This window comes from Sipha flava, unplaced genomic scaffold (assembly GCF_003268045.1).
Source record: "Sipha flava isolate LNK unplaced genomic scaffold, YSA_version1 208_pilon_pilon, whole genome shotgun sequence".
In the NCBI taxonomy this organism is placed as follows: Eukaryota; Metazoa; Arthropoda; class Insecta; order Hemiptera; family Aphididae; genus Sipha; species Sipha flava.
Window position 1 is genome coordinate 696198 of NW_020272815.1, and position 72089 is coordinate 768286.

Below are 72089 nucleotides of genomic sequence, written 5' to 3' on the forward strand. Positions count from 1 at the left end.
GTTGCACACAAATAAATACATACTTAAAATATAGGAAAACGTTTTTTTTTCTTCAAATAGAATAAAACAGAAAACATTTCTTAATATTTTCACATATCTTGTGAAAATATTAAGATTGTCTCATGTAAATAACACTAAGATTCCGTGGAACATTTTGTAAACCACTGGTTAGTCACTATAAGGTGATAAAAATTACTTAAACAATTTGTATTTTCAATTTTGTTTTTATCTTTTATCGTTTTTTTATATTTACTACTATCTTCAAAGTTACCTTAGTTTTATTGAATATACTTAATAGAAACATATACTTAGAATATCTGTATATATATAATTAATTTTCCTGAGTGATTCATCATAACCAGAACCGCTGAAGCTATGATTATAAAATTTGGACAGCAGTTTTGTTTTATGATGTAGACAACCACTAAGAAAGGATTTTTTAAAATTTGACCCTTAAAGAAGTTAAAAGAAGTAAAAATAAAAAAAAAATCACCTAGTCGGAACAACTGAAGCTACGAGTTTGAAATTTAGTAAATTAATTTTATGATACAAAAAACCCTTAAGAAAGGATAATTCAAAATTCAACCTCTACAGGGGTTAAAAAGCTTAAAAGAGGTAAAAATGGAAAATATTGATAAAAATTATATTTTAATATGCACCTTGATCAGTGCTAGGTAACACAAAAAATTAAACATGGGAGAAGCTGGGTTATTCAGCTAATGTAATATATAATATAAAATAAAATTGTAGATTTAACCTCGAGTGTATAAGATAATACCACAATATTAAATTATTAACATTTTTGTAAATGCTTTTTCTTATTTCCTACCTGTATATTTAAGAATCAAATTTGCTTGGTCAATAGCTTTAAAGAGGTAATAGTAGTCTAATATAATATAGGAAAATAAAGGGTTAAGTTTTGGTAAATTATGTAATTTTTAATGATAATTTATATGAGTTGAAATATTTAAAATAAAATGATGATGAAAACTAATAATTGATTATTAAAAACTTAACATTGGATGAAAACCAAATAATATTTAAATTTAAAGAAAGTTTTGATAAAAATTAAATTTAAAATATGTATCATTTTCGACAGTGAACTACAAGGAAATTATTATCCCATGACCCATTTAATTCCATTGTTAATATAAAAACTATTAATTCTAAGACCCTATATATTTGTATACATTATATACATATATTTGTTACTAAATTTTATATTAATATGGAGCAAGCATTTTAATAGGTCTAATAAAAGTAAACATAATTGTTAAATAATCTTGTCTATATAATTAGTATCATAGTAAATTAAAAAATGTATTATACGAACATATTTATATTATATACATTAATTAGACTAATCTAAAATGAATAATTAAAAACTAAAAAATTAAATAAATTATGATAAGCTTAAAGAAGAACACTTGAATTCTTGATAAATACTAAATTTTAAAGAAAATGCTAAAGTAGAATTCCACCTTACAGTTCTAAAATTGTTCTTTCATTATCATTTCAAATAATTTAAAGAAAAATGTATATTTTCTATAACAGCAAAAAAAAAAAAGATAATTTTTAAATTTGTTCCAATTCAAATAAACAAATAGTTTAATTAATCCAAGTTATAGCTTTATTATCTTACCCAAATTAAAATTCCATCTGTATTAATTTATTAAGTTTTGCTAGTATTTAAAATTTCAATCCTCGATGTTTACGCTTTATTCGTGCATATGGACCTATGCTAGGATCCATTATGAAATCGTATAAGACATTTGTCCATGAATTATGTTGAGGTATATTGTCATAATACTCAGGTGCGATTTTTTTAACCTACATTTATAAAAAAAATGATTAATACTGCTATATTAATAATGATAATATCCTTATATTATAACATTTTACTAAATCATTTGAATATAATAATTATATTATATTATAATTAATGTAATAATTGAAATCACTTAATTACTCTTCAAGTAAAAAAAAAAAATCATTAATTTTTAATAAAATAATACTTAATAAGATAAGATTAATTATAATGTAAGTATTTTTTTAAATCATAATAAATGTTACTTAGCTTTCCTTTCAAAAATTTAATTATAAAAAGCAAAATGGAAATTAATTAAAGACATTTAAGATCAAAATTAATAATGCCTCTATATTCTTGTAAAATTTCAGTTTTCTTTCATTCCTTTTCAAATTATTATATAATACTTTTATTTTCTTAAATCAATTTGAAATAGTATAAATTATATACAAATGAAGAACACAGTCAGACAAACAGTGCTTATTGATCTTTATATAGTAGCCCATCCATCTCACCACAATGAATCAATAACCGATTTACAAGCCATTTCAATTTCTTAACTCAGAGAGTAATGTATTAAATACACTTTATTATAATACATTGTATTATAATTTCTATAAAGCTATATTGAATACTTACTTGCGGGAGTTTAGAACCAGGTACAAATGGAAAATCATGGTGTTCATTATGATATCCAACATTGAATGTTATGAAATTTAATGGGCCATAATATGAGTATGTTTCATATCCTTTATGGAACATATAATGTTCAGAAATGAAATGTCCTGCTACTGGATGTAACCCCATTGCCATCAATGAACCAGCCAACATATAAGTTAGTACCTTTGATCCTAAGATAATGTTTAATTCACAAAGTATTATTACACTATATTCATTAAATAATGTTAGTAATTTAATCTGCCAACGTTTAATTTTTACATATAATAATTAATAATTAATAATGAAATAATTAGTTAAAAAATATAAACAATATGTTTTATAAAAATGTAATACTTTTTGAACTTGAAAATTTGATAAGTAAATATTTTTAAAATGTATATTATTTTTAAAACCAATAGATTTAAATTACTTTTTTTATACATAATAATATCAACTCAATTTATTGATACATTCCATTTAATCAATTTTAAGGAAATATACAAAAATTATTTCATTTTTCAAAAACTATTTATATTTTTTTAATTTAACTTCTAATAAGTATTACTCATATGCTTTGTTCATATTTCATTATTTAATAGGTATACGGTTAAATTGATATTCAATACACATACCAAGATATAAATAAACCAAATAATTAAACATCAATTGAATAGAAACACTAATGATTTCAAGTGCAGTAGGACTTTTCGGATAAATAAACATAGGTCGGAGGGCATAGAAAAATGGCTGCAACAGTACCCAAATAAACTTTCCAAATGTTGAATTAAATAATTTTGCTTCGATATATGTAGGTATATCTGTATCAAGCTTCTCATCACCTTGGTACTGTGAATTAGAAAGGCATTTTCTGATAGTTAAATAGCTATATTATATTTTTATTTAATATTAAATATTTGTATCAATTTATAATTAATGAAAAACAGAAACTTGCAGATATTTAAGAATTTATACTCGTATATAGAAAGAATAAATTTAAAACAAAATATAACTTTTGAAAAAATTATTTTACTTACTCGATGATGTTCTAAATGATAGTGCTTAAATGTAACAGAAAACGGAAGACCAATGGGCAAATTAGCAAACATACCTAATAATTTATTGTACATAGGATACTTAGGTCCAAATCCCATGTTATGAGCAATTTCATGTATTGCTAAAAATTGGTACTAAATTATTAATTAATTTCATTGATTGTAATCAACTTTAAACAAAAGAAAAAATTGTAACCTTACCAAGCATTAATGAGTGATTTACTACACCTCCAAAGCAATAAGCTAAAATTATTACAATTGGCCATTTTAAATCTTTTATGAAATAAAATGATCCTAATTGCAATATTGTTGTGATTATAACAATCCATTTAAAATTTTTATCTGGGCCATAAAGTTTCTTGATTTCTGGGTGTTTTTCTGAAATAAAATAATTGTTAAAAAATATTAAATAATAAAATAAAATAATTATTTAATAAATAAATCTTTGTACTTTATACAATATGTATCTATAGTATGATATTTCAAATTTATTCCCCTTGAATTAAATTAATAGTAATATAATAGTCAGTATTGCTTATAAAAATGTTAAAGTATCATGTCAATTATTTGCAGGAAATTTTTCATATGAATAATAATATAGATATAATACATTTGTGCATGGAAATTGTCTGTAATCAAAGGAAGGAAAGGGGGTTTTAAGACTATAAAACAAAAAATTTGAGGATCTTGTAATGGATAAACTAGAAATATGTAAGAGTATAAATATTCAAATGTTAATATATTTAGCTGACACAATACAATTTTGTATTCATAATTAAAATAAATGTGAGTTATTATAAAAACATAATTAAATCAAAGTTTATTTTCATCAGGTACCTAATGGTTTATTCAACAGAAATAATAATAAGTATGCACACATACTAACCCAAAACATGAAAAAAAATCAAAACATCAGTACTTGATCTATTGATCTATTCTATTTTAATTTACCATAATAATTAATAAATAATAACGGCTTTGAAATACACAAAAGTGACCAACTACTGAAGCATTTATGGTTGTATTAATATCTAAACATTTCAAATTTAAGACATAGAATTTAATTTTAATGAAAAGTTAAATCAATAAAAATTAAATTACATATTTACATTATAATTATACTTTCTACATGGCTGTATATTGTTTTAAATATATTTACTATTTAAATGTATTGAAACTTTGGAAATATTATGGAAAAACAAACAAATTATAAAAAATTTAGAAGAATAAGATAAGTGTATTTTCAATAAAGAATTATATCAACTATTTATTGAATATGTGTATACTGTCACTAAAGTAGTTAGTTTACTTGATAGTAATTTATAAATTTATTTATTTTTATTTTATGTATCTAACAGTAAATAGCAAGTAAATACAATTAATTTTCAAAAAATTAAATTAAAATTAAATTACAATACGTTTTGATTTTATAAAGTAAAATGTGTAATAGTTTTTATATTTAATAATATTGAAGAAGAAAATTTTTTTTTATTAAATATATTGTAATTATTAAATGACAGTAATAAATTATATTTTATTAGAGAAGTATGGTATAAATCAGGGGTGGGCAACTAGAGGCCCGTGGGCCGTATTCGGCCATCAAGCCTTTTTATCTGGCCCGTTCTATATTTTCAAATTACATCATACAATTTTAAAATGTGTCGTCTATACTCTATCTTATTGATATAATAATTTTTATCTGGTATTAAACATTGTGTCTAAATGTCATATATATGTATACGTAAAGATGTTAAAATACGGTATTTTATTTATTTTTTTATATAATACCGTATTATACCGTATAGAACCTTGCATTATCTTAAATTATAAGAAATTTAACAAAGGTTATCACCCCATTGTTAGTTATGAAATATAAATTATTTTAATATGGAATAATTAAAAAAATTGTTTAAAAAGTTAGAAAAAATTAAAAAAAAACATATAATACAAGAAATATTCACCAAATTCATGAAATGAATATTTCAAAAATATTTAGTCATGCTATCGATTTAAAATTATGATATAGGTAACATACATATGTATTTTATACATAGAAATGCAAATTTTTTAAATATAAATAAAGAGAAAACTATACTTAATACTTTTATAGTTATATAATATCTCATTGTACCTATATATTTAAAATATTTGAATATTATAATAGTACAATAAATTGATTTTAGTCATTTTTAACACCTGAATTCTAAATTAACACGATTACAATAATATTGTATATTTTTAATTTTTATAATAATACTGTACTTTTTTGGAGATCCATTCTATAATTACAACTAAAAAATTAATAGTTGAGTTACTAAAAATAACTAAAAATAACGCTTTTTTTTTTTATACTATCTGTATAAAATAATTTTACACTATATATACATATAACTTTCAAACTAACCAAGCTGTTTGTACCAAACTATCTAACTATATCAGTTTCTTCGTATCACATCTGTCGTGGGTGTTGAATTTATTATTTCGATGTACCTACATAAATGCTGATTAAAATTCATATTTTGAATGATCTTTTTTTTCTATGCTTTGGCCCGCTGGATTTTAATTTTCTAAAAATTGGCCCTCTAGTAACTTTCAGTTGCCCATCCCTGATATAAATGATAACATAATATAATGTAATCTACAAATTATTTAAAATAATCAACTTGTCATTCCCACTGTAATTTAATTTATTAAATATGTAATTCAAACTAAATTTTTCTAGTAACTATACTACTTATATATTGTCATAAATGAATCACAATTATATTTCTGAGTAAAATGGTACTATTTTAGTATAAGATACATTTTCAATAATTTAAGTTTTATTTAAGTAATAATGTAGAGTAATAACAATAAATATTTTATAATTCTGTAATTCTTTATTTGTGTAAACCTCATTACCAAAACTCTTAATAAATTATAATAAAAAAAAAAAAAGATGGTTAATGGAAAAATTAATGATTTTATTATGAATAAATAATTTTTCAGTTGACTGAAACTTAAATTGTTTATGTTTGTTATAAAAATATTTTACAAATTACATGTTCTAGTTTAAAAGCATAATTTGTACATGATAGGATTACACTTGTAAGTCAATATTTAAAATGTATTATAAAATAGTATATCAAGTTCTACTGTTTATAACTTAAAATAAAATACAAATAATTATTTTAAAATTAAGCATTTAGTTAGAATGCATTTACATAATCAAGTGATAAATAAATTTTAAATAAATAAATCACCTTATATTTTATATAATTCTAGAAATAGTAATTGTTTTATCAGAAAAAACAATTGTATAAAATGTTATCTACATGTTTCCTGATAATATAATTTAAAAAATTGCTGTTACATAACATGCAGAATAATACATACATAATTGTATAATAGGTAATTAATTAGATCTCGAATCAAATAAACATGCATAAAAAGTAAAAATATATAATTAATATATAAATTAATATTTAGGGAAAACAATATTTCTAAAATAAACTATTAATGAAAAATATATTATTAAAAGAAATCATTAATAGTATGCATAGTTGATACATTTTAATAATATTTTTAGTGTTATGTTCAAACAATTGTACTAAATTTTTAGTGAATAATTTTTAGTAAAATAAAATAAGTTGAAAAAGAACTGAAAAAACTATCTTACTAACCTAAACTATCACTAGGTATCTATTTTATTTGAAATATTTTTTTTATTCAGTATCAATAAGTTTAAAACTAAAAACTATATTTTGAAAATATGTAAAGGCTTATTAAAGCAAATGTATTGTTTAAATAATTTAAATGATTTGAAAAGTGGGCGTTTCATTTTTAATACAGTAACTTTTAGGTGATGGTAGACAGTTTCCAAATCAAATAAAAATCAAACCCACCACCAACATACAATGACTATACATGTTCGTGTCATAGCTGTAGTTATAATTGACTTCGAGAAAACTAAAAGGATCAATAATTTGATTTGTGTAAATTAAGCATGAGCGGTATATAAAAACGATGTCCGACCACAGAATTTCGTTTATTATGGAGTGAAAAAAAAGATGATTTATTTAATCAAAATATAACGAACCTAGTATTTCTTTCCTGCGCGTCGCATGTGGTTCTTCTGTGAACGACCATTCGAAATCGGTTCTGGACACTTTCGCTCCCATTGTTGTACAAATGATAATTTTATCGCCGTGTAATATCAATCATGATTTAAAAAAAACTTGGTTTCGATGCGATGATTGTACGTTGACTAGAGTATTAAGACTAGAAAAATTCAGACTATCAGTTTACAGAAGCAGAGAGGCAGAGAGACGGAGAGTACGCATTGGACGGTAGAGAAGCACGACACCCGGCATAACATTGGGCGGCGGAGCGGAAGGATGGAGGGTGTGGACAGTACGTCAACTCCAAGACCAAAGATAAGAGATAGCGATTATATGTACAACTGTGAAAATTATGTGATTTATTAACCTTAGTTGCAGCTCACGTGCTACGGCCCAGATATTTGATTGTGATCAATACGGTAGAGCATGGATAATTACCGATTCGGAAAAAGATATGGTCAATTGGCGAGAAAAACGAAAAAACAACCGATAATATTACTAGTGCCATTTCGATTGTTTTTTTTTTCCAATCGAGACGTGTAATTACTTTAAAAAAATTGATAAGATATCGCAGTCGGTCAGATTATTTTTCGAATGCTCAAATACCTATTAAAATCTAATCACAACAATGACAGTTTGAAGCATGTAACTTTTTTACTAATGGACCAAACCCTTCATCGAACAATAATGTCGATGAAAAAAAAAAAAACGATGTTTTGATATCGATTGTTATTCTTTGGCTACTAACTAAGTGTGCAATATTACGTTTTCGTTTTACGAGGAATAATTAATTAGTGTGTTACAATATTTTATTACTATTGTTGAACTATAAATCATTTGTTTCATAATTAATTGTTTGAGTAATAATGCAAGCACAACAAAATAATAGTTTGGTAATTATTCAAAGCTATATTTATCAATTCAATAATTATCTAATAGTAATATAATAATTATCTAATCATATTATGACCTATTGACTATATTATTGTAACTTAACGGCGCGGCGTTGATAAACGATATAAGTTAAGTACATGTTTTTTTTTTACTATCCCTAGTCTTCACTCTTTATGTTTCTACGAATAATTATAAATATTTTTTATTGTTGTTCGAGATCCGTTGTAGTAGTACACCAACACGGTCAATGTAATGATATGTTACATACATGTTAATTACACAGTCCATTTGCACTTATTATTAATAAAAAGGTACCGATCTATCGCTTGTGGTTTATTTTATAACACAGTTTTGTAATTTGCTATTATTAGTTGATGAATATTAATTTTTTTTTAAGAAACGATATGAGGTCTAGCCATTAAGATTCGGACATTTCTCCGTAAACCGTTTCGCCCATAGACGTGCGCACTGGGTATGCAGTCGGTGGCGTATTTACGGGTCAGGGAAGGATATGGGAAATAGATCCATTCTCTTGAACTTTTTTTCCTATTTATAACAGGTACTATAATTTTTACTAAGACAATGTAATAGAGGAAATTTAAATCAAGAATTTGACGTTTGAACGCTCGTTATTTTGTAACGCATTTCGGTGGTGAACACGTATGCAACGTAATTTTAAACAAATCCTTATGGCTAATCCAAAAATTCAAGATTATTTTATTGAATTTTATTTTATTATTTTATTACTATTGCGTCACAGTATTTTTTCCACTCATTGATTTTTATATTGACCAAATGATTGAAGTGTTTATTAACCACAAAACAATATTTGAAGATAATAAATCATGCAAGTTTTTGAGAATAAAAAATTAAATTACATAGGTATCTCACTTTTATTTGTTTAGGATTTAACTGTATTTTTAAACAAGAATTACTATTGTTAAAAAATCAAAAAAATAGGAGTTTAAAAAACTAGTTGAGTTTTGTTCATTTATAATTAATCTATTTGATTCATGAATTTAACATGCGTGACATAAAATAATTACGAACAACTCTCAGGATTCACGCTTTGAGTACTTGCGCTGTGGCATATACATAACTTTTGTATGGGGGATGGTTTGCAAACAAATCATTATTTTTTTTTTTACGTTTCTAACGACTTGACACTAAGAACATTATTTTTATAACATTTAAAAAAATGCCTAGGGGGATCTGACCCCCACATCCCCCCTTGTATACTCCACTATACTTGTGATAAATAATTATATCCCTTTATTTACATACTTATTAAAATATTCTGCATATTGCCAGTGTCAACTGCAACTCTGAAACAATAATTTTCTTCTTTAGAAAGGATAAATGAAAAAAAAGTTAAAATATTTTTAATTTATACATTATTATTTTAATAATTATATTATACAGTACAAAATATATAATAATGTATATGAATTATAATTACTAATAAAAAAAATATTTAATTTAATTAAAAATTATGATTAACAAATTAATAATTAAAAAATGTAATTAAATTTAATTGATCAATTGATTAAAAACTATAGATTATTGTCTATATAGATTGTCTAATTAATCGTGGTATTTTAACTGTTTCATCTACTACGTTTGCTACTTCTAAAAATAGTGTGTGTGTAATTCTTCCTCACTATTTTCACGAATTAAATGACTAACCTGTACACAGTTATAGTATACATTAATGTTTTAATGTATACAATAATTCGTTTTCATACATTTTATGACATGTTCATAACACTCGGATTTACATATATCTATATCTCATAACCTGCATAAATGTTTTGTAGGGATTTACATAAAGACAGTGTAATAGGAAATAGTTTTTTTTTTGTCACGCCTGCACCGAAAGTTTGGTTTTCGACCACGGTTGAAGCGTTGGAAAGCGACCTTTTTCCGTCCAGCGGACGGTAAAGTGGAAATCCCCAAAAGTGCGTATTCCCCAGAGTTTATAGATAATATTATCTATAAACCTTGCGTATTCCCTACATAGGCGCTTATTCCCAGCATAACCAGAAACTGAAATATATACCACGATCCTCACAAGACGTATACTTTTGGTTAAATCTTATATTCATATAACATCCTTGTATGATGCATAAACATTTACACATATTTAATTTTCACTGTTCCTACCACGATTATAGATAGGTTAGGTACCTATATAGTTATTTTATACGAATACGAATTAATGCATATATATATACAGCGGCGGATTGGCCCATCGGGATACCGGGAAAATTCCCGGTAACACTGTGCCGATGTACTTAGATTAAAAATGATTTTATAAAAATAATGTATTTAAGTGTTTGTTTGTATTTAATTGTAAGATTGTGATCAAAACCTAGTGCGGACGTGATGTAAACAGTTCTACGAGCATTTAATCCATGAACAAAGGAAACTTTTACGGAAAATCATTAATATTGGATGGTGGGCCGGTCATACAGTATTTTGTCGGACCGAAATTTTTAGCCAATCCGCTGCTGTATATATATATATGTACTTAAACTCAGCAGACAGAATGCTAAAGCTGCAATTATTTGAGTACGTTCCATTACCTTCCATTAAGTGAAGTTGAATACGAACTTAAATGTTACTAGTCAAATAAAATAAGTGTACATGCACGAAAAAGAAAAAAACTGCACAAATTAAACACGCAGAACGTTCTACACCTTCACGCACTTGTGCGGTAACTGCATTTGAATACAATTTAAGCATCTTGGACTCACGCTCGCGTTGCTTGTCATATTACAGCTCGCGTTGCAGGGGCGTATTTAGACTTACTTCTAGAGGGGGGGGGGGGGACTCAAATTTTTTCTTTAATTCAGACTCAAAATTTACTAGTAAAATTTTTGGTAATATTTATATCAGGTGAATCCTTAAAATTTGTGGTTTTTTTTTTTCCTAATCTCTTGCCGGATCCACTTAGAATGGTATTTTGTGTATATCTGTGTTATGAAAGTTTCGCTTGTGTTTTATCTAATTTCTCATTAAGTATGGATTGGGTCTTCAATCAAAATAATATATATTATTTATCGTTATGGGACATATAAACGTTATAAGCAATTGAGCAATTGAGCGTTTAACGCTATAAATAATTTAAACGTTATTCAATTTAAGCGTTTAAACATTATACAAATTTAAACGTTTAAAAAATTTTCCGTTTACCGTTATTGACAATTGAAACATTATGAAAAATTTAGCGTTTTGCGTTATTTAAATTAGTTTAAAATTTGAAACGTTTTCAAATGTAGTAATACTATAAAATAAATCATAATTTTTGTTTCTTAATAAAATACCCATTACTTGTATAAAAATTGTCTTGGTCTAAAAATTCTCGGGGGGGGGGGGGTTGTCCCCATCGCCACCCTCAAATACGTCACTGTCGCGTTGTTTAATTTACCGCTGTTTGTTGGGTAGCGAAAATGCGAGGAGCACGATTAGCGTGAGTGACGCGTTTACATACTCGGGCTACCGACTTTCAAGCTCACTTCCTTCCCTGTCCACTGCCACAGAAGTGAGCTGAATGTAATCGAAGTATGAGATACTGATTGAAACAATGAGTGTAATTTATAAATTGTACACATATGTTGTCAAAAAAGCTATAATAGACCACCTCCGGTGTGTTATGATTATATTTTATTCATAAATACTGGCTTGGTAGGTACTCATATACTTAATAGCCATTCATTAGCCAACACACACACACACACACACACACACACACATATATATATATATATATATATATATATATTCATATTCATAATACATAATTAATATACAGATTGATTAGAATGCTCACCAACAGATGCCGTATTCGACATAATATTTTTACTATCATTATATTAAGTGTTGGCTAATACGAATACATTTAATTATCACGTCACAATTTGTAGTCCAAGTAATGCAATGTGTTTTAAATTTGATTTCAGTTTTGATTATTTGAACTGAAACTTTTGCTGGATATTTTCATGAGGATGTTTAGGATAGGTATTTGCTTAATCGATTTCAAGAGGAAATGTCACTCAAATTTAAAAAACTTAAAATAATCAATACAGCGACAAAGGCAGGGACATAGCCCTACCGTTAGGCAATGGTTCAATTTTAAAGATAATAATGTGGGCATATTTAATAAATAGAAAAACAATTGAAGGGCTACGGAGAAAAGCGATAATAGTCAATATTCTTTAACTATTTAATTGTTTTTAAACTTTTTTATTTTGCCTTCGTTAAAACATTACAGCAAAGTAATTAAATAACTTAAAAATATTAAGTATTGAATTTTTAAATTTTCAGAACTAAAAAAACTAAGAAATAAAGTTCGAAATAATTAAAAAAAAAATATTGTAGTAATAAAACTAATATTTAATAAAATGAGTAAAAAAGAAATTAAATTATAAGATAATACCCTCGTAATTATCATATTTTTTAAATTTTTTTACTATTATAATTTTGCCCTGTAGCCTTTCAATTGTACTAATTCACTGTAGAAACACGAAAATGTGCAATTAAAAAATAGGAAACCATTATAGTTGTACATTTTTAACTTCGTTTGTTTGATCAATAATCGTAAAAACAACAAGATTTCTTTTAAACGTGAAGTTATACTTACTCATTTGCTCGCATATTTATTTACAAATTAATGCATTGTAATTTTGTATAATTATTACAACATTAATAAAGAAAAATGGACAAACATAAAACAGAAACACATACATTTCAACAAATATTTCATTTCACCGAAGATAACATAGGGACAATATGCGCAAGTTTAGAAAATGGTATGTGACGTTGTGTAATATTATTAAAAATAAATCAATATAAACATAAATAATGATAAATATTTTATTGTCTAGTGATTTCGTATTAAAGCTATATGAGTACTACGAAATTTAAAAATTTGAGCTTCTTGTATAGACAAATTAAGGAATACAATAATAAAAGAAATTCACCTTTTTTTTTTTTTATTTCATAGTATCTATAGATTTAACCATAGGCGTAACTTGGAAATTTATTAGGGGGGCAAAAATATAATTAAATATCTAACAAATAGGGTGTCCGGGGCTAAACGCCGCTTACTACCTACATATTATTATATAAAATTATTCATTTTCTAACATTATGTTAGATAAGCGAAAATTTAAAATTAAGATTTAAAAAAAAATTGTATAGTAATAACTATAACCAGCTGTTTTGTATTTATTTTAAAACAAGGTATGTTAAATATCACAGGAGGCACTGCCCTTCCTAATTTATTATGGGAGGCAATTGCCCCTTCCTCCAGTTTACGCTTATAGCTTTAACCTAATATTATATGTATGTTATAATATATATAAATAATAGTAGTAACAATATCATATAAAGGAAATAATTGAGCAATATTTTAATACACAATTTCATACAGACATAAATATATAATAAAATAATATAGTAGTAGTAGTTGGCTATGTAGGTATTAAATAGTTCTATATATTCTTCATTATTTTTTAAAACACTGTATTGTACATTCGATTTTAATTACTAGACATTATATAAAGCATGTCATAATGATCAAAATAATATATTTTCTATAATGTAAATTCTATGCTGTAAATGGTAATATGATAAACTGTGTAAAATTTTTTCTTTTTTTTTAAAAAAAAATTAATATAACTTTATTTTTAGAACATTACAATCTATACAAGTGTAAAATAAGTAATAGTTATGGTAATAATGTGAAAAACAAGGAGTGAATATTTTCGTGGTAGGAACTTTCACATTACAGACACTTAAAGGCTTTATATTTACAATTATAATTTACACTTTATACAATTTTTGAGTCGCTACACCAGTTCCGCTTAATTCGCTTAGTTGGATTTCCGAGTAGTGTTGTAAGACTAGATTCCTGATGAGCTGATTTGGGTTGGAGTGAAGTTTTGCGTGGAAGCGTTTGTAGTAAAGAGTGGTAGTTTCGTTAACAGAATAGATTTTGAGGCCGGAGCTTATTATATTGTTGCAGACATACCAGGGCGCTCCAATAATTATACGATAGTAAATATTTTGAAAGGTTTGAATAGTTCTCTTGTTCGACATTTTAACAGAACCCCATATTACAGCTCCATATATCCAGAGTGATTTTAGGAGAGTTTAATATAGTATGATTTTAAGGGGTAAAACTAGGTTTGAGCGAAGAAGACATATCTTGGTAAATGAAATATTGAGTTGAGCTTTTTACATTTGCCCTTAAGATGAGATTACCATTTTAGGCGTCTGTCAAATATCAAACCAAAGATATTCCACTTCATTTGAGTGAGAAATAACTATATTGTTTATTGTTACAAAAGGGCAGTTATAGGGCCTGAGTATAAAGGAGTCTATATATTATACACAAATTACAAACATCAAAAAGTTGAAGTATAATGTCTATATATTAGTTTTATAATGAACCCTTTTAAATTTTAAAACTAAAATTTACATATAAAATACAACCTCCATTTTTAAATAATAAATGCCTATGTAATAATGTAGCAATAGTTTATACATTTAATAAATATTTAGTTGAACACAAAGCAGTTAGTACTAATCAATGAGTAAAGAATGTCAAATTCTAGTACCTAGTATATATTACCTAATATGTTATTTAATTAATAATATAGAGATAGAAAACTTGAAAGTGGTCAAAAGTGAAAGTCAATCTTTAAAGACACCTGAAGTTCAACATTTTAAATTTATTTTATATGAAACTGATACCATAACTCTTTTAGAGTTACCTTCCTTGGCACCGTTTATACAAAATATTTCAGATACGCAAGTTAAGGTTTGTATAAAATATTAAAATTAAAATTTATAAGAATTAAGTACACTAATACAATAAATTATATGGAAATAAATATATTTCTGTATGCAATAGCCATCTGAATTCTTAAGTATTGTTTAAATTCTAAATGTTCATCAATAATTCATAAAATAACTCCTGTTTAGTTGTAGGTTAGTTCTAGATACCTGTTCATTTTGATAAACATGGACTGACACGCTATAATCAAATTATTCATCATTGTTTTATTTGTAAATTATTAAGAAAAATATAATTAAGAGAAACTTTAGGAGTATCTTTATATTTTTGAAAAAATGTCATTTAAATAAATAAATAAATGATAAATTAATATTTTAATGTTTGATTATCCTAATTGTATGTATTTAATTTTAATGTTTTCTACAAATCGATGAATTTAAATTTAAAAAAAAATCTACATAGTTTATTTTCAACTGCGGGTATAATGATAATTTTCAATATGCTTATATTAAACACTATTATAAATGCAAATACTCGATAGATAAATATGTATTCTTATTAATCTTATACTACAAAAGTTATAAAATAACTATATACTCATAAATATAATAATTTCAGATTACAGAAAACAATAAATATGTATTGTCTGGTGCTGTACAAACTTCGAGATGGTTTCAAAGAACACAACACACACAAACTGATTCAATAATTTTAAAAGTAATTATTTTAAGTATTAACACGGACATATACAGTGTACGCCAATTTAAAAAATGTATGATTCTCGTTTCTGCCAATCTACTTACTATGGTAAAATAATAATAATATTATATTATTATAACAACCAAATGTAATGAATATAATTTAATATTAAATTCAAAAAGTATAGTTATTAACTTTGAATAGCGTTTCATAATGCTGCCAAATTAGTATGGTATAATTGTGCTATCACAGACTATAGATATTATTTAACTTAACTATAATATAAAAAAAATTCATGAACTTCGTTTAATTGTATCTTACAAACAAAATAACTGGTTAAAGCACACATTTGGATTGGTTTATTTAAAATTATTTAAAATTTATTTAAGATGTGTCTGATTGTTTTTTATTTAACTTAATGTCAAATATTCATATATATTTACAATAAACTGATTATTAATTAAAAACTTATATAAACGAAAATTTAAAATTTCCTCCAAAAATATGGACATGTATAACAAAAAATTTATTTCAAACTACTAACACTTGTGAACTGTTTATTCACACTTTAATTAACAGTTTAATAAATCACACCCAACTATAATTGCGTAATTAAGTACTACTTTATATTTACGTATATTACTAAAAATGTTCGTTGAAAATGTCCAGACGGACACGTACATTAAAATAAATAGCATTTATTTGAATATTTAAAATACACTAAAATAAAGTCCACTTTGATAAAATTTTCTAAGGCTAGTATAGCTGTAACTGATTTAAAAAATAAATATCGCGTTACTTGTATGTAGACTATTGCAGTTAATCATGTTGAATAAATTAAAAAAAATCATTTTTTAATTATTTTTATTATTATTACTATGAGATAATGTTATGTATATCTGAATTATTAATTTAATTTATCATTATATTTTATAAAAACTATGACAAAATAATTATTATTTTTATAGAAAATATTTTGAATAAACAGAAAACTTATTATTATTATAAATGACAAAATATAATTTTTTATATTCTTTACTTTAAAAATAATATGGATAATATTCTAATAATATGGAATATATTATAACAATCTTACCATATCGGGTAAATTAGTAGAAATGGGAATTATACCATTTTTATATTGACGGAAACGAGTTATTCCCGTTAACATGTAATTACATTTATTTTTTTAATATGATTTTAACGTTTAATCTGTAAAATTTTATTATTTAATAATAAAATTCCGAAAATAAGTTAAATATAAAAAATTTTCTTTAGGATCAGTCAAATGTTGCATCCATATGGATACTACAAAAAGAAATGGGTTGTAATACATTGGATTTAAGAAAAAAAGGTAAGGTAGGTATTTAATTAAAATAGATTAGGTTTACTTAAAAATCTATATAAGTATGGACACTCGTCCATTTCAGTAATATCATTATGTGTTTAATTATAATTATTTTATGTTTAGTCAGAAAGTAATTATTTATAAAATAGAGTTTTTCTTGTTTCACATTTTTATTGTACATAACAAAATAAGTTTTTACACATTTCTGTTATTGTAACACTTAAATATTATTTAATTATAATCAATAAAGTATGATTAAATACGTATTTAAGTTCTGAGTATTATCAAATTATCTAAAATATAATCATGTTAATAATAGTTTACATAGGTATCGATTAACATAAACATTATATTTACATAAACCTATGCTAGCATAAACAAGGCCTTAAGTGTAGCTATTATATTCTTTTATAATTATCCAATTTATGTAATTATTATCATAACTATTAGATATTTAATATTTTAGAAACGGAACTTAACAATTTCAAAAAAATTTTGTTTATAACTGATCGAATTGTGACTTCAAACAATTTTTCCAGAAAACAAATTGAATTTGTTACACAACATAAAAGTGACAGTATGTATACAGTACACTCTACATGTCTATTTCCAACGTATTCGTATTTAAATGTTAATCTCTATTCTTTGTACACACAAATATGAACTTTCAGAATTTAATGCGATGTCTTATCGTTATACATTAGAAGAAATATTGCAATTTTCAAATGATAAATTTATGAATTTTTCAATTACGTCACTTGTATGGAATAATACGAATGAAGTAAGTTTCATGATTAAAAATGTATTATGCCCCTTTAGCCACCAAAATCTCAACACACTTATGTATGTAAGTAACACAGTTTTTCCAATTTAAATAAAAATGTATACCAGAGTAATATCTATATTTTAATTATTACGTATATTCAGTAGGTATAACAAAACTACTATGGAATTAAAATTTGTTAATTGTTTTATTATTTTCTCCACATAAAAATCATTATAATGAGTGTATTGATATATCTAGTCTTATGTACTTTAACCTTAAATAACTACAGTATTTTTGTTTAAATATTAAATTGTCAGGATATTTTCGCCGTGGGATATAGTAAAAGAAATAGAGAATCACAAGATGCAGGCGCTGTATGTTGTTGGTCATTAAAGAATCCAGTGTATCCAGAAAAGATTTATGAATTCGACAAACCCATTTTATGCCTTGATTTTTCAAAAAGCAATGCTAACATTCTTATTGCTGGTAGTCATGAAGGATGTATTTATACAATAGACATCAGTCAAGAAATTTATGTTCCAGTTGTAATCAATAAGTAAAATTTATTTTTATTTTTATTCTATTAACTATATCAGTAAAGTATTTGGAGTTCAATTAGGGGGGGAGTGATTTAAAAATATTACGGGTATAAATACTATATTATTTTATTAGCTATAGGTATTATTCGCGATTAATTCAAAGGGCGATCCATCTATCCCCCTTCTTAACTATACCACTGAGTTATTCGACAATCAGTTGAAAATACTGTATTATTTAGATTTAAAATTAAATTTTTTGTATAAAAACGTAAGATATTTTGTGTACCGATTTATATTTACATGAAGTCAATGGTTAATTATAGGGAACATTTGCATAACTTTCCTGTGTGGAGTATTGTATCGTTTTTACAAAAAAGTTTTACTTCAGATGATGAATTTGTACTGTCCGTAGATGGTAATGGCTCAGTACGAAAGTGGTCCTTAATCTCTAAGAATTGTAACACTGGTAAAAATAAATAATATTATTCTTTCATTAAAAATGTAATAAATTGAAATTATCATATTATTGTATAGTTTTAATTTAAAATTTAACTATATCTATACAAAAAACAAATGTTTATTTTTATTTATTTCAGAACAAATGTCATTGATATATTGCGGAATTCGAAACGAAGTCAATACCGGAAAAACAAACAAGTTCAACTCAACGATAGTACAAAACATGCCCGGAACAGTCATATCGTTTCATCCGACCAATAAGAATACATATTTCATTGGTACAAAAATTGGTTTTGTTGTGCAGGTATTTTACTAGTATAAAGTGTCCGATGTAATAATCGGTAATTTTCACATTTTATTGAAATTCATGTTTTACATTTTTTTGATAGAAAAGATTTTGTTGTTCATTTTTGGATATTTCTAAGAATGGGATTTTTTTATGAAGGACACTTTAGATATTAATAATTCAGTTAATGGAATTTAAGCTAGTGAACAGAAAATTAAATTTTTTCAGTTAAAATAAAAATTCATGAAATAAATAAAATATTCAGGTTCGTTTAGATTATTCAATGGTAAACAAAGTTGACTTTAATTATACAGGTACCTATGGAAGTTTCAAAAATATCGAATCCGATAAAATCCCGTATCTAGTCGTATTATTTTGACAGACATATGACCCGCACCTCTTTCACATTGGCGGGCGGCGGAGGTGTTATGCGTCTGTTTAATTATTTGCTGTTTGACATTTATATAATTCTGACGAAATTAAAAATTATTTAAAAACCAGTCAACTACACCATTGAAATCTATCTAGATGGTCAAGTTTTTTTTATCGAAAATAATATTCATTAAATAAAAAAAACACAATGTATTGTTCGTGCCAATAGAAAAATGTATGCTAATTGCTAATTTTTATCTTTTATATTCGTGTTTCAAGTGCTTTAAGTTTCAATCCTTGCTTATTAATATTATTATCTTAATTATTTTAATTTCACATAAAAGAGTTATTTATTTTTACCTCAATAGGGATAAATTAGAGTAAAATTCAGAAATTAATACTTAGGTGTTTCATATGCAACCTTTAAAAATAAAAAAATTATCAGAAGAAATCAATAAAACATTTACTCTTTTTCACTTTCTTATGAGAGGATTGTGGTTAAATCCTATCTCATCTCACTTCTACGCTATTAGAGAAGAATACCATTAAAATGTCAAGTCTAGTTCTAGCAATTATATCTAGGTTTTGATGAATGGAAGAATGAATATATTGGGTATCTTCCTTTGTGTACATATATACTTATAGGCATGCGCTCAGGGCGTGCCGGGTGTGTCTGGACACTACTCAACAATTATATTCTATAGTTAATATGGTCAACATAAATATATGATAAATTTATATTGATAATAAATAATATATTTTTGTAATATCTTTATTAACAAGAATGAAGTAAGAATAATATCAACAAAATGGTTACATATACTTTTTTGAAGTGTTTGATACCTAATTAATTGATATAGGTAATAAAAAAAAACTAGTTGAAAGCAGTGCCGCAAAAACCGGGTGTGCAGAGTATGCTGTACACAAAGGGGCCGCCCCAAGGCTTACATACATTTGGGGGTCCCCTAGTCCCAGCCTAGAATAAACTACACTTTACAAACACACAATTATTCAATAATATTATATTATTATTTTATAATAAAAAGACACTTTTTAAAATTCAGGAAAGGATGTTATAATATTTTAGAGTAATATAATATTTATTTAACAATGAGTCCATTGAGTATTTGAGTAGGCATACAACATAACAACCTAAAATACTACAATAAATAAATGTACTACCTAAATATGTAGTGAAGTATAATATACAGCAATTGTAGGTATTTAATTTGATGTATATATGTTACATACAAAGTCCGGAATTGTAGATTTCGCAATTTGTACAAATCACAACATTTAAAAAAATATAAATTACAATTTTTCGTATAAAAAAATATTATTATAAATCTACATATACTTTATCATTATTTATTCTTACAATCAAGTGAATTATGACAGCATGAGTTGCATATTACATTTTTTTTACATATACATTTATTATTATAGTATTTACATGTACAAAAACATTTAAAAAAACCTTGCCCTTCAAACATTGATTCTTTTGAATTTGCAGCTCCTAGAGAAATGTTATCAGTAGATATATCATTTATATTTACCCCATCACAAGATGAAAATTGGTTACGAATAAATAGTTGTGCAATAATGCCATTTTTAGTACCAATTTTATACAAGTCGTCCGTCGTTACTTCCATTATAACACCTAATAAAATGAAAGTACATCACTTACTAATATGATTATTGTTTATAAATATAAAATAATGTATTACCTATGATATTTTTCGAATCTCCTTTACTTCTATCTTTATCTGATACAGGTAACGTTCCATTTGTACCGATTGAAACGACTGGATACTTCAAAAGTACTAGCAGTTTCCGTTCGTTTTGTTTGGCGATGTAATTAACTTACAGCTTACAGCTAGCTTTTTATTTTTATTTATTTTACCTTGCACAATGGTAATTTTTTCTAATACCGATTCATTTGCAATTGAGGCCTGCTCTAAAATATTATTTTCATTTAACTTCTGTTTCAGTTGGTTCATAATTAATTAGCTCTAATGAAGAAATTGTTTCTAAATCATTCTCAGAATTTAATGGTTTGAGTATATTCTCAGGTGGGGTAATCGAAGACCTTCACTCCATTTATTGAATTTATTGTCCGACATCCACGCCCTTAAAATATCTTGCACATCTCTGTTTGCTCTTTCAACACTTCCTTGATTCTAAGAGTGGCGAGGTTTCCCATGTACAATCTTAAGTTGTGGCCACATATTTTTTAATTCATCAATTATAAAATTAACGAACTCACGGCCGTTGTCTGACTGAAGAATTGAAGATGCTCCAAAAGTACAAAATATATCATTTAAATCAATTAATGCTATAATAATAAATGTAAATGGAAAAAAAATGTAATATGCAATTCACGCTGCCATAACTTACTTGATTGTAAGAATAAATAATGATAAAGTATATGTAATTAATTACCTATATTTGATTTTAGTAATATGTAGTTTTATAATAATATTTTTTTTATACGAAAAATTGTAATTTATATAATATGTTTTTAAATGTTGTGATTTGTACAATGGTTGTATACATTTCGCAATTTGTACAATGATTATTGTACACATCACGAATTGTATAATGAAATTGTACAATCTAGTTACTTTGTACAGCAACATTGTACAATTCGCAATGTGTGCAAAAATCACTGTACAAATTGCCAAATGTACAATTCCAAACTTTGTATGTAACATATATATCATACACTAACTGATGTGAAACGTGTTTTAAAACCTAAAAAAAATGTGTACTTATAAATAAGACGTATAACAATAATAAATCCTAGGAAGGAGCCTAATATAATTACCGTTCACGGGCCTCCTATTTTGTAGTAGTGGCACTGTTTGAAAGACACTGTATAGATTAATTATTATTTTGTATTTTCTAGTATTGAAAGGTAATATAAATTGATTTTTTTTTTTTTTTGGGGGAGGTTGTCCTCTTTCCATTCACCTAATAAGTTAATTTTTTTTGGGCACACCCCGAACTTAAAGTCCGTATACGCCATTGTATATACCTATAGATAAATATTGTATTTATTAATCCAGTACATGTACAAATGTTTTTAATATTTGTATTGTTTGAAAATATATTTTAATTTACATGGTTTGGTTTTATAAGAACACAATCGATAATTGCAACCATTATGACACAATTTTCATGGCTCACACTGGTCCAGTTTATGGAATTAAATTTTCTCCCTTCTGCTCAAGTATTTTCATTACCTATGGAGCTGATTGGAAAATCAAAATTTGGATAGAAAACATTGAATCACCACTGTTATCCTTGTCTTATTCTGTAAGTTTATCACGCATATCAATACTAAATATAATTGATTTCAAAATGTATTATTTATAAAAAATTTAAATGGTTACTAGAACGCTATAGACGACGCCGATTGGTCACCAATTAATTCCACGGTAATAGTCAGTGTCAGTGGAGCAATCATATGCATTTGGGATTTTGCAAGAAAGACCGTTGAGCCCGTAATGATGTTTACGTGTAAGACTGGTGTTCATTTCTCGTTGGTTAAATTTTCAAAGCATGGAAATGTTAGAACCATTAATTATATTTAATACCATCGTCTACATTCAATATGTATATTTTACAGAATATTATCACTGGCGATGTAAATGGACTAGTTAGATGTTTTCATATTAGCAGTATGCCATCTCCGTCATTTCTCTTGGTAATATTTATTATTAAATAAGATAATAAATAGTTAACGATTCAGGTCACATATTAAAACTTTTAAAATAGATAAAAATATGGTTAAATGTAAAATGGTTTTATTTTATTAAATATAAGATTTACTTATTATAAATTTCCTTTTTCAGAAAAATTCAATTTTAACAGCTCTAGAAAACATGATGTCTTCAAATCAAGAACTGGTCCGAATAATTAGAAAAAAATTGTTGAATAAATAATCAGTGTCGGGCAGAAGTGTTAAAATCAATCTGGTAATATAGTATAATTTTTGGATGATTTATATTAAATTAATATTAATTTCACCGTCCTGCGACTACTTTGCTGTTTTAACTTTTTGCACTTATATTTATAGATTTTGAAGCGCTGAATTCAAATCTGTAATCAATTTTTCTCTAACACGTCTAGTTTTTCTACAATTCGAATAATAAATATTGTCTCTTCTGTATAGTCATTAGTCATACAATAATGTGCGATATATTCGTCGAATTATTATTATTATAAACTGAATGTCGTCTACTTTACTGAAATTTTAATCTTATCTTTATTAAATTTTTTATCTTATAGTAGTTCAATTAAATATATTTTTAAACTCACACAATTTATGTTTATTCTCTATAGTTACGTTCATTTTAGTCTTCATAAAATATCCGAGTTGTACCTATATCACCTTTCTTAGAGTTTATTTGTGCGATTTTTGATTTTCAATTTTTTTTTTAGTATGACGTCTAAACCAATTAAAAGAAGATGTTGTAAAAACAACTCAAATTTATTTTGTTATATATGTGGTGAATATGTTATAATGAAACAACGAAATAACATTACAAATTTTGTTAAAAATGTATACCAAGAATATTTTGGTATTCATTTAGGCGATCAAAATAAATCTTGGGCACCCCATATTGCTTGCCGATCCTGTGTTGAAAGTTTGCGAAATTGGAAACAAGGTAAGCGTTTATCAATGCCTTTTGCAGTACCAATGGTTTGGCGAGAACCAAAAAATCATATTGATGATTGCTATTTTTGTATGGTTAATATTTCCGGTTATAATAAAAAAAAATAAATCGAATATAATTTACCCAAATTTACTTTCTGCTATACGACCAATACCACATGACCCTGAATTACCAGTGCCTGTACCATCCAAAGCTTTCGAAACTATTTTAAACCACGATACTTCTATAGATTCCGCTGGCAATTCTAGTAATAATGACGAAGACTTTCAACTTGACACCACAGATGCTCCACAACTTTTCAATCAATTTGAATTAAATGATTTAGTACGTGACTTAGCTCTTACTAAAGAGGCAGCTGAAATTTTGGGTTCGAGACTCAAAGAAAAAAATTTACTTGCAAAAGCTACTACTTTTTCTTGGTACAGGAATCGTGAAATGGAATTCAAACAATTTTTTTCAAAGGAAGGACCACTTGTATTTTGTAATAATATTTCTGGATTAATTAAACATTTTGGCAAATATTATGATGTGAATGAATGGAGGTTGTTTATAGATTCATCTAAAAGAAGTCTAAAAGGTGTTTTACTTCATAACGGAAACCAGTTAGCGTCTATTCCCATTGCACATTCTGTACATTTAAAAGAAACGTACGAAAACTTACATTTAATGTTAGAAAAAGTTCAATATCCACTACATAAGTGGATTGTTTGTGGTGACTTAAAAGTTTTGGGAATGTTATTAGGTCAACAAGGTGGCTTATATAACCTATAAGGTTATAGTATAGGTTAGTATAGGTTATAGTATAGGTAAATGTTATACTATCTTGTAAAAAAACTAGACGTGATAGAGACAAACTAATTTCAGATTTGAATTTTGCGCATTAAGATCTATAAGGATCAGGTATTATTATACAAACAACAAAAATAACAAAATATTTTGCAGGACGGTGTTTTTAGTCCATCAAAATTTGTTAAAATACTACAAATATTCGATAATATGTAAAATTAAGTTATAATAATATCCTTTTATTGTTATAAGTTAGTAATTAATTTCTAGGAAATAATGTTAACGGATAATAAGGGATAGAAAATATAAAATTACAGTGTTAATATGTCTAGTATAAATGTTAATAGCAAAACATATCCTATATCTTCTAATAAAAATTATATTTTAAATTCTTTAGCTAACCGTTATTTATAATTATTTATAATTGTTTTTTTCCTATTTACTCTTTTCACTTAAATATTTTCATTACGATGAGATATTTTTTCACATTGAAGATATATTATAGTTCATAACAGTGCATTTTTTTAACTAGTTAACTAGGCGACACATATGTCGTCCAGTGATTATACTCTGTCGACAGTATTTTAAAAGATTGGGCGAAATAATCCGAAATAAACGTGTAATACTATAATCGTACTATGGTATTATACATTGACTATTTTGAGAAAAATATTTTTTTGTCACCCAGTGAAAATTCCTTGGTTTACAACCCATTTATAATTTTGTAAAAGGTTTCATGGCCATATATTTAATTAAATTAAATAAAAATATACAAAATAATCTAGATAATTGATCTAAATAAATTCGAATACTGCATACAATGAGCATTTGAATAATACATTTTGACAAAACGAAAAAAAAATTATCCGTTATATTTTTGTAATTAAATTTCCATTGAATGTTTAACTTTTATACCTAAAGCTTGAAAATTAAATTTAGATTATTTAAAAAAAAAATTTATATTTTTACTAGAAAGTCGCAATATATGTGTAATAAAATAAAATGTTTCTTAAATCAGATATTTCAATAAATATCAATCATGTGATAATAGTTATTTGATTGTTATTCTATTCCAGTGGTTTTCAACCTTTGTCGGATTGCGACCCTTATTTTTATTTTTTTGTAATGCCTTTAAAAAAAAAAAAATTGTTTTATTAATCAAAATTTGATTTAATTACTGATGAAATATTTACTTGATTTTTAAAATGATTTAAAATGAAAATTAAACAATTTTGATTAATTTACACTTAACAATTTTACAAAATAAATAATTTTTAAATATTTTTTAATATGAAAAAATCATTTCATCCAGAATTTTTGGCGATCCCCAGGTTGAAAACCACTGTTCTATTCAATATAATAATCGCAAAAACTCGAAACTTTGACTGAGTACTTAAATATAATTATTATATTATATAATAATATATTAATATTATATAAATATATTATTAATAATAATATAATATATTATAAGTTATTATTTTATTATATTTTAATGTGATTTACTAACCTACCTAGATGTCTTACTTTTGCCAGTTAGAATATTAAAAGTTAATACTACCTTACTGAGAAAGTTGGTTAGGTTAGAATATAAAAGGATCCACCAGAATTACTAATCGTTTTTTTTGGAAGGAGTGGTACATTGGTTTCAAGTATAAAATACCAATACAATAATATTATTCACTTGTTTCTATATCTTAGCTGACCTTGGAGTTAAAAGACTTAAAAGTTTCACCCTTTTGATTATTTAGTCTTTGTAGGAATAAATATAAAAATAAATAAAAAGTGTAAAAATAAATCATGTTTGACTCAATTTCAAGCTATTCGTCATTGGTGGGTGTTGTTAAAATGACACTAATTATATTCTAATAATTTAAAGTCAATGGTTTGGAATACTTAACACAATGTAATATAAGATTAGCCACAGTTTCAAAACAAATTTGTTCTTGGTAGATATTTTTACTTGTTTTACTTTGCAATGTAAGAACTCGTATAACTCATATAAAACATTTTTATCATGCTCTTGGACACTATCCTACTGAATTTTGGCAACATAATACTTAAATCTTAATCTAGACCTGCAAATTTTAACCATGATGTCTGGACTGTAACTGCTTTTTTTGCTATACTCATCATACTTTATAATACAATGCCTATATTGGTTGATAGGGATAAGATTTAACTTTCAGCTGCAGTTGACTATCCAGACTAAAATACACTTAATTTTGGGGACTATACACTTTTTAGTTATGTTGTTAGTGTTGACAGCTCAAAATAACAGCTTTCTTTTTAATACCATTTACTTCTATAATCAAAAAATAAACAAACAATAATATAAAACTTAAAAAATTATTACCATATAATTTATTTTCTGCAGAAAAGATGTTACACCAATTTTGTATGTCTGTATGTAAATAAAAACAATATTATCAAATAATTTTAAACATTTGTATTATTTATTGTAAACAAAATATTCGTGTTTAAATAATTAAAATATTGTTATTATAAATGAGTATACTATGATTTAAAAAAGAAATTATATAACAATAACATAAAAATATCATTAAAATGAACTGTATGATTTTTAATTTTATTCTATCAGTAACATACTATAGTAGATATTGCATTATTTATTTTATAATAATAATAATAAAAAAAAATTGGGAATGACCTTAAGGTAAATTATTTACAAAATAAATAAATCAAAAAAATTAAGCTCTATTGTACTTTCCCCAAATATGTAACATGAACACGGATGCGATGAACAACAAAGACATTACTAATACTGGCACAGGACCTCTAAAAAATAAATTAAAACTGGTTAGTATAATTTTAAATTGAAGCATTATTCAAATATTATTAACAATAAATTAATTAATAAATTTGACTGTTCAAAGTTCATAAATTGGATCTAACTTCAGAGTTTAGTTCAGATTTTATAGATGAACTTTAATCATAAATAACTAAATCAAATCACAGTTAAAAGTTTGAACTTCAATTGAAAATTCAATCTTATGTTTATATAACATTGCATAACATACAAAAATATAAAATCTCAATTTATTACAATAACCTACAAACAGTGAATTTTTTAATTGGTTTAATAATAATTAAGAACTTGACTTTCATCATTATTAGATGTTAAGTAACTATATTTTATATACAATAAAATTTTATTTTTATTTGTAAAAAAAAAATTGAATTAATTATAAGTAAAGATCGGATATTATTGCATTAAAAATATCTTAAAATTGCACTAAAAAAATGTCAAAATTATAATGGAGATGTATCAAAATTGCAGTATAAAAATGTTAAAATTGCAATGAAATACATTAAAATTGCATAGTAAAATCATATCAAATATATAATCATTAATTACTTACTTAAATAATATTATGGATATTAATATAATATTCACAAAATATATAATTTTTCTGAATTAAAATTTATAATTATATACATCTCTAAATTGTGTTCTTGAAAATTGTATCGTCTTTTACTTAAAATATGTTTATATAATTGAAAAGTACGTTCAACATCGACACTTGTTATCAATGCATATTTAAAATAGTTTAAAAAATGGGTGTTTTATCTAAATAAACATTTTGATTTCCTGTTATAATCGCAGAGTAAGTTTTAATAGTTTTATATCCTTAATTTTTTTCTAAGATTTATTTTAATTTATCTTTAACAATTTTTCCATTAGGATAGGGAATATTTATACTTAATATTTTTATTTAGTTATTATTTGTTTAGTATTTATTTATTTAGTTATTATACTAAATATGTTTTAACTATTAATTGACTATTTGATTCTTCTAAACTTGTGAGTTTTGTGAATAACCCAGATAAATGTAATTTTAAAAATCCTAAATTATATTTAACTACATGTAAAAATTTACTTCATAGTTATATATTTTTTGTAAAATCATTTTGGAAATAATAATTTGTATATTTTATCACGTGAAGTATACAAAAATTGCAATAATTGCAAAAAAATTGCATAATTAAATTAAATAGAAAGACTGTAATTAATCTGATTCATATACATATTTGATCAGATTTGATTTACTGGATATCAATAAAAAGTTGCAATTCAATTAAATCCGCTCTTTAATTATAAATAACATTTAGTATGTTTTAATAAGTTAAAAATAAAAAATAAACAAATACCTACAATAATTTAAATTAATATCGTTAAATATAGTAACAAAAATAAGATTTCTAATTAATTTTAGCTTTTTAAATCTCAAATATACTATTATTTGATTAATTTAATTTACTTAAAAGACTTTAGTTCACTTTGTGTTCAGTTGAACATCTAACAATTTAATTCAAATTCAGTTGTCTAGTTCAATATTCAAAGAATAGTTTTGTTATAATTTTAAAATTAGATGTCTTATTTGGCTTCAGAACACCAATAAAATTGTTTGATTTTGTTTAATTACTGAGTTCAAGATTTGAGTTTAGCCTGCCTCTTAAAATTATATTTGTTAAGTATGGTAAAATATTAATTCCAATGATTTATTATTAATGAAAACACTTACACTTTGATTCCAGGTGAGTCATCAGTGTAAAAACGCCACATACCACCACTGCTAGTTCCAGTATTACGATTTCTTACCGAAGTAGTAGGTGCAACAGTTTTCCTAAAATATGAATTAAGTCACTGAAATATAACTCATATTTTATTGTAATAAAAAAAACAGAATATGTAACCAAATATTTGTCGGGTGAAAATGTTTACTATTTCATTTTAAAAACAATTTGTAACAATATTTTAACTAAAATTTGAGTGTCGCAACTATTAATAGTAATTAACTGTATATTTTTAGTATGTCTAAAATTTCCACATTAAATGACATAATAAGTTATAGAAGCAAAATTTCAATAATCATGTTAACTACATCATATGGAGTGATTGGATTCTAAGTAAATTCTTAAACTCATTGACAAAAATTGAATAAATAAAAATTCAAGACTTCCAAATTATTAACAAATAAAGTATTTATTTATAAAGTTTGTAAATATATTATAATTTTTAGATTATGTAATAGAGTAAGTTTGAATGGTTTAAGGTGCAATAAAATCCTATTCCAAATTATAAAATTATTTTATAAATATAATAATCAATTACCTTTGTCTGAGGACATTTCCAGCTGTCCTGGACGCTCCTGGTTTAGATGGTGACCTGGGGCCACTGTTGGCTGATTGCATAGCACTTGGATTTACAGGCTACAAGAGTAAATTTAATTTAATTATGTAGGTATACTATTTTCATAAAAATATTAAGTATTTTGTATTATTAGGAACACAATAATATAATAAATTATAATAAAAAAAGTAATTTTTAGAAGTAAATATTTACTATGAGAGATAAATTTGTCTGACTCAAATGATTTTTAAAATTAATATAAAAACTGTTAAAAAATTTTTTTATTTGTTTTTGAGTATCTCTATAATTATCTTTTATTAGTTACTCTGGTTACTCATTGTTAGGACTCTAAATTCATCCAATAAATATGCATAAATAAGTATATAATCTGACGAAAAATGAAATTGAAATATTATGTATTTATATTTATTATAGTTCTAAAAATATGTGCAACAAAAAAAAAAAAAAAAAATCATAGACAAATTTTGAAATAAGAAACATCCTTTCTTATTTTTAGTAGTGTTATTTAATTTCTTTGGATTTCTATAATTTATAACATGAAGTAAGAAATTAATTCACCTTGTAAAATTCAAAGCTTTGTCATTTTATATGTTTAATTTTTTTTCCAATAATTTTATACTTATATTGAATTAATAGGAAATAATATGTGACAATATCTTGAAAAAACCAACCATAATAAGGCTTTATTAATCCAAACGATGTAGTAATCCTAAAAGACTTATTATCATTATTATTATTGTTATTATCATAACATTATATTTAGAGACATCATTTTTCATAGACCCATACAATAATAGTCATTAAAATAATTACGAAAGCACATCACACATGTACGTTAGTGCAACAAAACAATTGATCAGCTTAAGAGAACAAGTATTAAAAATAATCTTTATATTTAAATTTTAGAAAATTGGTTGAAATAGACATAAGTAATCTAAAACAATATTGTACAGTTTAATGAGACTCAACTATATAAGCTAAATATGACTATATCATACAATTTTATAATCATTGATATAAAATTGATTTGTACCTTAATACAAAATTTTCTATATAGCAAACATGTACCTAAATGCATAAACTTAAAAGCTTAGTTCTTTATAATTAAGTTTATAAAGAGTTACTATATATTCCACAAAAACTTGAATATAAGTAGCATAAAAAACATTTGAATTTGAGTTTATTTAAATATGATTTTTTCATTATTAAAAATATATATACATTTTAATACAAAGATCTGTAATTAGTTATTGACCAAGTTTGAGAAAAATAAGAATACAACAGTAGGATGTAAACAGAATTATAATGGAGTAAAGAAACAATTGATGAATTTCTGTACTATTTAGTATTAATATCTCTACAGCAAATTAAGACAGGACTGAAACAAATTATCATGGTTTTAGTAACGCTAAAGGTTGACTGTCTTGAAACCGTTAGATTTAGATTGTTTAGATACAGATGATTTAGCCGATGATTCTGATTTTGTTCAGCCTAATATACAAGAACAATGTGAAAGTGAGTCTGATTTTTCTGATACAGAATTTATCGCAAATAAAACATTGAATACGCGTAATAGACCAAGTACATCTCATAGATCTCGTTCTAGAAGCCCTTTGTCAGATAGAACTTCTCAACCCAACTATTATTTAGGTAAGGATAATATTACGAAGTGGAATATTGACGGTTCACCTTTGAATGTACGTACCCGCTCACATAATATAATTTTACATTTGCCTGGGGTAAAGCGGTATGCAAAAGACGCTAAGTCTATAGTTGATTGTTGGAATTTGTTTTTTACCGATACGGTTATAGAAGAAATTGTAAATTGTACAAATATTTATTTAGTTAAAATCAGAATCAATTATCGGAGAGAAAAATATATTATTATTTTTAATCATTATAAGAAATAAAAGTAATATTTAAATGCATTATTTTTGTTTCACCTACAACCACAAACTTGAATCTAAGATCTTAAACTTATTCTAATGAAAATCGAATGCGAAATCGACAAAATAGGTATAAAGAGCGCTCACACGCGACTAACGGGTGTTATAAAAATCATCGCGACTACTGACGGGTTAATAGGATTTTGAAATGCGATAATTTATCATCATAGATCCAACAAAATTAGCTACGTACTTATGTTTGTCAATAATACTACATAACCTACTTACAAAAACAGAAAAAAGTGAAGTTTGATATTTTTTTTTATTACGTTTTCTTCGATATCGCATATTATATTATGTACACGACATTTTCATAGAAAAATAAAACAAAATAAATTGGAAAACTTACCATTTTTGTCAATTGGATTATGAGACGGAAACTTAAGCTACAGACAGCAAACAGTGATGAAAGTAGTGTACGTGTAGACGAGTCTCGAACGAAACGATAAAATGATTCGGTGTCGAACAGACAGGTGAACGGGTACGTGTATAGAGAACAGACGAGAAGTATACACGTTGTCAGTTGGTTGTCACGAGTGCAGTAGATAACATTGTTCGTTGGCGTTTGTTGGAGTCATGGAACCGAAAGTAATCAAGAACTCGTGGAAACTGATAAACTGCTGATAAACGCGGAGCGACCCGCGACCCTCACTAACGGAACCAGGCGAGCCAAATCGGCGTATTTTTGTTACTATGTATTACTTTTATTTATTCATTTTTAAAAGACGTATTCGTTGGATAGGCCAGTGATGGTGGTATAAAAATGATGAAGGGTATATTGCCAAGTAGTTACGTGTGAATTATTAGTTTATTGTAACATGTAATTATAGCCTACAGGCAATAGGGAAGACTTGTATTAGACAGGAAATCGTTAGGGTTGATATTTTTTTTTTGACTTGTGGGAAACACGATTTTTTGAAATGTGATTTTGTGAAAAAAAAAATCGGGATATTAACGTCCCGCTTTATTGTTAACACGGCGTACGCGTCTCACTAAGAATTGAAGCAGGACGCGAGACAAGTATATTAAAAATCGGGACATACCCAACCCTAGAAATCGAGTTTTGTAATTTGTCCAAATATATTAAATTTTGTGTAATTTTAAACTAGATAAAACATAAATAAAAATGTTTTTTGTTTGTATATTTATTCGTGTTTTATTTTTTTACTAAATCAACTGTTCAGTTCAAAACTAATAACTCGAAAACTCATTAGGTTATACATGAGTTGCTTGTAATTTTTTTTTTTTTTAATTTGCCTTTGTTCGGATATTACAGCACGCTTGTAAATTTAAAATACTATTATTTAATGAAAAATTACGATGAAGTCGTGGAGTTAAGTTTTTATAAACATAGCCCAAAAACATTGTAATAATTACTCAAGTTGACAGTTTTAAATTAATGCGTCTATGTATATCGTGTAAATATTATATTTGTTAATGTATATTTTATGATGTATAATTAAAAAAAAATTACCATTTTCAGTAAACATAAATTAAATGTACAAATTTCAAAGTGAATCTTGTTAAGCGAAAAATTATTTGTAGTATTAAAACAATATATAGATGATAACTTGTGTGTTTTCCTCTTCAAGCTATAACACTGATTGTATCTATCCTAAATTCTCTCATCAAAATTCTTAATACTTTTAATCTTTTTTATATTATATATGTTTTAACTCTAAGGACAGATCATAGCCAAGGTAAACAGCCAAATATAAATATAATGATAGTGTAAGTTATAAGACGTATGATTACATAACATTTATTACGGAAAAAAATTTTCTTAAGTAATTGAAGACATGTGCGATTGGCACTAAACAATTAAAGTAAGACATATATATATATACTATGGTTATAATAAAATAGGATGGAATTAAGGAATTAAAGACAAAAAATCCTAGAACAAAAAATTTAAAATTTATTTAAGAGTTCATCATATAATACAATAATTGTAGAGCAGTCTATCTGTACCTAATGTTTTATGACAATTTTTTGCTCGGGCCTAATTATTTTTATTTATTAAGCAAGTTAATATACATTATAATATACAGGTTGTATACATTATTTGAACAAAATGTTCAATCTTAAGTGATTATTACCTACCTAGTGTTATCATGGCATCACAAGAGTAGCATTTCAATGATTTTTTTATTATTAATTAATATATATACATATTATTAACAGTCATTACACCTACTTACATTTACATATTAAAACTTATAAGGATTATATGAATAAAAATGTTTTATTTTATATACTATATATGTTATTTAAATATAAAATGATGTAACAAATGTCTGAATATTTACACTGTGTCATATAGGCAACCCGAATGTTGGGCAGTTCGTTTAAATAAAAGTTGTTTCTCTCTCTATGAAATTTAAGTTAAGTTTAAGTATTAAGTATAATGTTTTCTTTTTTTAATTAAACAAAATCAATCATCGATATGGATATTTTGTCATTTAATTTATTATACTTGGATGTTTTGATAGAATATTAGTGAAGGATATTAAGTATATAAATTACAGTAATCCACTTTTTTAGTGCAATAATAATAAATAAAGAATTTATTAATTTAGTTTGATTTGGAAGAAAGAAAATTATAAGTTATATTTGTATTTATTTTTTCTGAAAATTAGTTAAATAATGCAAGATAATCTAAACAGAAATAAATCTTAAACAAACATACTCGATAGTTACTCTGAATAATAATTTATGACTGCTTGATACATAAAAATGTTTAATATATTATAATTATTTTAGGAAATATAGTTTAATTAATATTTTGATATTTTTGAAATTTATTTTTATTTAATTATTACTCTACAAAAATGTAAATGTAAATTTTTTGTAAATATAATTATTTAAATAGTTCTAATAATTTAATTTATATTTATATTTTGAGAACTTAAAAACATTACTTTTTATATTAATCCAATCCTGATATTAATGAGTAAATTGATATAAATAAATTATTATTAAAAAAAAAAAAACATAAAAACTTACTGATATAGGGATATAGGTACCTATATTTCTTAAAATACAAATTGTATATAACATAAAAATATCAAGTCATACAAGTAAAGGTAATGAATAGATTTATAATTTTTTTGCTCCTAGTTTTAAAGTCTGTTTACTATTACGTTTTAGCTCTAATTGCTTTATTCGTTCTAGTTTTCTTTCTTCTCGTTTTTTACGCATTTCTTCTTTTAACGCATCAGCTTCTACTTCTGTAAAATAATAAAATGTACAAAGAAATATTATATAATATAAAATATATACTTTTAGCAATATCACAAGAATCATCCAATAATATAGGTTCTTGATCTTCCCAACCAAAATCAGTTTTTTCTTTTTCTGAATTCTAAACAATAAATATTACATAAAATATAAAGAGTTGTACATCATTTTTGAAATAAAACTAATTTGCACTTCTTACATCAATGCTTTCCCAGTCATCTCCAACATTCCATCCTGAATTATCATCCCAGTCTTTAGATATTATAGACTCATCTATGACATGTTTGTAATTTTGAGTGTTCTAAAAGTATATTTAATAAATAATATAATATTTTAACATAAATTGATCATATAGTTAAATATATATAATTATATTAATTAAAAGATTCTTTAAATTATTCAGTTTTTTAATAAGTAATTTTAAGTTTACAAAAATGCAAACATTTTTTATTTCATAAAATAATTGTTAATATAATATAAATTGCTAAATAATAAGTAATATTTTAAGAAAAAAATAAAATAAATGAAACTGCGATGGAATAAGTATTTTGTGTACAAAAACAATATATTTAAATTTACTCTTATTATTTTAATATTAAATTATTATTGTAGAACATTAAAATATGGAATTATAATAAACAAAATGATTAGTTCTAATATTTGAAATTAAATATAACTATTATTAAAATTTATAATATTACCTGAGAATAATTTACATTTGTTTAAACTATATTAAAATACAAATAACTATTTTAATACTATGATAACTGTATAGATTATATTAATTAAATGTTCATATAATATGTATTTAATTTTTATCAAAATATCTAGTGGGTACAGTAAATTATTTGAATCAATTTTGATACATAATAAATATAAAAAAATAAGTCTATGTTAATATGTTATAATTTTATTTAAAAATAAATAAATCAAAAAATGAGTTTTAAATTCTTAAAATTAAGTTTTAAACCAAGAAAAGCAAGAACCTGAAGAATATCCTCATCATCCAATTGTTTTTGCTTGTAAATATTTTGTGGAGTATTATCATTGGTTTTCAGTGAACTATTTTTCATTTTATCAAAGTTAACAATCTTATTGTTTGTGTTGTCTAAAAATAAATATACACATTTTATAACACAATAATAAAATTTAATGCCACATTTTTATTCTTAGATATGTATATATGTATATATATATATATATAAAACAATGAATGTTTTTTACCTTTTGATAGCTCAGTTGGATTTATATCTTTTTGTAAGTTTTTGGACGAATAGAACTTGGAAGTTACATTAGTTAGAGCCCATCCAGCCCATGTGGGTATGGATGGACTAGAAGTATTAGCAACTTCTTCTTCTAATGTACACAATAAATTAATGTTTTTAAACTTTAAATTATAAATTATTTAATAGTAATATTTTTCAATAATATATACCTATTTTTTCTTTTAATCTTGCATCTTCAGATACATTTTCAAGCTTTCCTAAAAAACCTTTAATTGTTTGAAAAGTTATATCTCGTACTCCTTTTTCAGGATCAAGAGTTACTTGACATAATGCTGGCAAAACTCGGGATGATACTTCAAGCAAAGGATAATATTGTTGAGTTGCTGAAAATGCAGATACACCTAACAAAATATTTTAAAAATTTTTTTATATAAAACTATAGTTAAATAATTAAATTTAGACTAGCAGAACCTGCCATTCTTGATGGTGGAAATGGATCTTTGAGTGCGCGGCCAAAAGCTGATGATAATATTTTACTTCTATTTTTTGGGTCTAAATATTGAGCAATTTTACCCAAACATACAGTGGTATTGGTCCTTATACTACCCTGTATTTCAAATAATAGATACGTATATAAATATGTAAATTTAAAAAATTGCTTAGTTTTACCTGATCATCTTTCATTTGTAAGCGAGCAAAATGTCTCATTAATTCCACATTTAAATTATTATAATTCAATTTTGAACTTATATATACCATGCTCTAAAAAAAAAAAAAAAAGTTATTTGTTAACTTAAATATTTTATTAATAACTTACTCGAACAGTTAATTCTCTTATAGTAGGACTTGCATCTGCTAGACCGCTTACTAACAGTGGAAATATACTTGTATTTAATAAATCTGGTTTTAACCGATCTATAAAATAATAAAAATATGATAACAGTTAATTGAATATAGAATTATAAAATCAGTGCTTCTTATTAATGTACAATATTAAGATATTTATTCTGGAAAAAAAAAAATATAATACATTTTTTTAAATAAAATCATATTATTGCTACCATTATCATGTAAATAGTATACCACAAGTGTTTTGACTTGCAATAACACTGCATTATAGATTATCTTATTGACTTAACTTGTTATCAGTCAGTTATTCTACAGTCTCTATGTAGTATTATAGTTCAATAATCATTAGCTCGAATAATTCTAAAATATACAGTAAAAATTATTTATTATTATGATGTTATTATGTTAGGGCAATGCAGTATTTGATTTTATTGGTTAAAGGTAACATGAACCAAAAAAAACGTTGAGAACTTCTACCTTAGAGTCAATTCAAATTTTTATCAAAATGACTAGTATATAGTAGCAATTTTATTTACTATACAACTGTAGTAGTTTGTCTGGTAATTTATGGTTTTTAATTTCAGTGATCTATTATTAGTATTAATGTACGAAAATATGTATAATTGGCATTCATTATTTTAGTTACATTCAGTTAGCACTAATCTTTTTTTTTCATAAATAATTTAATAACATAACATATACTTATTTACAATAAATTACTCAATTCTTAATTTAATACTAAAGCTAAATTTATTAGTACTATACATACTTGAATATAATTCAATTTGATTAAGTAATAACAATCTTGTTGCCCGATCATTAGATTCAAACAGTTTTACAATACAAGGTACTATCTTTTCTTCAAATTCTTGGTCATCTAACATAGTACTTAACTAATATGAAATAGAAACATCAATTCAATGAATGAATAAAAATATTTCATTTTTATTACAAAGAAAAAAAATAATAATAATACCTTTATCATTGATGGAAATATGACTTTTTGTTCTTTAACATAACTAAACATTTCAAGAAGGCTAGGTAATACATTGTATTGAGCTATATTTTTGGGAAATGTTTCAAGTAAATTTGGCAATTTTTCTAAAAACGTTGTTCTTTGGAGATCATCTAATAAATGATATTGACTCAATGCTGTCATAGTTTTTTCCAAATCATTACCAAAATATCCTTGTTCTCTTAAACTCAAAGTAATGGTATCATATGATGGACGAGTCATAGGATCTGCAGCAATTAACTTTGGATATACTTTCAAAAGCTCCTTAGGAATCTATTTAAAATATGTAGCCGGTTTTTAATTTTTGTATACTTGAAACATATAATTAAGTATTCTTACTTTTTTAACATCTTTTAATGCTGATTGATGACTTAATGGGCCATTAAATACTTCCCAAATAAGTACTCCTAGTCCCCAAATATCAATGGAACTACACAAATGTTAATTTTTTTACTTTATAAGTATATAACATTAGCAAAGAAATAATTGTACAAATAAAATCACTAATTTTTCTTACAATGGTGATTGTTGATGTACTGTAGTACGATATAAATCATTATCATAAGAAGGAGGAGGATTGTTAACATTGTTCATGTATTCTAATTCACCTAGTTTCCATTTTCCAGCTTTATTTACGAACACTGACCAAATGCAAACTTTATTATGACATAGTTTTGCTTCAACATTTAAAAACCTTAATCCTTCCTGAAAATCAGATATTTAAGATTATGAACTACTATTTACTAGTACTTACTATATTTTAGATAATATTAACAATTCACTCACTATTATATTTGATATTCCCCAAGCAATATATTGTTTCATGATTGTGGTATTAAGATCATTTTGAGATGACAAAAAGGATTGAAGTGGTTCAACATACTCAGTAGATAAATAAATTGTAGTTTTAATCTAAAAATAAATTCAATGTTTTAATAAGTACATTTTAATCAAAACCCATAAAATATAACAATATTTTTTAGTAAGGTAACACATTTTGTTTTACTTCTGAGCTTTCTAAATAAGTGAGAAAATTTGGATGTTTTAAAGTTTTCAAATGTTTTATTGCACATTTAGCAGATGCTGAACGGACTTTACCACCAGGAATTTCATCATTTATTATGAATTCAAAAATTGAAACATCTTGATTAGTATTCTATAAAAAAATATGTAATAATTACTTGTTATATATAATTTATACATTTATCAATTAAAGTATTTATATTATTAAACAAAAACTAAAATTGACTATAATGGAATATTGAAAAATACATAAAAATTACAGAATAAAATAAAAAGGATACTAAAAAATTATGTAACCTTATTATGAGTTTTTATTTTTTATTTACATCTCATATTATTATTGAGCATAAAGACTAGGAGTTTGGATAAATATTACTAATCATACACTTTCTCATTAACGTCAAGATATTCGAGATCGAACAATCAAAAGAGAAAAAGAATACTTTATAATTAGAGCTGGGAATTGAGTGCCCTAAATAACCTCAAAAAATGCCCTTAAAAAAACGTAATTCTTGAAAAATATAAAAATGCGAAACTAATAGTAAATCTCAAAAAATACATTAGAAAATTAATTAAAATTAATTAAAAACTAAACTAAAAAAAAAATTAATTCACATGGCGGTTACGACGAAAAAAACTTGTACTAAATGATATCAATAGATGTTAATTTTACTGATTCTAAATAGTCGATAAATGATTTTTAATATATCATGTATACTATCATAGATAAAGCCAGTTGTATCTAGGTTTTGACGTTAACTATTGTCCAATAATATAATATAAATTATGTGTACCTAATGTATAATTTGTTACATTTGTATAAAAATCATATTGGTATGTATAAATCTTAAAACAAATTTTCAAATTCTGATTTAGAATTTAAAATTTCAAAAAATGCATTAAAATGCTTTAAAAAATAAATAAAAATAAATTAAATTACCTAAAAATCCAAAATTATTAAAAAAATGCAAAATAAAATTCCTAATACTCATTCAAAATTACAAGAAAGAAATTTGTGATAGTACGAGCATCGCACAGTAAGCTATGGAAAAAAAATGCAAAGTATATTGAAACTTCAGCCCTACTAATAATATTTTCAACATCTAACTTACATATATTATTGATTTAAATATCAAATAAACTATGAATTGTTTTAACTTTTATTAATATTAAACTTCAGCACTTTAGAGCATAATAATAATATAAGCGTTATATTATAGAGTAACATTATTATATCGGATATTATATTGAAAGACATAATTTTCAAGCAGTTGAATGAATGTAATAAAAAATTAAACTGATACGAATTTAAATAAAGGCTCTCTTTAAAAGAGCATAATTTAGTAAATCAGAACTAAATAAGAATATATAGGTATACCAATTATTCCAGTAATTAACTAGCTAAATATTTACTTAATCAACAAATAAATGTAAATTATGATTTTTCTAGTAACTCTAAATTCCTTTTATTGATAATGGTGAAAAATTACTTATTAATAAATGATTAGCAAGAAAATTTAATTAACACTATAACTTAAATTACCTTTTTCTTCCCTTTGTTTAATTTCCATAAACTCTTGTCATTAAACTCATAATTTGGACATTCAGTAATCTCAAATGGAAAGTCTTTCGACGAGTCTCTTGAAAATATAGTCCACATAATTATTAGAGATCTTACTATGGTATTTTAAATTTAATTACATCAAATTTAACATAGTTTTTCCAGATTTAACACTTTGAAAATTTGTAAATCAAAAAGCATTCCTTTTATTATGGTACTGGAGAACATCAAATCAATAGTAATAATTCGTCGTATTTTAATTTAGTATATACAACAAGTTACTACGTGATTTAGTGTTATCATAGAATAATATTGAAATATGATAGTATTGTTGATAACAATTCGAAAACTTTAATATCAGTTCTATTCTTGATAATATTTATAATAATAGATTATAATTATAAAATCAATAGTATGTGTATAATACGCAATGTACCGTGTACACATATAATTCGTTATTCTGTAATATAACCTTATAGATTGTGCTCGATTTTTTTTGGGGGGGGGGGGGGGGGGGGGGGGGGGGGGTGCGCAGGGGGACGGAGCTCCTCTATTTTTTTTTTGCGTACCCCAACTATATTTTTTCTCCGGAACTGGGGGACGTCACGTTCATCCTAATTGATGTCCAAAATAATTTTTATGTGAATTTCAATTTACGTCAATTTGAAAACGAATTTGACGATTTATAATATCAAAACTATTTTCATAATTAAAGATTATATGGTGGTTATGATAAGGGACAACGTCGTCACTTCTGGAAAAATATAAATAGCAATGTCTGTGAATTTTGTGTGTTATACTTTATACATTGTACGGTTTGTTATTAATATCGACGATATCGGCATTTCGGAAAAAAATAAATGCCCGCACCACGACTAATCTTCGGCCGTGGCCCGCACTAAATAATAAAAACAAATAAAAACAAAAAACAAATATATGATTATATCATTTGTCGCGTCCCACGTAGTCACATAATAGAAAACACACATTATAAGAAGTTCTCATGAATATCGAAACCAGACGCGTGAATAAGTTCACATGGTTATCTGTTTAAGTAAGAATATGAACATCGGAGTCACACACACGTGGGTGGTTAACCACATCCTGGATCTTGCATTAAGTATGGGCTGGTCAAGAGATAATACACGCATACAGAATCAATAAAGAATTATCATATTTTAGAGCGCACACACAGAATCAATAACGACTCATCACATTTATCATATTATATTATCATTTTTCATTTACACACACTCATTTAAGATTTACACACACACATGCAGATATCAGATATAAAAAGGGGTCTCGAACAGGCTCTATTCAGACGAGTTTTGGCTATGCTGCACGTCAGTGTATGTCATGGTTCGAACTTGGAATTATTTCACATTATTTTTATAAGTAAACTTTAACTGATTGTTAGGATTTAGATAATTTCTACAAATTGTTGTTTGGACTTAGAATATTTACGAAATTGTAGTTAGAATAATTTTATGAGTTTAAATAAATTAAATTATTATAAAAAGTCTTGATTATTCTTTACTACACCTACAACCAAGCGTTGACTGAGACGTTGACACTGAAATAACGGATCGATCAGTTGGCACGTAACACATTCGATTCATGAAACTGCCTGATCGCCTATAATTATGTTAATTATTATTTTATTTTTATTTTTCTATTGTAACATGTAGGATGTTGGTATTGCTATCAAAATATATTTGGAATTAAAATATTTGCTTAGCTGAAATGTGGTATTCAAAATATATGTAAGGTTTGCGGAGGATAGGGGTGAGGGACGGAGCCCCCTACGGGTCTGTGTTAAATAATTGCGCATGTGGAACACAGTTTTCGAATCGTTGGACTAAGCTCCTCTACTTAATTTTTCCCAATTCGAGCACTGCTTATAGACCTGTTATAATAGGCAGTGGCGTGTTTTTGGAGGGGGTGGAGGTTCCCGGATTTTGACTCCCCAGAAGAAAAAAAAGGTTCATTTTATTAGAAAAATGCAAAAAAAATCCCCATAAAAATGTGAAAATATCTACACCACTGATAATAGGTCTATGAATATAACTATTTTAAATTTACGACTTAATTATTGTTTTTAATTTCAATTATTTAAATATGTAGGTAACTTATAATCAAGTATTGAATTTACTGTTCTATAATATTTTTTTATATTTATATTCTCATAGGTAACAAATATTAACGTGAAATGGTGGTCTACCATTATAAAAAAATCTACATTACAATTAATAATCGACATGGTAAACACTATGTCATGGTAGTATCAATAATTTAATTACTATATTATTTTAGTTTTGTGTTTGTATTTATTTTCATAGGTATTAAAGTAATATTGTCCCTCTAGTCTGTATAAACCAGCTAGGTCTAGCTGGGTCCACACGATGATGGTAAAACGCGATAGTTGTTATCGTGAAAGCTGCTATCATGTGAGTGTCATCATGTGAACTGATCGATAGTAACTATCGGACTATGGAGAAAGCTACTCTCACACTATCATGCATGATAGTTGAACGGGATAGTTAGTATGACGATGGAAGGCATCGCGATATCGTGTAAACAGATTGATAGTAGCTCTCGGGCTACCAAAAGAGGGACTTTCTACCTTAGATTATATACGAGTAGGTATAAGTATAGTACAGTAGCGTGGTAAAAGGGTTTCTATGACACCCAGGAGTCATGGTGAAAATGATATGGGTGGGTGGGATTTTGGATGTGTAAAGATTTTGGACGAATACACACTTAGCGAATTTCCAAGTTTAAACTCCAACACATAAAACGAATGCAGCGGAATACACGGTAATTGATAAAAATATAACACACAACAATTATATCAAAATTCTGTATTATTTAAATTAATTTTAGTTGATTTCAACATAAAAGAGGTAAAAAACTTCTTAGAATTTACTAATCTGAAATTTGAGTTGGCAAAATGTAAGTAGGTAGGTAATTCAATCTTTAATCATTTTTAGTCTTCTTCAATTTATATTTTTAAAAAAATGTAAACGATGTTGTGTTAAAGGAAGAAGTGGGTGGGTAGATATTGAAATATATATTGTGCATCATCAGTGCCGGATCAAACATATGTGGGCCCCTAGGAAATTACAATTTTGGGCCCAACAATATTAATTTTTACATACATCTATAATAACATTACTATTATTATATTATAAATAACATTACTATCCAATAATTAAAATAAATAGCTTTAATAATAACCAACTATTATTAATAAATAAAATCATGTTTATTAATTTTTTTATTTTCAAGAAAAATTAATTAATTATTATATTATTTCTGTTTTTTTTCAAAATAATTTTATTATTATTACTGCATATAACATCTAAAATTTAATATATATTATATTTCATAATGACTTTTGTTCTGTAAATTCGTAAATAAAATACAGATATTATTAAATAAAAAAAAATATACTTTTCGTTTTCACAGGACCCCTTAAACGAGTGAAGCCCTGAGGCGGGCACCTACTTCGCCAATGGATAATCCAGGCACTGTGCATCATGGTTTATAAATATTCACCACACCACTGGTTTAGTAACGATCTAAGCTCAGTAGCGTAGGAAGACGCGCTATCGCACCTGGAAAACTTAGAAAAAAACGCCTTTTAACCAATTAAAAATTTGATGTGATGATACATTTTTTAACCGATAATTTTACTGATTTTTTTTAAGAATAAAATTTATATTTATAACTTATTATTATAGTGTAAATTTTGAACTTTAAAAAATTGCAATTTTTGCTTTAAAAATGGCGAATTATTTTTTTCCTATATGAATTCCCTTGTGATATTTTCATCTTTAAATGTACAATTAGACATGATCTACATAGTTAAAAAATTTTCATTTTGAAGGTAAAATGAAAATACGAATTATGCACGATTTTGCACCTCTGACGTAGGCACAGTTCGCCATGCCCTTGCTACGCCACTGTCTAAGGCTTAGACTCTAAGCTCTAAGTTATCATACATGCATGACAATATGTGAGTCACTATTATGAGAGTGATAGTATCTATCACCGTGTAAACGTTTATTATCTCATTTTCCTCCAACGAGAGAGTAGAACTTTATTTTAGTAATTATGGCTAACTTTATTATAATAGAATTTTTTGAAGAATATCAAAGGCATTGTTGTTTATGGGACAAGGGAATTGCAGACTACAGTATTATAGTAACTGTTAGGATCTTAAAATGCTAATTCTCTCGTTATTGTGTTTGATGCACCTATTGCAATTCGTCGTTGAATCCAAGCGCGTTTTTCTTTTGTTCTTTTTAGATCGTCTGAGCTTAATAATACAATCAAAGACATTCATAATGGCATTTGTCACTTCAATTGACGACATTTTAATAGACGATTTAAAAATAAACCTATGACATTTCCCAGCGGACATTTTCCCCCGAAGATATATCCACGCGGGTATTTCTTCGCACGTCATTTCCCCGCGATGACTAAATTATCCCCGCCAATAATATCCCGTAAATGATTAATTCTAATAAATAAAGAATTATAATAAATACCTATTGTCTAGTATCGTATCGATTGGAGATAACCAGATGTTCTTATAAATGTCTTGTAGTCATAAAATAAGATAGTATTGAATCCGCAAGTGTTTTTTTTAAATTTATCAAAAGCGGTCAAACTTCAAAGTATAATAATATTATTTCAATTGGTTTATAAATTATAATATGTACTTATCGTTAAAATAATAAAATATAATAAACGAATATGATAATATCAATATTTTGACTAGGTATCTAATTCAAAAAAATAATCTGTGTTATATTATGAGATTATGAGCTCGTCATCGTACAGTGCGTTATAGTTCAATTAACGTTCAATTAACCAGTTAACCACCCAACAAGTGTTTTTATACGATTTATATATATATTTTTTTTTAACCAGATAATGTATTTTTTTTGACATGGGATTTGTGACAAGTAGTAAAGGTAAACGTTTGATGTATATTTTATTGAAATATTTTTGGTGATAATACAATATGTATGTTCTGTGACTGGAGATCATGCAAAACCCGGTTTGTTGTAGACAAAAGTCATTAAAGTGCTAAATTGGTAGTCGGTACAATGATAACTAACAAGAAAAATATAAATATAATAATTTAATAGGCTATTATATACATTTAATAGTTAATTTTTTTTTACGACAATAGTTGTAAGTTAAAAAAATTATTAGATACCTATTAGCTTTTATTTCGTATATTATTTCTATGTACTATGTACTCTTTGCCCTCGCGGGCGTTATCTATAAATAAAATTAAGGAAGAACATTGCTTTGAAAATATTATAGTGGGAACTTGTAATTAATGAGTCTATAAAGTATTATTATACTATTAAGAAAACTAAATTATTTTATAAAATATTTAGTGGTTAATTTGTATTTAATTCTAAAAATAAATGTAATTTATGTTTCTGTATTAATCTATAAAAACTAGATTTTATCGTAAAAAAATTAAGTACACAAATATGTACAATATGTTTTAGAACTATAAATCTATTATATTGTTAAAATAAATAATATTTTTTATATAATAATAAATGCCTAAAGGCTAAAAGATTTTCTAGGCAAATAAAAAATAAATCTTTTCTCGAAACTGGATAAAATTATGGTAATGTTAGTCACCAAATAATTTTCTCTTATTGATAATTTCTGTCTTGTAGGTTAAACTTTTGACTTCATCAATGTCTAGTTTAACTTATGATACAAAATATTAAAATAATCGATTCACCATTATGATGTTGTTATGTTACGTTTGTTAGGGGTAATTTATAAGTAATAAAAATAATAATAATAATAAAAATTATAATTTATAGTATAAGAAACTGAATAATTATTTTCGATCGAGTTAATTTTAATAATAATTATTTACAATTTTTAAATTTAATAGTCAGCTGTATTAAATGCCATCATTTCTTCTCCCCATTCAGTACCGGCTTGAACATCTGTTTCCTTTGGTCGACAACACGGCAATAAGCATTGTTCATAACAACAAGCTTTGCGCAGTAGAAATTTTACCCGTTTTGGTCGTATAACGGTTACATAAAGAACAAGAGCAGCTTGCACAGGATTGAAGATGACATGCAAATAAAAAAGTGTGTCTTGTTGGATCCACGAAAATATGAACAACGTCAAATCGACAACCATGATTGCAAATAGTTTTGAAAACATTCCGAAACTGTGGGCAAAATAATTTACAAACATTAGGTATATTATATTAAAAATGTGCATATTATAAATTTTTGTTGGTTATCTAAATTGAAAAATAACTTATTGGTAAATCTGACTTTTTACATTGTATAAGCACTTATGTTAAAAGTTTACAAAATTTAATTTCGTTAAATATTTTCTGTGGACTTTTATTAATATGCATGTATTTATTTTAACACTTAACTATTATTTTTTACCTATATTTCATTTTATGGTGAATTTGTCCATACGTCGACATTCGTTCTATCACTGTCTTAGTAGAAAAATAAAAGAACAAATTGACTAGAATCGTACATATGACCGGAACGAATATAACAGCGATCCCGAGCCATCCTAAAAAAAAATAAAAAAATAAGTACCTATTTACATTAATTACTGTTAGATGTACTATTAATAAAACTCTTTTAGATTCTGAGCAAAAAAAATACTTGTTGTTCAGTGTTATTGATTTTGAATTTATTTATTTTCTTTTAAAACATTTTGAGCCAAAAAATTTCCACTAGTTAATTTAAAGTATTTTGTAAATATAAAATTTGGACACATATCTCATATCTACGTAATAAGTATTTATTTTTACTTTTTTAGTAGATAGTTTTTTCTAATAATCGATTAATAAAAAAGTCTAAACAAATCTTGAAAACAACTTTAATTATTTTGAGTTATTATATTTAAATGAAATAAGTAGTTTTATGTTTTATCACCATCAAATTTAATGTAAAGTTAATCATATAAATTGTATAAATTAGGTATAAAAAATCGAATTGTTACAACAGTACATTTTTTTTCATTAACTAGTAAAATATATGTATGAGAAAATATGTGTTATATTTTCAAGACTTTTTGTCAAATCAAAATAATTTTATAGCAATTTTACATAGAAAGGCTAAAAAAATATCATATAAAATTTTCTAATATCTATAAATAGCTCAAAAAATAAAATCATACATTTTACATAACTAATACGAGTACATTCCTTGTTTCACTCAGAATCTAAAAAATCATCATGGTATAACCAATAGCTTCCTCATTTCATTCAGAATCTAAAATACGATGGTCGATGTACAAATATTTAAATCGGTAGATTTACTCATATGAATATTCATCGACTCTCGCTATAATATTTTTTTCATATAACGAGTTAATAATAATTGTATAAGTACACGATAAAAAAGTATGTAACTGATTAAATTTAATTTACCTATGGCTCCTTCTATTGATATGGTTGAAGATGGATGAGGAGAATAGTTTCTATTTATGTTGTCGGTACTTGAATCTAATATGAGATGAGCAAAAAGTGCCATGCCTCCCATAGTTAATGTACAACCCCAAACATATAGCGAATAATAACAATATTTTCGACCGTCGGTGATACGTAGGAAAACGTTCCGTGATTTGAATGTACGCCAGATGTAATATCCCATGGCGTTGAGCCAAAAAAATGAACCGAGGGTAAAGATGTAGAGAAATGCATCTAAAATCAAAGTAATAAATTATAAGAATTAATATGCAATTTGATTTCAGTCATTAAGATTGTTGTAATAGGTAATCATTTTACTGTATTATATTGTTTATTAAGGTTGTAATATTTTATTTTTTGTACAATTAAAAAAAATAAATAAAAATACGAAAATGCAAGTATAAATAATACGTATGAGCATAACTAACATACTATATGTATATAACGTGTAATATAGTATAATATATACTATATTATAATATATACTATACTATAGTATACTATAGTGTTCATTAAAAGTTATTTATATCTTTGTAGTTTTACGAACATTAAACATTTTTATATCAAACAATCAAAAAGACTTCTCGTAAAAATACCACAACTAATTACAACTTTGTATAAATAACTGAAATTATGATTCAAAGTTAAAATATAAATGGGAATAACAAAGAGGACTAAGGGAGTAAAGTTATAGCACGTCACTGTTTTCAGTATCTAATGTAAACAGTACCTTTATTGACATGGTCTAAGATAAAATTAGTCGAGAATCATTCCGAAATGGAATTATCTATAAAAAAATGGTCGAGTTTTTAAACCCAAAGGTAACATTATTACATATCATTATTATGATAAAAATATTAAAAACCTAATGAGTTATGAGTAGGTACTTAGATTCGAAATAAAAATAAAATAAAAAGAACGCCGAAGCGTAATTTTTATAATTGTATTACTATAAAAGGTTATCATTATTTATCTGTTTGAGGTGATAAAAATGCATTAAATATTAATTAATTTGTTTGTTTTAACTTAATGGTCAATCTTTTTTGTTATTTGTATTTGTTATTTTCTCCGCACTATGGAATGAAAGAACGAGATAGTTTATCCTTCGGCCTATAGGTATTATACCTATATTGATCATTTTCAATTTATCTCCGAAGCGGATATAGATTGTATCAATTATATCGTATTATAAATAACATATTTTAATAAATTGTAAACATACCGGCTGTTAAATAGCTTATTGGTCCGTTGTACTCGACAAATATGCGCACAATGTCAGCGATTCTAGCTACGATCATACAACCAGCTAATGTAGTAACCATATTTCCTATTAAGTCCCTGAGTTGCGGTAACACAAAATGAACAATAGCCACGAGCAATAGCCAAGTAATTGCGATGGCATGACCAGCTGGATTCACGACTCTTCGCATCACATAATCGGTGTCTGTCCATTGCGATGGTATTGGTGGCGTGCATATGTAAGCTACTTGGGCATTGATGTCTGGACTATCAATGCCAATGACCTATTACAAAGTAAAATCAAATCATGATTGTTTTTATCATACAGGTACAACATAAAAATATAATTTAATATTTTAATTTTTTTTATTAACATAATTTAAAAATAATAATAATTTACTTTGTCTAAACAGTAAAACTCTTGTTCGTAGTCGAAATAACGTTCGTGGTCAATTATGTAATCTCGCTGCTGTTGTTCTTCATTGGTATGCTGCTGGTGTTTTAAGACGTAATGTCTAAGTTTTCCATTCGGATACAACACTAGGCGATCGCTGGAACCGGTATAATTATAGACAACCCATTTTTGACGATTCTTGCAATTTGGGAACCCAGTCACTAATCTAAATCCAAATATAAATAAATATAAAGTATATAAGTATGTACGAGTATAAACATCTGGTATAAAAATAGAAAACATTGTGGGAATGTTGGAAGGTAAACACTTAACATATTGAATAACAATCGTGTTTATGATTTATTTAATATTCAATAAAAACAATAAAACATGGTACATAGAACGAACTAATTTATTTTAGATTTTAAAGAATTTGAAAACATTTGTTTATGATTTCAATGCCCCAAATACTAGTTATTTATGGTTTCGTGTACAATCGCTATTATTATCATTATTTAGATCGATTACTTAGTGATTATTAATATTTATACTTAATTTGAGAATCGTGTGTTGTCATTTAAAAATTATAAAAAAATTCAGACAGCAAAAATATTTTAGCAACTATTTTTGTTAAATTTAAATATAATAATAATCTATTAAATTAATAAAATGTAATATTAAACAAAATCAGTAAAGAAGTAAATGGCTTATATTTATTTGTTACCTATTAATGGTAAAATAATTATTGTTGTTTGAGCAAAATAATGTTCTAAACAATGGACAGTAAAGTAAAATTATTGTGAACGTAGTATAAAATAATCTTATCTAAAATACAAAATATGTAAAATAAAAATGTTTAATAAAAACTATACCTAAGCTAGGTACATAAAATACATTTAAACTATACGTGTTATTAATTATAATATTATTATGAGTATTAAATTATACATTAAATTATATACTTTAATCAATTAATTGAACTAATTCATTCATTTTAGTATAAGATCCTTATTGTCAATAAAACAATGGATAACTATATGGGAAGGGGAGATTTCTTTCTTGAAGCGACTGGCACAGTTAGTGATTTTTAGTAAATTTAAACTGAATTTGACAGCAATAACAGCGATTTTTTCAAATTAAAAGAAAATTTAACAAAAATATGTAATATCCCACTATAATTCAAAACCGTTTCAATTGCATTCAGCGCCACTAGTCGGACCGATCACAATTGCAATAACTAAATAGTTAACTTAATAGTTAACTAAAAATAAGACAGAACTATCGATAATTACATTATTATATCATTACCCGTATCGCTACCAATAGACAGAAAACTCAACTCTCGTGTAACATACTCGTATTTTCTATAACAGTAAGTAATCTATATTAATATATAATTAATTAAGCCACCTACCATCAGTGGTGTAGTTCAATAAAAATTAATGGATACACGCTTGAATCATCATGGATATCAAAATTTAATAAATATAACCCACATTAATATTATTTATTAGTACGTCTTGTTCACGTTCCGTGTACCTGCGTACCACGATTTTCGTTGAGGGTACACGCATAATTATAAAATTAGAATATGGATAGAGATGAATTTAAATAATCAGATGGTTACTTTATCTATATCCTATAATAGAAAACATAATAATAAAATTACGAGTATAAAATTGACAATATGCATCGAATGAATGGCACTTTTACAATTAATAATCGTATTTTATTACAATAGTATTTTCAGTGATAATAAAATGATGATTTTTCGAATTTATTTTTATTTCAAATTGTACTATACCTACATTATTTTATACATGTCGAATATGACATCGGCTTAAAATATATTGGTTAGTATTATATTACTATGATCACTTTAAATTCCCACAAGAATTTTAATCAAATACGATATGATTAAATAAATACTTGGAAAGTATGACACATAACTAAAATTAATTTAGTGAAAATATTTATTTATTTTTTTTTTTTTTGATGGAATGAATACAAATTTATAATTTATATTACATTTAATACAGATATTATATTATATTATCACGCATTCAAATAGTTATGTGATTACACGTTACATAGTATTTATCATTATTACTTGTTACTCGCAGATCTATTCCTTTTATTAATAATCACGAAACGTTTACACAAAATTATTAATTTGTAGCACGTAAGAACTACTGTCGAGAATTGTTACTAAACACAATACAATCACACTGCGTGTGTAGGTATTCGCAAGTAATCGTGGAAGAGGAAGCTTTTTTCTTTTTTTTTTTGTGAATCGATAGCCGAGTAGAAGTACCTAATTTAACACAATATTACTTATTCGACTCCAAGTTGTGGAGGAAATCGTTATTTAGTAACTGTTGCAGTTTACTTCGAAGTAGCAGTGAGTAGTAACCGACTTCGTCTCGCTAACCTCGTGAACAGATTCCCCAACTGCCTATTATTAGCCAAGAAGAAAACTAATGCGGCTGTAGTCGTATTCTTTAATATACAAGTATATTATTATCAAGGTTCGGAACTTAATGCGCTTAAGTGTACTTAAATACGAGCGTATATATGCGTTAAAATCATCATAATATGCAGTAAATATTTGGAAAACATGCAAAAATATGCAATTTAATGAATAAAATACAATTTATATAGGAAAATTAGGTATATGAGGAAAAAAAAATTAAATGAAAATTAAATAAAAACAAAAAAAAAACTACACACTCGTGTATTATTGTGTCTTCCTGTTACACAAGCTTTACAATCTTCATCAAACTTTAATTTTTTTGTGGATAAACGTATAAATACTAATAACGAACACTTAATATATGGTACAATAATAATGCCTTGATAAATTTAAATACAAATAAATTCGGGCCAGTCGGCGATCACTATTACGATTTCTCAGTACAATACAAAATTATAATATCATTGGAAGCTATACTAAAATAGTCATTGTTAATTAATTAATTTTGTCAACAAACAATATAAAATGTAGAATATTTATTGTCATAAATTCAATATTTTTTGTTGAACTATAAATTTATAAGAAAAAAAATAGTTTCATTAAATTTATAAAATATGTATATAAAAGTTCTTAAACCATAAATATGCGAATTCTTACAAAAAATAACGAAATATGCAAAATAATTCAACAAAAAGGTTTGTATTTGAAATCTGTGTACTATGGATTGAATTTGTATCGAACCAAAATTTCAATATGCATTTTTCTAAACTAACAACTAACTAACTAAACTGCAAATGCCTAAAGTTCCAAGCCATGACTATTATAAACGCAAGGGCGTATTTGAGTCGAGACCATGGGGGGAAACTAAATTTCCTTCAATACAAACTTAAAAATTAATTTACAGTTCATTACAAGGGCGTACCCCAGGGGGGGGGGGGGGGGTTTCGAGTCCAGACCCCCATTGAAATTTCTATATACTCAATGGTTTAATAGTGTATTTTAATTTTCCATTGGCTAAAATATACAAAGTTTAGAGATTATATAATATACCTATAATGTATAAACCATGTATAATTTATACTGCTTTTTTAATATTATTTATTATTGTTAATTAAATAATGTATTTTTTTATAACATTTTACTACCAAATAAAAATTGATTTCAAATTATAGAACTTACCTATTATAGTAAACTTTTGTGCAGAATATGTGTGATGTGTGTATAAAAAAAAAAATCCTGGGTACGCCTTTAGTTCATTATCTACAGATTATGTTCCTGTTGTTCATTCGAGTGAATAAATAAAAATACAAGTACCAAATTATATTTATATAATAAAATAATATTTTTATGCACATGCAGCAATGCCAAACCGTTAGTCTATGCTGGCCTATTCTTGATCTTGACCATGTTTTAAATTTACAAAAATATATTTTCGGCCAATATTTGCAAGTAAAAGAATATGCATAGGCGTGTCTGAAAATTTCTTACAGGTATGGCCAATAACATTTTTCAAAAAAACAAAGAGTGACTTATACACAACACACTACCTCGAGAACGTACGTAGTAATTATAGTTACTACAGTAACTATAGCTAGTAAAAAATATACTCACTCTCTTCAAAAAAATAAAAGGTATAAAATATAAAATACAACTAGAACTACACGGGTACTTATAGCTATGGATATTAGAAAATAAATATTCTGAACATGGAAACAAATATTGTCAGTTATTATGATTATTATTTGGGTTTTAGGATCTTCTAGCTCTATAAAATACACAAATATGCATGCATTTGTGCACAAAAAAAATGATTAACTAGTAAATATGTGGTAAAAAAAGTGTTACTTTAAATTACTTTATATTATCTGATAAATACCTCGGTTATGGTTGTAAATGTCTATAACCGTAACAATATCTGTGGAAGATAATACCACTATTCGTTACACAACCAAAAATGTTATGATATATGAAGATAAACAAAAATTGATACAACTACAATACAAATACAATAATACAATACAAATTGATCAAATTCACATATTATTGAACTTATTATCATATTATAATGATAGACTAGTAATTTATACTCTTAATTATTTATACATCACATTTTTTAAATAAATCAATGTATTATATTCAAAAAATACGAGCCGTGGGAGGGGGGCAAATGATCCCTTCGCCTCCTCCCCTCAAATACACCCTTGTATAAACGTATAAAATCTGATCGAAATACATAAAAGATAACACACTTAGATTGCAGCGGATTGTACGCTCGTACCATAAACTACATAATAATATAAATACGATAACTATGTATGTAACTACTTATGTAACTATGAAATTCTATGCACAAAATTCGACGAGGGAAAATTAATGCCGGTAAATCAACGCCTGTGTGAGAGTGCGATCGCGATCGCGGTACGAGATGAACATCGTGTATAGGTATGTCGACTACGACCACTCACGTATATAAGGAGTAATTTTTGACAAATATGCATGAACATTAAGTTACCGAGTATTTTGGAGTGTGAGTCTGTCATAGTTTCCTGTTCACATCGCCCCTCTCTCACGGCATTTCCATCTGTACTAACAATGATTAGTGACGCACAGAGAGGTGAACGAGTAATGCAACTACATATGATCTTGAAGGAGGCGAGTGTCAAGATCATCAAGTGTCTGAAAGACTTTTACTTCAAACTTATATAATACTTATACCTTGGAGTAAAGAAATTAGGCATATTGTTTAATTGCTATTACAAGAATAAAGTCTTTGAAAATAACTTGTTCCTAAATGCTGGGTGTAATTTTATTTATTCTTTATGAGCAACATTTTATGGCCATTTTGAGATTTACACAGTGGCTAATTTATTCGTAGGCACTATAGATATGTGCCTACAGCGGACAATTCTAAGAGACGGCAATTTTTTTATGATTATTAGTTTTACGCTATTATATATTATAATATTTATATACATTTTTAGGTTTTCTAATACTGTAAAATATGTTATTTATACTCCCAGTGGCGTTGAACTCGGGGTTCAAGTCTGGGAATAATCAGACCCGTAATTAGATCATATTTTTTGGGTAATGAGTAGTGCCGTGGTGAATAAGTATACAAGTATTAAGTGATTAATTAATTTAACTATACATTATAATACTGCCCGTTTTATAATTACTATTTAAAATGTTTGAATATACAAATTACATCATAAATACTAAAATAGTTTAAAATTTTTTGAAAAGGTTGAACTCTCAACCTCTTAAAGTATGTTTTTTAGTGGGTTTGGTTATAAGTTGTAAATTGGGTGGCCATTGACCAGACCATTCAAAATTTTGTTCGGCGCCACTGTATATAATATAGTATAAACTACTATATTAAAAAATAGTAGAAAATAGCTTACCTCACTAACAGTTAACAAGATAAATATTTTTATAATTTCTTATCGTCATTCATATGTACAAGATTTAAGAATTTTTATGAAATAAATCGCTATCGATGATTTATTAATTAAAATATCTAGCAATAAACAAGTATTCTGAATTCAGTCACTATTCACGTTGCCGTATGTGTAAATATTTAGTACGTAAATCCTTTTATTTTTATTTTTTGCATCTACTAACTTTTTGTTATTTATTTATTTATTATTTTTACTTTTTTTTTTTGTGAAAATGAGTAAAAAATAGTTAGGCGATAAACAATATAAAAATGTTGTTAAGCTATAGAGTGATAATTTACAAAATGTTTTAAATCATAAAGAAATTGATGGATTTTTTTGAAAATATAGATTATTCTACTTCTATACTACTATAGTGATTACTAGTGACGGGCAGAAGTGACTAACCTACCGACTCGTAATAGTAATATGATTAGTCATTTGACTAATATTTTATTCGACTATGTACGACTCAAACTGATGAAAAATTAAAAAGTTTGGCATTGTTCTCAACAAAGAATGACGTGTCAAAAGAATTTAATTTTGAAAATATAATTGACACTTTTACTACTGCCAGATGTCGGCGTAAACCGATATAGTTAATACATTATTAATAATAATTATCCAAATATGAAGAATTTATTTTATTTATTGTACGTAGTTATTAATTATTTATAAAAAATGTTTAACTCTTAAAAAATTATGTTTTATTATTTAAATGAAATGTGTTTCTAAATTGTATATTTTTTAGTAAACAAATTCAACCATGTTCTATATTTAAGTTATTTAAGGACAGCAATTTTTCACAGCCCTATACAAGCGGGAAACATGTAAATACGCCCCTGAATTTACATCATTTTATTCCACCGGTATATCGGCCACACGAATAAAAAAATCATTATAGCATTTTTTGATATACCTTTTAATCGCCGTAGTCATTATTGTCTAGTACAAGTCCTATCATTGGATATTCGAACCAACGTTGTTAAACGTAACACACCCTAGAAATGTCGTCGCCCACATTCAGACAGCATAGAGCATTTTATAATATATTTGTGGTTTCATCAACTCGATACTATTAATAAAATCGTGTAGTCAATTGAAGGCTCAGGGTGACTATCAGGTTCGTCGAGTACACTTATTCGGACGAACAATCATATAATAACGTTGATCGATAAAGATGTATTTACACATGCAATGGTGTATTTTCGGAAGGAGAGGGGTTCTGGACTCTCGACCCTTCCCCAGAAGAAAAAAGGTTTAAAAGTCATAAATGACTTGCTACGAAGGTACAGAGAAAGAGCGCATTAATTTATATTACGTCATGTGTGATTCACGTGGTTGTAAATAAAGGGTTATTTGTATTCATAACAATAATAGAATAACATAAATATTAATCCAAATCTTATACGTACTTTTTGTAATATTATAAAAATCACTTATTTTTTTGGAAAAATGTCAAACACCTCCTACAAAAAATTTGAAAACACGCCATCGCACACATGTGTAATATTGTTGTAGTTATACGCAACAAAAACTACGGTATAAAAACCTTGAACCGGTAAGGTTAATGGTGGTTTCGTAACACGAGGCGAAGACGAGAAGAAGAGAGAACTGGATTATCGATTTTATAACGGTTTTTCATATTCTTGCGGAAGAAATCGTATCACACACAGTGCTGGACTTGGCAAAATGAAAGTAGGGGGACTCTATTTACTTTAAAAAAAAGAACGTCCCTAAAACTGGCTGAGTGTTATGATTATAGCGTAATAATAGTAGTGGGACTCTAAAATCTCTGAAAATTAGTTGGGATACTCCATCCCCCCACGTCACCCTTCAAGTCGAGCACTGATCACACACACACACACACACACACACGACCACAATAGCAATGAAAATAACCGTACAAAAGTGTACTGACTTGTAAGAGACGGACGAGGCGGGCAACGTCTTCAGCCCAGCAACGGCTTCGTCTTCATTGCTCGCGGTGAACTCCGGTGTCCAAGGCCTGTGGCTGGTCGAGTTCGCGTTCCGACACCAGTCGGCGGCCAGCACTTCGTCGGGGCCGCAACACTTGTGCACCGACGTCGCGGCGGCCGCATCGATCTCGGTCGTCGGTACGGCGGTCGTCACCGGCGGCGCGGTGTTCTGCAAGTCGGCTGCGGACGATCGGAACAGTAGCAGCGCGGGCAGCAACGGCCACAAGGACAGCGGACCGCCGTTCGGCGATCGCCGCACCACCGGTCGGCTGCCGTTACGCATAGCGTTCGGTCACATGGTCGTCACGCCACGCGACCGGCGAAGAACGGGGTTAGATCCGCTAACGGACCGTCGGCTGGTGAAGGGGTGTGTGGGGTGGTACGGATGTGCGTTTTTTTCCGCGCGACCGTCGGACGCGATAGAAGCCGGTAGGTATAGCGAAACGACGAAGACGGTCGTCGACGGCAACGCGACGATAAAATGTTGTGCGGACCGCGGCGGGAAAGCGAACCGGGTGCGACCGACCATGCGTGCGTGCGTGTCGCCTTGTACGGCGGTTGTGTCTACGTGCGCGCGCGCGGCGCCTGCACCGGGTCTGGTTCACGATACTCTTCGCTCTCCCCCCCCCCCTCCCGATCGCTCGCGCTCCGTCACTCTCGCGCTCAGGTGGGGTTTCGTTATTACATTGTCAAACGGGCCCGGGTACCTCTAACCGGTGTGCGCGCGCGTGTGCTTGTGTATATGCGGCGCGCGAGGGCGTGCGAGTGCGCGCGCGACCCGCCGCTTTGTCAATCCGGCGCTGATGTGGCGGAAACGGTAGTACCGGTAGTGGTTTTCTAAGTGGAGGGGAACCGTACACGTACACACATCATGCCGTACCGATGGTTTTTAGCGACACGCACGCGCACGCACATCATCACGTCATCCGTAAACGCGGTCGTGCGTTTTTCGTATTTTTCCCAACACGCATACCATAAAGATGGTTTGCATACACGATCAGTAACTTCCATAGTGCCTACTGGCTATATCGTACGTGCGTGTGTGTGTTTACTATTTCTATAATCTGACTGGTGGGTAGACGGGGCTATTACTGTCTATTATTTTCTCAGTATTACTCATTACCGTTGGTATTATAGTTTATAATTATCAGACGCGTGCGTAAAAACAATATTTTGAGGGTTTTAGATTAAACATTTTCATCATTTTATAAAACATTTTTACTCCATAAAAATATATTTGATAGCTTTCCTGGAATACGGGAGGTGGTGGAAGCTCTAAAACCTCCCCTTGTGTACGTACCAGATAATAATGTTCAGCGTTCATGAAAATATCTAACTGCAGTACCGTTGTTAATATTTTCATTATTGTTATGAACATATGTATATACAGTACGTATAAATGAACGACCCGAACCGCAATCGAATAGTTGTCAATTTATCGTTTAATAATAATTCTTCGAGCGAATATTGTATAAAGTTATATGTTTATAACATTGTATCAAGCTTTATTGTAAGAATTTTTTCAAACTGCACAAATAGAATACATGTTATAGGGGGGAGGGCTTCACCCCACACTCTTCACAATGATTTTATTGATTCTGATGAAGCATACGATGAGTCCAAAGACACGGAAGTAGCCAACATCGGTTTCACTAACCAATTATTTAAATAATTTGACGTCATATTTATCATTTATTTATTTTTAGCTATACTTCACGAACGGGCAAATCGTCCTTAATAATAATAACTTCAATACTATGCCAACGCATTTATTTTAAATATACAATTTATGTAAATGTATGTAATTGTAAAATATGAATATCTAAACAAATAATTTTAATTTGTAGAAAATAATCGTTTAATAGAAACTAGTGACGGCCGAGGACTTCAAGTAGGTAAAGATTAAAGAAAATAATATCTAACCCATAAAATATATAAGATGGAAATAGTAATTTGATAAAAATTAATAGAAATTTGATTGTGAGACCACGTATAGATTTTTTTTGGGCAAACGTAAATTGCGCCCCGTATTTTTCGGGTACACAATTTTTTGTAGTAAATTGCGCCCAATAGAAATATTATTTTTATGATAGTCATATATGGTAGCATTACCCAGAGGATACCACGAAGAGACGGATATCACTGTCCTCCAAAAAAATTTTTTTTGTTTCACTTGAAATGAATAAATTAATTAATAAAAATTGGAAAATTAATTTTTTTTTTAATATTATGGTATTAATTATAATTTTTTAAATATTTTTTGTTAGTTTAAAAATGTTAATAATAAAAAATATAGATATAAGTTATCTGCATAGTAATGAGACATCATCTTCACATATTCAGCCCTCGTAATAGTGTTTTCATTGTATTGTTGAATCATTTTTTTTCATTTTTTGAAATTTTTTATTTGATTTGGTGTTTTGAAATGTAGGAACAAATGAAATCTATGAAACTATAAGGTTAGATATTTAGGTATTTAGGTATTAGGTTTTAGGTATTATAGGTATTTATACTATTCATTTTTATATAAATTTCAGACTGTAACATTAATATTGTATCCATAAAATTATAAATATGAGGTTACTTAGATAATAGATACTATGGGCGCAATTTACTATACCCATTTTAGACCCCGAAAAATCCCGGGCGCAATTTATTATATTATTTTTAATATTTACTTAATGTGGGCGCAATTTACAAGCGCCCATTTTCTTAAGTCACCTATTAAGACGGGTCAAAACATTTAGCTCCTTCTATTAAAAACTGAAATGTTGCCACTGGACTGACGCGTCATGACGTAAGAAATATTATTATGTGAGCGTCGCGCTCACATATGTGTACCAAACTACCAATGACCGCGTTGGATTAACGTTAACAAGTATAATTCAAAGATAAGTGAATTTCAATAAAAAGTATTTAATATAATACCTATACAAGTCGAGAAATTCGGTACCAATTTTTGTATTAAAATAATTAAAATTTTTATTTAATTAATTTTTTTATAATAAATTACGCTTATATGCTATTCTTATGTGCGCTACGAAACTTTTTGCACTCCGAAATCCCAAATGAGCACCATTAAAAATAAAAGTGTGTATCTAATTTGTTATAGTACAATGATCTATAATATATAAACTATACTTTGCACTACTTCTTCAATATTTTATAAAACCAAATTAACAAATACAAAATGATTGTGCATTCCGAAAAATAACCACTGTAATGCACTATTCATTTACAGTCATTTGTACACAAGCCCTCACAAAGTAAAAAAAATAATAATAATTATATAATACATAATAAGTATTCACTTATTAATATTTTACCTTGACAATAAAAAGTCCGTAAATGATGCAAAACAAACACCTTCCTGTTAATTTGTTGTATTATCGCACATACGAGTAAATGGAAAAATTAAAGCATGTATGCACGGCCTAAAAGTACTTTGAAGCCCTCATGCAAATAAAAAATATGGAATTGTACACTATTTTTTTTTTTTAAATATTATATTGTTATACGATGAAAGTTATATTAAAAATTCATAGTAATCCAAGGTCTCCAAATAACAATGGTTAACCTCAGCTGCCTATCCTGCCTTATAGTATATGACCCTACATGTATGGTCAGTAGTGACGTAAAGTTTATTTTCAAATGAAGCAGTTACTTGTATCAAGTATCATGTAATAATGCAATTTATACAAATAATTACAATAATTTTGTATCAGCATTAATATTTAAATAATTTCAATTAATATCAGGCCATTTTCATTCAAGACGATTTTTTATTCCTACTCGTATACATAATCGTGTGTATGGGGTAGTCGGTAGGCACTTGACTACTCTGTGAACCTTCCCAACCTTACCAAAATATTCAACATAAAATATCACAATAAAAAATAATCATACTATGTTCACAAAGCCGGATTAAGCACCTATTGGGCCCCAGGGCTGAAATTTTATATGGGCCCTTTTGACAAAACGTGCTTTACAAAGCCGCTCGCTACGCTCGCAGAATGATACATTTTTTAACTATTTCACAAATTGCCAATTGCATTATAAAATTATAAAATTAATAGGTATATAAAATGTATGTTTATAAAAATACTAATTTTGGTATGATAAAAAATGCGTATCGACTTAAAATTGTCTGGGCCCCTTCGAGAGAAGGCTCCGGGGCTACCGTCCCGGCTAGACCCCTCTTAATCCGGCCTTGTATGTTCAACCACTTCGAAACGTCCGTAAACGGTAAATACATGTATATTAGAAAAATATAATTACCTATTAAGTTAAATTAAGTTACCCTATTCAAATTTGTTGTTAATTTGAAATGTGAATGTGTTATGCATGACTAGGTACCCTGCCAGTAATATATGCGCACGCTTATGCTCTTATATGTTATACTCGTACTTACTCTCTATAAACGCTCCCACTTAAATCTATCCAACCTAATCGCAATCCTATTGTCTCAAATATATATATTCTCAACATCCCAGGTTCTCTCATAAGGCATTTAATAGGTGTAAATAGTGCTGAGACTTTTTAAATAATTAAAAATTGTCCACTTTTATTGCGCGCCATCAATTCAACGGCTCTTGAGTTAGATTAAGGGGTAGAAGGTGTTTCAAATAATACTCAATTCTATTTTAACCACTATTTATGGTAAAATATATTAAGTCCAAAACATTTAATATATTAAGTAAGTTACTGACGTGAATGTACTTGCTAAGATTGAATACATCTCAGTATTGGTTTGTTCGGAACTATCTTATATACCCCGTTTTCATGTGAAACTGTGATCCTCCTTTTTTCCAAAATCTTAATTGGAAATGGTTTTGTTTTAATTACCTATTTATTATACCAATTTGCTAAAATTCATGCGTTTCTATATTGATTATCAGGACTCGTAAGGTCATGCACTAAAAAACGAGTAAATAATCATGCAATAATGCACCAACATTTTAATTGATGTATATTTAAGATATGCATTTCTATGCATTGAAAATCTTAAACTATGCACAAAAAAAAATGTATTAGCTTATTTTAAATAATAAGAATTATCCATTCATATTTTTAAAAGTTATAATTTATTTCTTCGATTACATTTTATTAAAATTCTAAATAACGAACACACGTTGCAACAAAAATATATTGACAGATTGTAATGCACACGTCAATAAGGAGGGTGACAGTAGTGCGCAATAACATTGTTTCCGTGGTACTGCTTTTAACTTATAAAAATCAATGTTATACAAAAATAAAAATACTGATAAAATATTAAGATCTTGTAAATATGTTCGGAAAAGTAATTAAGAATGAATTCAAGCATTTATTGACCTAATTTTTTTTTAACTTCAACAAAAAACGATTTTGCCAAATTTACATAAATCAATATGCGCTAATAACTAAAAAATCAACTAAATTCCAAACATGCTAATACACACAAGACATGCAAAAATATGCTCTATTAAATTTTAGATTTTTATAACCATTGATATGAAACGGATTTATATCTCAGTTAGCATGTTTTCCGATGTAGTAAAAAAAACATGCAAATTCATAAAATTACAAGCTCAGTCGATTACGTATCATATTCTTGAGTGGTTAGCATTCCGACTTCTGCAAATCGCATAACTATTTTTATATTTAACCAAGATAAAACATAGTGTGCTTTATATTTGTGTATTGGTTTTATCCCACGATATTTCGGTTATTCCACCCGTGGTGCCTATGTACTCGTATATTGATTATATAATGCGTTATTCTAATGCTCTTAATACTATTTATGTGGTCCTCCAGTGTAGTTATTCGTAAGGGCTTACATTTATGTATGTCCGTAATACTGTCATGAAGTTCCATCAATGGGTGGAATCTACCATCAAGACTGCAATCCAAGCACTATTCTTACTATACTCAATACTACTACATCACTTATGCTTATTGTAAATACATATATATGCTATACTTAATAGTCCATTTTACATTCAAAATCTATAGAACGATATAAATTCTATACGTATGTACTATCTGAGTATTCGGTGAACGTCTGTTTTTGGACCTTAGCCGTAATATTTACGAGTCGATATCAAATTTCACAGCTATACAACTAGTCACCGATAAAAATAAAAACGAAAAAGGAGATGATTTCCTTGTCATTCGTACAAATAGGCTTGTTGATTATTTAATATTTTGTTACTTGTTGGGGTTTATACTCGTATATCAGTATTATCTTGTTGTATAAACATTTCACGGGCCTGCAGCTACTCTCGTCTTGTAGTCAGTGACGACATTTTAATTTTTTTAATAGGGATGCCAACAAATATACAGGCCAATTTTTCATCATCGTCAGACCACTTTTTCGTAATAGTAATAGTAAATACATATATTTTTTGTGTGAAAGATGCATGTATGGTTTGAACTTCTGATGCATACGAGTACAATATTTTAATGAATTCAAATTATCAATTAATAATTTTTTTTATTTTTATATAGATATAAAAGTATTTCTAAAGTACCTAATTTTAACCATTGCAATTTATTCTTAATACAATTAAAATTTATTTTATTTTTTAACATATAATAATACAATACTGCACAGTTATACCATTAATAAATAATAGTATTTATAATTAATGGTTATACATTCATTTTTAATTTAGAAAATCTATTTATTGCTTTATCTTAGTTAATTTTGTTAGGTGTACCGTAATTTCATCGCGGTAAATTTGACAACGGGTCAATTTGAACGCACTACAATTGGTCGCGTACGACAATTGGTTGCATAGTTGTAATCTGGAAATTTATTAGGGGGGGCAAAAATATAATTATATATCTAACGAAAAGGTTGTCCAAGGCTAAACGCCGCTTTACTATCTACATATTATTATATAAAATTATTCATTTTCTAACATTATGTTAGATAAGCAAAAATTTAAAATTAAGATTTTAAAAAAAAAATAAAATGTTATAGTAATAGCTGTAACCAGCTCTTTTGTACTTATTTTAAGACAAGGTATGTTAAATATCAGAGGGGGCACTGTTCCTCCTAATTTATTCTAGGGGGGTTCCTGCAAAGTCGTTTTTGATAGAATTAAAAATAAAAATAATTCTTATCTTATCTACGTTGTAACGTAGTTCGTCGCCGTCCGAGGCATCGTTGTAGGGTTAACAAAGATGTTCCAACACTGAAAATAGAACTAAATGTCAAACGTCAGAATGATCAAAAATAGAAAAAACAATTTACCTTTTATTTTTTAGAAAAATCCTTTAGAAAATCCATAAAGTCCTTAATGTCTTGAAAATGACGAAATATAAAAATGAAAAAAACATCAAACATTTATTTTTTTAATAATTTATTAAAATTGATCCTTTATATATATCGCTAATTATGACAATATTAGTGAAAAACAATATCAATCCCTTAATGCAACAGAGTGTACAATATTTTTTGTTATCCCATCTTTCGCCAACACAAACTAGATAAGTTAGTTCGAGAGCACGCCACGTATAATTGTCCGAGTGATATACTCAAATCTAAGCCACAAACAGACATAGTTTGGCTTTGAGAATTATTGGTAGTCATTGCAAATGCCAATCTAATCGAAAATTAAAGGCGTTTAAATTGTATTGGCACATCTGTGGGTATAATAGGGATTCGTGGTCATAATATATTTTTACCTCGGAATTCGCCATTTAAAATGATGGCTTCGATAACATTTTTCATTAATTTTTTAATGACTAATCGCGTGCCGTTGTACAACCGTAGTAGATTCAAATTACGAAGCAAAATAACCGGAGATCCAACCTTCAGTTGTAAATTATGCGATGGCATGCCTGGTAAATCCAATGAGTTTAAAAACTCTGTTGGATAATTTACAGCTTCAGTAGCATCGCAAAATGTATCAATAGATTTGTATGACACCAAGTCTCCTGGTAAAAATGTTGTATCTTGAGATTCAATTCGTTGACGTCCACATTTTTTGCTGCTAAAATCGCTCTTTCTGCAAGCCACTCATGATTTGTGTATTGTCTATATACATTGGGAAATATTTAGTCAATGAGAGCATCTTATGAATCAATGATTGTACAGAAATCGGTCGGTAATTGTATGCATCCTGTTTCATCTGTAGTAACTTTCCCATCAACGATATCTAATAATTGTTTTGAGAATCTTTGAGAATCAAAATGTCACGCAACGAAATTACTACGACAAGAAAAAATTAAACTCCTTGGCAATTTTTTCGATTGAAAGTAAAATGACACAAAAAAATGCAATTTTAACATATTGACATAATTCAAAATTTTGTGGAAAAAAAAGCAAGACGCAAACAAATGAAATAGTTAATTTTTTTACATTATTGTTATATGTTGTATAGGTAATAATAAGTACGAATTTTTATGTTTGATTAGTTGCTTTTGTTTTTTATAATACTATAATTTAAATTTGATTAAACACATTAATTTTTTGAAGGAACTTAATTATATTATCTATATTATAATTATATTTATTTGGTAGAGCAAATTTATTTAAAAAAATGATGATGTATTATAATTGTATTTTAATAAATATTAATATTATAATATTATAATATTATTATAATAAATATACTATTTACTTGATTAGAACAGTTTATTAACAATACCGCCATTAATTACTGTTTAGTATCAGTCTTTATGATTTATTTTTTTGTAGTTATATAATATGTTAAATAAGTATTTAAAAATGCGTTTTATTGTTGATAAGTTTAATGGGGCAGCAAAAAAAAAAATTTGCCTAAGGACGGTATTTGTGTAAATCGGTCTCTGATAGTCATCCTGCATTACATATACGCAAGAGTGTGCAACGATACATATAATAAACGAATTCTTATAAATATTAAAAATACACAAAATTCAAATGAGGAAACAATTGTTCAAAAAGCCACATCCGTGGATAAATTAAAGCATACACATTATCACATAAACGTCATACACCAACATAAAATTCTAACAAGGAAACAAATTAATGATTATAAAGATAACATCCAAAATATCACAGAAATGTCATTCAATAAGGAAACGATTGTTCAATTAATCACACCCGTGAGATAAATTGAATTATACACATTATCACATTATATGCATACATCATCCCACACACAATATCAATAAGGATTATCATTTTTTAACTATTTTTAAATATCACAAATTTTTACATAGGTACACATACTTGCGTCCATCGGGTATGTAAGGGACCCGGAAACAAGGGCTAATCAGACGAGTTCTTACTATGCGACACTGAGCACCTGCACGCTAGTATATGTTATGGTTTGGACTTGGATTCTCAACAGATTAAATTATTAGGACTTAGAATATTTCAACACAGTTTAAATATTAGTACTTGGAATATTTCACATAATTTATTAATTATTTGTACTTTATAATTTTGAACAGTTTAAATAAATCACTTTAACCACAGCTATACTATACTATACTATTTATAGTATTAATTATTTTACAACATCCATCTACATTCAAACGTTGAACAGACTGAGCGAATAACTAAGATTCAATCAATCGGTTGGCACGCAACAGTATAATAATTAATTTAAACGCTTATGAAATAAATTTCAGACTAACAATTTTTAATAAAATATTCAGTACCTATCGGTAAATAAGTAATCGTGTTTGAGTTAGGTGATATTACATTTTCACTTAATATCCAAAAATAACAATTTTGTTACATAAAGTCTTTTAAAAAATGAGGTATTTTTAAAGTTCTATATTAAAACCAAAAGCACTTTTTTTGAATGTTATCAAATACGAAAAAAAAATATCTTTATTATATGGTAAACGTTTTAAGTTTCTAGTCACATTACTTTTGGAATTAGGATTAAATAACTAAAATCTGAAAAGTGAAAGTCTTATTTACAGCGTATTTTTACCGTTTCAGGGCAGTTTTTTCTTCACGTCTGGAAAAACTCTTAAGATTTAAAAAAATGACCTATTTAAAGTACCACCGCATGCCATTTTAAAATCTAAACATTTCTAAGAAAAAACTTTTGGATCAGTATTTCTATCCGAAAAAGTGTTAAAAAATAAAATAGAAACATCATTATAAAAACATAATGTACTTTGCTTCACTCAGAATCTAAAAGTGATCATGTGGTGAAACATTTGTGTTTACAAAAGGATAATTAGTTATACGCACAATAAAAATTTAAAATCAAAGTGAACAATTTAAATTTAGAAATATTCAAATATTTGGGTTACGGGTGTCTATAACCATTAAGGAAATGAAAAAGATAGAAGGGCTTCAGAACCCCCCAGTTTTTATCATTTAAATTGCGTCTCTGGCCATTACAATCCTCGTGTTTTACGTTCTTTTTATTATAACAGCTGGGACGAAAGGCCACAAATAATTTTTCCACGTTAGTGACATCGTTTAATGTTTATTGTCCCACAGCTCAATAAACATTACATTGATATAGATAGGTTGTCAAATTTTAAATTCCTAAATCGATACATCTTGAATGATACTTTTCTTTTATGTAACGCTCATATGGAAATAAAAATAAGTACGTTCTTTTGTGATTTAAATATTTATTAGCTAATACAAAGATACATTATTATTATAACAACCATGCCGATATAATCGATATAACCATAATATAATCAAAGGTGGGCATTAACTAGTTAAAAAGTTAAAGTTAAGTTAGAAAGTTAATTTTTTTTGAATTTTTAACTTAACTAGTTTAATAGGCAGTTGAAAAAACTTAGATTTTCACAGTTGATTTAAAAAGAATATACCAGTAAATTTTTTTTTAAATTTTTTGTTTATACGTAAATATTAATATAAAAATTAAATAATAATGTAAAGTAAAATTGTCACATACACTGTACGTCAGATGTCATATTAGATTTTTATTTAGAGGGCTCACCTTTGGGTATTGGGTTCTAGCTGTAGATACAGAATGTTATGTACAAATAATTTTAACTAAAAAGATAAATAAATAGTGAGTGGCCCCTTGGTGTACAAAGTCATAGTATTTTTCAAACACATCGGTGCCATTGCTGTATATTATGTTAAAAAATTCAATACAATTTTTTTTTTTTGTATAATTTAGGAGATTAGATCTTTCTAAAGAACGCAGTCACATTTTATATGATTTACAAACTAACTAAAAAAAGTAGATTAACTTTTTTTAAACTGAGTTGGTATTTTTTTCCTTATTAACTTTTAACTTATCGAGTTAAATGTATGAATTTTTAACTGTTAACTTTTAACTTGCCAATATTGTGTTCTCTTAACTTAACTTAATATAAAAATATTTGGTAGAAGGGGTGGAAGCACTAAAAATGATTCTTGGCACCGGATGCTAATTATGTTGGGCACAGCACTGGGTAGGCTAAACAAATTACATTATACTTCTCTCAACCGACTAAACCTAGTAGAAATTCAAGAAAAAAAGTGGCCAGGAAATGGATAGTGGAAGTCTAGAAATTGGACCCTTTTTTATTGTGGTAGAACAAAATACCATAGTGGAGTTGGATTTATCGTAAATGATGAGATACTGCCGAAAGTTAAAAAAATTGAGGCAATTAACGATAGGATATGTTATATAGAAATATAATGCATATGGACCAATATAATTATAGTTAACTGTGCCAACCGAAGTTAAGGAAGATAAGTTAAAAACATTTTCAATGATAGAATAGATGCAATGTTTGATCGGATATCAACAAATAAAGTAAAATTCCTAGTTGGAGATTTTAATGCAAAAATCAGACAAAAACTAATACAAAACAGGCCATTGATCGGGAAACATAGTTTGCGTGAAAAGTCCAATGATAATGGTATTAGGCTTATTAATTGTGCTATGATAAGGAACATGAAGGAATAGTGAGAGGTGAAACATTTACACAAAAAAAGCATACACAAACAAACGTGGGTATTACCATTTGGTTAGACAAGAAATTAAATAACTAAGGAGGAAAAAAACTAGGATATGGATTGTTGACGTTCGGAATAAGGGAAGATGTGCCAGATTGGATTATTTTCTCGTTAAAATATAAGTTAAAATCAGTTTGTCGGTTGAAAGACAATAACAAACAGCACTGTCTGAAATAGTGAATACAAGCTTTAAAAAAATCATTCAATTGAAGTATAAAAAAAAATTAACAGTAACATTATAATTGGTACAAGAAACAGAGAAGCTAAATTAAATTTGGAACAACACACAAAGCACAATAAAGTGGCAATTCAAATCTAGGGCTTTTTAAAAAAAAGATAGAAATAAATGGTGTGATGAAAACTGCAAGAAAAGAGTAATAGCTAAGAGAGATGTAGATCTTTTAATGAACAACTATTTTAAAATATAAATAACTTCATATAATATTTAAATTTCCTACATTCTACTTAATAATCATACTGACATCATTCTAAATTACATACATATATTTTTACCAATAAGTATAGACTTAGTTTAATACTATTGTAAAGTATGAATTTATCTTTAGGACTTTTTGATACTAACAATACTTATGGAATAAATATGGACTGAAGTATTATATGTATGGAAACAATATGGTTGAAAGCCGTTTTATTAAGTACTTACATATTATACACATTTAATAATTATGAATTTTATCATTAGCATATAACTAAAAAAAAAAAAAATTAGTTTTATGTGATAATAAAGCTTTATTTTTGATTTTTTTTTATATTTTATTTAACTTGAAGTCAAAGAATTATCAGATAAAAATATTTGACAACATTCTTAACTAGAACAATAATTGAAATATTATATTTATAATTTTTTTTAGTATTACAATTATTAATGTGTAACTATGGAGTTAAACTAACTTAATATGGTTTTATCATTGTTTATTATTTAATTACATATAGTTTTTTTTTTTGCAATAAATATTAACTCAATGTATTAGACAACTATTTCTTCATCAAATATTTAGTTATAAATTTGGTATAATGAAATTCATAATTTTTAAAAATGTTTATAGTAAATAAAAATACAATTTTCTTACTCCATCATTAAGTCTCACAGTAAAAATTGTCAAAAATATTCACATCTTACAATATAAATACAAATTAATAATGAAAAAGAAAAATTACATATAAATTATTACATTGAAAAAAAATATAAGAAATATTATTTTATTTAAAGGTTACAATTTATAAGCAAGAACACAGCAAAACTAGTATAAAATATTAAAACATTTTGACTTATTGAAAATGAAATATGAATATAAATAATTGTATTATATAATTTTAAGTGTGATGCAGAAAAAGTTATCAGTAGATAAAATGTTCAATTCAATAGTAATAAGATTCAAATCTCTAAAATTTGCAAAAATGTTACTGAATTTACTCCAATGATGATATTTATGTTGTCTCAAATAAAATACATATAATATACTTAACATTCTGTCAAGTATTTTATCATTTATGCTCAACAGTTAACTATATCCACACCACACTAACAATTGTTTATTAATATCAAAATATTAGTATCAATAATTTATTGTTCAAAAATAAAAATAAAAATATTATAAAATAGGTGTGTGTATATATATAAACAAATAGTATATGTAAACAAATCAAATTATTTCGGTGCTCATATAAAAAAAAAGATTACACATTTTTCATTAATATCATACTATAATCAAGTAACAGTTAATGCAGCACGTTTTGGTGTTGCCTGTTGTGAACTTTGGCTGTTTCCAAATGAATCATCTGGATGTTGTTTGGGACTGCACACTGGAGGAGAGGGTAATGGACCCAAATCAAT

General features: G+C 26.7%; 6 protein-coding genes and 1 long non-coding RNA gene across 14 annotated transcripts in view; 1 reads left to right on the forward strand and 6 right to left on the reverse strand.

The window, feature by feature from the left end:
• Positions 1-1426: 1426 nt before the first annotated feature.
• LOC112682697 (sphingolipid delta(4)-desaturase DES1) lies at positions 1427-8152 on the reverse strand. Of its 4 annotated transcripts, none has more exons than XM_025553382.1 (7): positions 7598-7897; positions 3721-3897; positions 3502-3641; positions 3100-3313; positions 2447-2658; positions 1643-1830; positions 1427-1545 (listed from the first exon to the last, which is right to left on the reverse strand). In XM_025553382.1, the coding sequence occupies exons 1-6, from the start codon at positions 7677-7679 to the stop codon at positions 1690-1692; spliced, it is 966 nt and encodes a 321-aa protein (XP_025409167.1). In that variant the 5' UTR covers positions 7680-7897; the 3' UTR covers positions 1427-1545; positions 1643-1689. The 4 variants fall into 4 exon arrangements, with proteins under 4 accessions (XP_025409167.1, XP_025409168.1, XP_025409166.1 ...); XM_025553383.1 differs by lacking the exon at positions 1427-1545 and adding an exon at positions 7987-8152 and having other exon boundaries at positions 1570-1830; positions 7598-7779; XM_025553381.1 differs by lacking the exon at positions 1427-1545 and having other exon boundaries at positions 1570-1830.
• A 331-nt stretch (positions 8153-8483) lies between these two features.
• LOC112682696 (WD repeat-containing protein 78-like) lies at positions 8484-23743 on the forward strand. 4 transcript variants are annotated; one of them, XM_025553377.1, is made up of 13 exons: positions 13154-13324; positions 15179-15339; positions 15934-16032; positions 17293-17368; positions 17829-17939; positions 18034-18143; positions 18446-18684; positions 18991-19133; positions 19264-19430; positions 22926-23102; positions 23183-23356; positions 23416-23493; positions 23642-23743. In XM_025553377.1, exons 1-13 carry the CDS (start codon positions 13231-13233, stop codon positions 23729-23731), a joined length of 1719 nt encoding a protein of 572 aa, XP_025409162.1. In that variant the 5' UTR covers positions 13154-13230; the 3' UTR covers positions 23732-23743. The 4 variants fall into 4 exon arrangements, with proteins under 4 accessions (XP_025409164.1, XP_025409162.1, XP_025409163.1 ...); XM_025553379.1 differs by lacking the exons at positions 13154-13324; positions 15179-15339 and adding an exon at positions 8484-8512; XM_025553380.1 differs by lacking the exon at positions 15179-15339 and having other exon boundaries at positions 13272-13324.
• Positions 9798-11299, reverse strand: LOC112682699. The gene is made up of 2 exons (XR_003148542.1): positions 11099-11299; positions 9798-9838 (listed from the first exon to the last, which is right to left on the reverse strand). It is a non-coding gene; the product is annotated as an uncharacterized LOC112682699 (long non-coding RNA).
• Positions 23744-27950: 4207 nt separating the features above from the next.
• Positions 27951-32903, reverse strand: LOC112682668 (protein transport protein Sec61 subunit beta). Its single transcript, XM_025553348.1, has 4 exons — positions 32724-32903; positions 30390-30487; positions 29800-29901; positions 27951-28051 (listed from the first exon to the last, which is right to left on the reverse strand). Exons 1-4 carry the CDS (start codon positions 32724-32726, stop codon positions 27964-27966), a joined length of 291 nt encoding a protein of 96 aa, XP_025409133.1. The 5' UTR covers positions 32727-32903; the 3' UTR covers positions 27951-27963.
• Positions 32904-35376: 2473 nt separating this feature from the next.
• Positions 35377-41574, reverse strand: LOC112682661 (N-terminal kinase-like protein). The gene is made up of 16 exons (XM_025553337.1): positions 41271-41574; positions 39711-39860; positions 39491-39616; positions 39222-39409; positions 39044-39134; positions 38666-38977; positions 38459-38582; positions 37658-37755; positions 37510-37602; positions 37312-37447; positions 37050-37241; positions 36839-36970; positions 36601-36722; positions 35814-35915; positions 35657-35738; positions 35377-35604 (listed from the first exon to the last, which is right to left on the reverse strand). The coding sequence occupies exons 1-16, from the start codon at positions 41385-41387 to the stop codon at positions 35474-35476; spliced, it is 2196 nt and encodes a 731-aa protein (XP_025409122.1). The 5' UTR covers positions 41388-41574; the 3' UTR covers positions 35377-35473.
• A 5386-nt stretch (positions 41575-46960) lies between these two features.
• Positions 46961-58888, reverse strand: LOC112682684 (probable G-protein coupled receptor Mth-like 5). The gene is made up of 6 exons (XM_025553362.1): positions 58248-58888; positions 50426-50645; positions 50009-50309; positions 48748-49020; positions 47747-47882; positions 46961-47517 (listed from the first exon to the last, which is right to left on the reverse strand). Exons 1-6 carry the CDS (start codon positions 58586-58588, stop codon positions 47223-47225), a joined length of 1566 nt encoding a protein of 521 aa, XP_025409147.1. The 5' UTR covers positions 58589-58888; the 3' UTR covers positions 46961-47222.
• Positions 58889-71877: 12989 nt separating this feature from the next.
• Positions 71878-72089, reverse strand: part of LOC112682675 (IQ motif and SEC7 domain-containing protein 1) — a 5435-nt gene continuing 5223 nt past the window's right edge. For both annotated transcript variants that reach the window (XM_025553354.1, XM_025553353.1), the window contains one exon: positions 71878-72089. This exon is cut by the window's right edge and continues 46 nt beyond it. In XM_025553354.1, the coding sequence (XP_025409139.1) occupies positions 71964-72089 (126 nt within the window). In that variant the 3' untranslated portion in view covers positions 71878-71963.

What these genes read in the sequence shown, in the direction of transcription:
- LOC112682661 (XM_025553337.1), bottom strand. Translation starts at nt 41,387, where the DNA reads ATGTGGACTATATTTTCAAGAGACTCGTCGAAAGACTTTCCATTTGAG. An exon ending in CATTAAAAGATGTTAAAAAA is followed by an intron (nt 38,978 to 39,043) that starts GTAAGAATACTT and finishes TATTTTAAATAG; the next exon opens with ATTCCTAAGGAGCTTTTGAA. An exon ending in TCAAATTGAATTATATTCAA is followed by an intron (nt 37,756 to 38,458) that starts GTATGTATAGTA and finishes ATTATTTTATAG; the next exon opens with ATCGGTTAAAACCAGATTTA.
- LOC112682684 (XM_025553362.1), bottom strand. Translation starts at nt 58,588, where the DNA reads ATGCGTAACGGCAGCCGACCGGTGGTGCGGCGATCGCCGAACGGCGGT. An exon ending in GCCTCGTCCGTCTCTTACAA is followed by an intron (nt 50,646 to 58,247) that starts GTCAGTACACTT and finishes ATTTGGATTTAG; the next exon opens with ATTAGTGACTGGGTTCCCAA. An exon ending in AATAAGCTATTTAACAGCCG is followed by an intron (nt 49,021 to 50,008) that starts GTATGTTTACAA and finishes CTTTGATTTTAG; the next exon opens with ATGCATTTCTCTACATCTTT.
- LOC112682696 (XM_025553377.1), top strand. Translation starts at nt 13,231, where the DNA reads ATGGACAAACATAAAACAGAAACACATACATTTCAACAAATATTTCAT. An exon ending in ATGCGCAAGTTTAGAAAATG is followed by an intron (nt 13,325 to 15,178) that starts GTATGTGACGTT and finishes TTAATAATATAG; the next exon opens with AGATAGAAAACTTGAAAGTG. An exon ending in AATTTTCAAAGCATGGAAAT is followed by an intron (nt 23,357 to 23,415) that starts GTTAGAACCATT and finishes TATATTTTACAG; the next exon opens with AATATTATCACTGGCGATGT.
- LOC112682697 (XM_025553382.1), bottom strand. Translation starts at nt 7,679, where the DNA reads ATGGGAGCGAAAGTGTCCAGAACCGATTTCGAATGGTCGTTCACAGAA. An exon ending in TTTGGTTTATTTATATCTTG is followed by an intron (nt 2,659 to 3,099) that starts GTATGTGTATTG and finishes ACATTATCTTAG; the next exon opens with GATCAAAGGTACTAACTTAT. An exon ending in CTGGTTCTAAACTCCCGCAA is followed by an intron (nt 1,831 to 2,446) that starts GTAAGTATTCAA and finishes TTATAAATGTAG; the next exon opens with GTTAAAAAAATCGCACCTGA.
- LOC112682668 (XM_025553348.1), bottom strand. An exon ending in GGAAATGTCCTCAGACAAAG is followed by an intron (nt 29,902 to 30,389) that starts GTAATTGATTAT and finishes TTCATATTTTAG; the next exon opens with GAAAACTGTTGCACCTACTA. An exon ending in GACTCACCTGGAATCAAAGT is followed by an intron (nt 28,052 to 29,799) that starts GTAAGTGTTTTC and finishes TTTATTTTTTAG; the next exon opens with AGGTCCTGTGCCAGTATTAG.